A 72,089-nucleotide genomic window follows, 5' to 3' on the forward strand; every position below is an offset into this window, starting at 1 on the left:
GCAGTCGAGCAGCCATAACTACTAGACCATGGCGGTTCACTTTCCTATCAAGAATGCTATGCCACGCCGATAGCGCGCGCGCCGAGCGTGACCTGGAAGGGCCTGGAACACGGCAATAATGCAAGGAAAGACACGCAAGATAGATGGCGATTATTGTTGTGGGACAAAAAGACACCCTTTTTACTCGCTCTTTTTTGAGTGTGTAGGCGTAGCCAGGAAGATTGGGTGGGGATTCAACGCCCACTTCACCCCCCACCCAAACCTTAAAATTTTTACATGAATGTTCCTATATTATTATCATTATAATTTATGGGTATTACACTCCAAAACAATGATATTATTCTGATGCATGTCGTAGTGGGGGACTCAGCAATAATTTTGACCACATGGGGTTCTTCAACATGCGCGCAAACTAGCCACCCTGGCCGTATCTAAGTACACGAGCGTTCTCCCGTTTCGTGCCCGTCAAAATGCGGCCTCCGTGGCCGGGAATCAAACCCGCACACTCGAGCTCCGCGACACTTTACCTACTAAGCTATATACAGCAGCGGGTGTCTATATGAACACACACACACATACGAAATAGGGAGGTGGGGGACAACACCCGAAACTGAATCCCGTCTTTTCCGGAGACACGCTGCTAGGAATCATTCGAAAGCGCAGAAAAGAAGCTTTCTAATGAGGTATACGGCTAACATCTCGATGTCGGACGTGCACAAAGCTATATACAACAGCGGGTGTCTATATGAACACACACACACATACGAAATAGGGAGGTGGGGGACAACACCCGAAACTGAATCCCGTCTTTTCCGGAGACACGCTGCTAGGAATCATTCGAAAGCGCAGAAAAGAAGCTTTCTAATGAGGTATACGGCTAACATCTCGATGTCGGACGTGCACAAAGCTATATACAACAGCGGGTGTCTATATGAACACACACACACATACGAAATAGGGAGGTGGGGGACAACACCCGAAACTGAATCCCGTCTTTTCCGGAGACACGCTGCTAGGAATCATTCGAAAGCGCAGAAAAGAAGCTTTCTAATGAGGTATACGGCTAACATCTCGATGTCGGACGTGCACAAAGCTATATACAACAGCGGGTGTCTATATGAACACACACACACATACGAAATAGGGAGGTGGGGGACAACACCCGAAACTGAATCCCGTCTTTTCCGGAGACACGCTGCTAGGAATCATTCGAAAGCGCAGAAAAGAAGCTTTCTAATGAGGTATACGGCTAACATCTCGATGTCGGACGTGCACAAAGCTATATACAACAGCGGGTGTCTATATGAACACACACACACATACGAAATAGGGAGGTGGGGGACAACACCCGAAACTGAATCCCGTCTTTTCCGGAGACACGCTGCTAGGAATCATTCGAAAGCGCAGAAAAGAAGCTTTCTAATGAGGTATACGGCTAACATCTCGATGTCGGACGTGCACAAAGCTATATACAACAGCGGGTGTCTATATGAACACACACACACATACGAAATAGGGAGGTGGGGGACAACACCCGAAACTGAATCCCGTCTTTTCCGGAGACACGCTGCTAGGAATCATTCGAAAGCGCAGAAAAGAAGCTTTCTAATGAGGTATACGGCTAACATCTCGATGTCGGACGTGCACAAAGCTATATACAACAGCGGGTGTCTATATGAACACACACACACATACGAAATAGGGAGGTGGGGGACAACACCCGAAACTGAATCCCGTCTTTTCCGGAGACACGCTGCTAGGAATCATTCGAAAGCGCAGAAAAGAAGCTTTCTAATGAGGTATACGGCTAACATCTCGATGTCGGACGTGCACAAAGCTATATACAACAGCGGGTGTCTATATGAACACACACACACATACGAAATAGGGAGGTGGGGGACAACACCCGAAACTGAATCCCGTCTTTTCCGGAGACACGCTGCTAGGAATCATTCGAAAGCGCAGAAAAGAAGCTTTCTAATGAGGTATACGGCTAACATCTCGATGTCGGACGTGCACAAAGCTATATACAACAGCGGGTGTCTATATGAACACACACACACATACGAAATAGGGAGGTGGGGGACAACACCCGAAACTGAATCCCGTCTTTTCCGGAGACACGCTGCTAGGAATCATTCGAAAGCGCAGAAAAGAAGCTTTCTAATGAGGTATACGGCTAACATCTCGATGTCGGACGTGCACAAAGCTATATACAACAGCGGGTGTCTATATGAACACACACACACATACAAAATAGGGAGGTGGGGGACAACACCCGAAACTAAATCCCGTCTTTTCCGGAGACACGCTGCTAGGAATCATTCGAAAGCGCAGAAAAGAAGCTTTCTAATGAGGTATACGGCTAACATCTCGATGTCGGACGTGCACAAAGCTATATACAACAGCGGGTGTCTATATGAACACACACACACATACGAAATAGGGAGGTGGGGGACAACACCCGAAACTGAATCCCGTCTTTTCCGGAGACACGCTGCTAGGAATCATTCGAAAGCGCAGAAAAGAAGCTTTCTAATGAGGTATACGGCTAACATCTCGATGTCGGACGTGCACAAAGCTATATACAACAGCGGGTGTCTATATGAACACACACACACATACGAAATAGGGAGGTGGGGGACAACACCCGAAACTGAATCCCGTCTTTTCCGGAGACACGCTGCTAGGAATCATTCGAAAGCGCAGAAAAGAAGCTTTCTAATGAGGTATACGGCTAACATCTCGATGTCGGACGTGCACAAAGCTATATACAACAGCGGGTGTCTATATGAACACACACACACATACGAAATAGGGAGGTGGGGGACAACACCCGAAACTGAATCCCGTCTTTTCCGGAGACACGCTGCTAGGAATCATTCGAAAGCGCAGAAAAGAAGCTTTCTAATGAGGTATACGGCTAACATCTCGATGTCGGACGTGCACAAAGCTATATACAACAGCGGGTGTCTATATGAACACACACACACATACGAAATAGGGAGGTGGGGGACAACACCCGAAACTGAATCCCGTCTTTTCCGGAGACACGCTGCTAGGAATCATTCGAAAGCGCAGAAAAGAAGCTTTCTAATGAGGTATACGGCTAACATCTCGATGTCGGACGTGCACAAAGCTATATACAACAGCGGGTGTCTATATGAACACACACACACATACGAAATAGGGAGGTGGGGGACAACACCCGAAACTGAATCCCGTCTTTTCCGGAGACACGCTGCTAGGAATCATTCGAAAGCGCAGAAAAGAAGCTTTCTAATGAGGTATACGGCTAACATCTCGATGTCGGACGTGCACAAAGCTATATACAACAGCGGGTGTCTATATGAACACACACACACATACGAAATAGGGAGGTGGGGGACAACACCCGAAACTGAATCCCGTCTTTTCCGGAGACACGCTGCTAGGAATCATTCGAAAGCGCAGAAAAGAAGCTTTCTAATGAGGTATACGGCTAACATCTCGATGTCGGACGTGCACAAAGCTATATACAACAGCGGGTGTCTATATGAACACACACACACATACAAAATAGGGAGGTGGGGGACAACACCCGAAACTAAATCCCGTCTTTTCCGGAGACACGCAGCTTTCTAATGAGGTATACGGCTAACATCTCGATGTCGGACGTGCACAAAGCTCATTGATAATGTCTGGTTTTCTACGTGTCAAAACCACAATATGATTTCGAGGCACGCCATAGTGGAGGGCTCCGGAAATTTCGGCCATCTGGGCTTCTTTAACGTGCTTTTACATCGCACAGTTCACGGCCCTCTAGGATTTTTCGATGGAGGCGAAATGCGACCGCGGTGGTCGCATTTCGTCTCCATCGAAATGTGACCATCGCGGTCGGGATAGAACACGCGACTTTTGGGTCAGCAGCCGGACACTGTAGCCACTCTACCACCGAGGCGAACGCACAAAGCTCATTATGTCTGCGAACATTGTTTAGAATACGGAGCACGCGACGCAAGATTTAAGGTGTCTTCACATGGCGCCGTGGAATCCTCTCCAGACTGCTGTGAGTTGGAGACCGTGTTTTTCTAGAACACTAAACCGGGACATGCAGCTGATTTGTCAACTTCACCAGTGTGTCCCCGACACACCGAGCATGTGGGTTTCCTATAAGCACACTTCTCTGCGGGTTCTGCGCCGATCATCATCAGCCTGACTATGCCCACTGCAAGGCAGTTCTGCGCCCGTGCGTCTTTAAATATACCGTTTTTGCTCTCGTTTTTTTTAGACCAAAAATAATGTTAAAAGCTCGTGTGAGACATAGCACAACTGCAATCCTTGAGCTGGGTTAATCGAATACTAGTGGACATTACTCGCACGTGAAATTGAAGTACCGATGAATTCACGCAATTCCACTCATTCAGTTTAGCTGATTACGGCATATGTTGCTATACTTTCGAATAGCAGCCTATAAATTCGCGAAGAGTGTCCACTTATGTATTTCTGAGGATGACACCTAATTCGAGTCATTTACAAACTAAGCGACAAAATACACCATGACTTATCAGTTATTTTTCTTCTTCAATGCGTAAAGCGATCCTTATGTTAAAAGAAAAAAAAAACAAAGAATGTTTTTTTTTTTCTTTCTTTTTGGCATCCGCAAGTTTGACGGTGCCTCTTGAAACGCGTCGCCCTCAGAGTTCATCGTGTCAACTCGGATATGAGACGTAATCTCATCGGATAGTCCGCGAAACTCGCAGCAAATTATGTCGTGACTTAATACTTTCAAAAGCTTAATTGGTTAATATTTGTTAAGTAATCGGTTGCGCCCTTTGATTTCTCGAGCTAGTATATAATGGTCATCTCTTAAATAGCAATCTAATTCAATGATTAGAATTGTGCTAGCGGACACAGGACACTATTTGTCAGTTTAAATATAAAGAAAAAAAAAGCTGGTATTGTTTCACGCATTCTTACAAGGGTTCCCTGGCTAACTTCCTGCGACAGTAATTTCCCTGGCTAACTTCCTGCGGCAGCAGCCAAGGCGGTGTGTGTGTGTGTGTGTGTGTGTGTGTGTGTGTGTGTGTGTGCGTGTGTGTGTGTGTGTGGTTCAGACCCCCCTTCTCGTTATAAAAATCTCTGGCTACGACCCTGTCGCACGCGGTAGGCCCCCCGTAGCACGGCCATTCCTACTCCCCTCATCTACCGGTACAAGACAACGTAGCTTCAGCAGTAGTGTGTCTGCAGGTCGCTGCAGTGCGCCTCCTCCTCTGCTAGCGAAAGTGGTTTCCCGCCAAAAAACAAGCTTACACGCACCCTCTCCGCAGAAGCGCTTTGATGCAACAACCGTGCTACGGTTGCCTGGATCCGGGCCTGACGGGACGGAAAAACCAGTTTCTATTCTCTTCGGGTATGCGGGTCGGCGGTCGGCATATACGTATGTGATCCCAGGAGCCGTTTAGACAAATCCGTCGCATCAACCTCGCGTTTTTCCTTCGCGTGTGAGCTTCGCTGACTCGCATGCGACTCGATATCAGTATTTTTTTTCCTTGTTTGCCCTCTTCGTGTCCCAATAAACCACGGATATCAAGGCAAACATTACGATGCCTACTGCTTTCACGGCACACTGCATGCGGTGTGTTTGGTCGCAGCCCGATTGGCCGAAGAGATTGCAGAGCGTTGCGCTGCGCGGCCGCCTTTAGCCGATATCCTTGCCTCGATGATGCTAAGAGGGAGCTTGACGTTCCGCTTTTAGTGAACTTCCGATTGTTGTGATAACCGACGCGGAAGAGCGTTAAGACTTCCTGTTAGTCCCTTTGCACTGCTTCACGCGGCAGCATTCTCATATTTTCAAACGGAACTGATAATGACTACAAAAAAAATTTGACACGAGATATCGAATAGACTATATGTTAGTTCAGTTCTCATGACAAATAAACGAAAGTGCGGCGTTATAGTTTTGCGCCGCAACGTCCACACCGAAACCTCCTTCGCTGTGAGTTCAACGAAATGTGCACGAATTGATTCTCGCTCAGTCGGGTTAGTCTTCAAAACCAAGAGACTGCTCGCTGCTAACTGTGCGATCATGTAAGCGAGCGGGTAATAATTTGGAGAAAAGGAGGTGCCATGGTGATACACGTGTGAAATCTTCGCTGAAAAATGAAGGTATGTAGGCTGACTAGACGTCAGCGCCCGGAGTGCGTGTCTGTCGAAACGGGGAGGAGCTTTGTCAAACTGACAAAAACTAAAATCCGTTGTTTGGTAGCGGTCATATGATCCCCAACTTTCACCAGTGAGTGCGCTACTAAAAGACAGTCGTGAATAAAATAGGCTCACATTCTGAAACTGTCCTGGAAATGAATCAATTGATCTGTTCGGAGCTTTATACACGGCCCAACAAACTTCCTTTGTTCTAATAATGTTTTGGCAACGACAACTGTATAATGTAATTGCGTTTACTCGCATTTTAATTCGTGCTGCCGTCTTTAGGTATTTTAATGTCAACCTTAACGTCTCCTATATACTGTATCTCACGCTACTTACGTGTTATTTTTACTCACCATGGGCTTCGATATATTAATACAGCTGAAGGTTCGTTTTTTTTTTGTTTTTTTTTACACAAGGCATATACAATAAAAACAAGTAGGAACATGAAATGTAGTATATCATGGTGTTCACACGGTTTATTCTCACGCACATTTATTGAAACTTCCACATGACAATGATTCTGCACGGCGGGAAAGTCTATGGAAAAGAGCGGTAGCTGTCGGGAGAAAGTGCGCTCGCTGCAAGTGACCGCAGAATGCAGATGCTTCTTTGTGTGATTCAAATGGCAAAAAACACGAGAGAGAGAGAGAAAGAAAGAAAGTTCGAGATTAAAGTTTAGACCACAGCGGGGGAATTTGTTTCTGCCCGTTTGCTACGTCGCCAGAGTCCGGTTGCGACTCTTTCTGCGCGGGTCTCCTTCGTCCCAAGAGTGTTTGGAAAATCAGCTTGTCCACGGCGGCAGTTGGAGCTTCGCAAGCGAGGAACGCCATGTACCCCAGCACGTTGCTCCAGACGAACACGCTGAAGAATAGAGTCACCTGAAATGATGCGAGTAGAAAAAAAGAATTATTCAGAAAGTATACACTGGCACGAGTTCTTGCTTTTATTTTCATCGTGAACATATTTCGCTGGTTAAACCTCTCGCACGTGCTACCGCTAGTCGCAGGCCATGCCTCAATGCTCTGGAACCTTCTTGAGTGTTCGCGAACGTTCCGATCATACTGTAGGCACGACGCGCGTGATGGATTCAATTCTAGAACTGACGCAATCACCAGCGGTAACGCTGTAATATACGATCACGCATGTATATACTATACCGACGCGTTTTACACTCTGATCTAATTATCGACGACCGACGATCATACTGCGAGTGTTACTCTTGAGAATTTTAGTGCCGGGGACTCCAAGCGGCTTGCATACGCACTTGCTTGCGTTCCTTTGTACTCCCAACCACACCCAAGGAGAATACAAGAAGAAGAAGAAGAAATAGTAGAGAAGGAAAGGCAGGGAGGTTAACCAGTTTAGGAAAACTGGTTTGCTACCCTACTCATGGGAACAGGGTGGGGGAGATTTAAAGATGGAAAGGAAAGAGAGAAAGAAAGATCGCACATGACACAACACACACAGACTCAGTCACAGTCGGTCACTATTGTGTGGTATGCGACATTACGGTCAGAGCCGCTCGTCCAAGTCCGTTTCTCTTAAAGACCTCAGCAGTGCCTTCGTCGCCTTCAGCTGCGACGTCTTTGTCTACTGTCAAGGTGCGCTAGAACGGACGCCAGTGACTGTCTCTGAACATTATATACCGGACAGTCGCACAGGAAAATACAAATTAACGCAAGTGCTTACGTACGCAAGCCGCTTTGAGCCCGAGCACTAAAAACTCTCTACTTGCTTGTACTTTGAGTGTTCTTTTTGCTGGGCACAAGTTTCCCCAATACATAATAAGACCTTTAAGGGCTTGACTGCTTCGCTCTTCACCATAACAACCACGTGACAATATTGCGGATGAAACTGCGCCTGAATCTGTGGAGGAGGCGCATAATAATTGTGACATTCGTCGCCATTGCACGAGTCTGTTGCCACGGGGTTGAGTTGGGGGGTAGGGGGAGAGATAAAGTAGATGAGGACCTCCGAAGTACAGCTTTAGATTACAAGCTTGATCATGAAAAATGTCAGTGGCCGGTCGTGCTATACAGCGGCAGGTTCTCATCACGCATACCGAGAACGGCGCCAGCGGTATAAGATGCGGTAAGTGACTTGTGTTGAGAAGAAAGGCAATGAAAAAGCGTCAGCTGACGCCTGTGTGATTACGTTTCGCGGAATCACGGAGGCCTTACTTCAGCCAAGGGGAGACTAGCAACTTCACCTGACTTTGGTCGTGATAGCTATAGAAAACTGCTATCATTTCACTTCAGAACCACTATATCAGAGGTGTCCAGTCAAAAACTGCCACTTCAGCAACTTGTTTTGCAAAAGGTGAGGTTGTTTTTCTGGAAGTAGTTCAGCGAGTTCTTTGAAGGTCACTGCGGCCAAACAGTTGCCTCGTTCACTATACGGAGGGATATGATGCAATTGTCTGAGGTTGAATAACCGTTCCCCTCAGGTGCACTGATTTGTTCGTTCCTATTTATTGAAAACACCACGCATGTTCCGAACAGTATGTGACCGATGGAAACCGGCAAGCACGCATGAGATGATCATAATAAGGAAGCTTTAGTTTCGGGACATTTCCTCCGAGAAAAAAAGAATCGAATTAATCTTCCTTGTGACCTCGCTTGATATCCCTAAAACGATGATGTAACCTATAGCGTCAATTCGCAAAGCAACGCATATGGCGGCTTTTGTGCATTACCACAGTGAAGTGCGACCACAACAGGCGTTCCCTGGTTGTATGCAGCAGCACCATGAGGAAGGGGTAGTGTATCAGGTAGACGCCGAATGACAGCTTGCCCAGCGGTACATATACGCCCGAGGAGAGGACTCTGTTGACCAATCCTGCGAGAGAGATGCAATATGTTGAATTAGTCGAGGCTAGAAAGTGTCCCTAATTGTAACACGTGCAGAGGAATAAAGAAACTTAGAAAGCGAAAATATTGGTATCCATAACAATAAAGTAGGAGCCATTTCCCTATCGTTAAAATGGGGGATATAGCGAAGCTTGGCGTGTGCGTGCCTGACGAACTATTTTCTTTTCTTTCTATCGCATTGCGAAATGCTACCTCCTAATTTTTTCCTTCCTTCGTGCCGGGACTTTCACCCGCGTGCTTAGCAGCGCAACAACGACGGTCATGCGTGAAACAATGAATGCAGAAAGTTAATGCAACAATGAATTGTGGCAACGTGAAATGGCAAGTGACCCGGACAAAAGATAAGACTGCCACATCGTAAACGGCTGGTCGCCGACAAGCCCGCGGTCGAGAGAGCTTCAGTGATTGGATAACGGCGCTTACAAATATCGGCGCACCTTCGATGGCCTTATTTGTGTACACCCGCATTTCTGTACACTCGGCGGCGCGGGATTTTCGTGAACTATGCCGCCGCCGAAATCTGTAACTCATAGGAGCTTCGCTTAAAAATATGTCGACATACAGATGCCGCTCGGGACATTTGCAATCGCAATCGATTCCAATCAGGAATGAATTTGACGATCGTCGATCCCCTCGCACCAGCTGCGGAAGGGAGCTAATCGCGATTGAGAAACCCGACCGCGATTCGAACGTTCCCCGCGTGACCGGAATATAAGTCTCTCGGGAACGATGGAGCTCAAATAACCGAAGTAAGTGTGTAAATAATATAAAATTAAAGCTTTTCCCAGCAGGCTATGCATTTCTTGGAAGGCCGCCAAAAATTCACAAAGATGTATCATTAAAGAGCTCGATAAAAAAAAAAAAAAACTGGGGCAGCTGCGCGCTAGTGGTGGGGAGACTGAGGAAACGGCGCAGCTGGTGGCATTTCCCTCCTCCTTTCTCTCCTCCTCACCCTCACATTCCTTTCCTACCCCTTGCTATACTATACTACACAAGAGTATGCTAAGCTTTACCCTCTCCCCTCCTCCTTTCCCTCCTCTTTACCCTCACATCACTCCTCCTCTCCTTCATTTCCCTTTCTCAAACCCTTGAACTCACTATCTATCTATCTATCTATCTATCTATCTATCTATCTATCTATCTATCTATCTATCTATCTATTGACTGTTAAGTTTTGCTGTCCTTTAACAGGGAAGTGCGACAGAACAAAGACAAGTAAACGAACAAACAAAAAAAGGGTCAGCGCTCTTACCTCCTCGGCCAGTGGCGCAAGCCAATGTGAACCACGAGAGGAACAATGACCACAGGATGCGGTCAAGGAAGGCCATGAATAGTTTCACACCTTCCGAGGTGGGATCCGGTCTTCTGTACCACGGAATCTTCATGAACACCGCACAGAATGCGCAGGAAGCAGCCACTAACCATCCCACGGCGTTCATCACCTGGACAAGGAAAAGTTCACCATCAATTTACAGCCGTCGGATATACATAATGTTTTGTGCTCCGGCAACACTGGGTGCCTCCGCCATTTTTCGTTGGGCACACTGCTCGTTGCTGGAACGCTTAGCGCATAAAAAATGCAGCCTCTTATTTCGACATTCATCGGCGAGTGGTCAGCGGATCTCACTGCGCTTCAGCAAATCGACGAGACCTGCAATATCGGAGTTATGCGTGCTTGAAAACTTATTCTGCCGGCAACTATAAAAGCGATGCCGCTTCGCAACCTAAACTTACGCCACGCGCGCGCCAATTACCGTTCCGAACCAAAACGACCGATCTCGTTGATGAAACCAGTACAGTCAAATCTCGTTACAACGAACACCACATTAACGAACATTTCAAATTAACGAACATTTAAGAAATCCCGTGCCGACTGCTTATAGTTTCAATGTAAAAATATTTCACTACTACGAACTTCAGAATAACGAACATTTCAGAATAACGATCGTTATTTAATTCCCGTGTAATCTTAACAACACCTCAGTACTACGAACTTATATCCCGAAATGCGAGGATTCTTAGATTTCAGTGTATCGGTCATGGCAGTCGGAGCTGTAAGGTAGCAGACAACGCAGCGCGAAGAGCGGACGCCCTCCCGCTAAAACCTGAGATGGCACGGGAGGAGAAAGACGCGGGCGGAGAACTTTTTTTTTTTTTTCCTTCGTTGCGGAGGCGACAACGCATCAGGTTTTGTAAAGGCCCAACCACATGCATAGCACGCGACTTTCGAGCGAAGGCGACTGCGACAAACGGGCTCCGTCGCGCTGCTCGATTGAAAACTATTGCGCGCACGCAGGCAAATTACGAAAAAGAATTACAGAGTAGATGAATGACAACATGCCAAATTTATTATTGTCTTGTTTGAGATAAAGATGCCATAAAAGCGTCTCGGGACTTCCTTTTTTCGCAATCTTATGTTTAACCGCGGCAGTAGTATCTGCTGTGATCCCATGGGGCGCCCGGAAGCGTACGCTGCCTACGCTACGTCGCACTTTGCAAACTGCGTTATGTTGGGGTTAGTCCACGAGGCGCATTTCGACAACGTTTCCTCTTGCTGTCTTAGAACGTTTAAGAAAAGCCGCAGCGCCTCACGTCGTTGCTTCGCAGGGAGAAGGGCTACCTCACACGACGACGATGTTGACATTGCAGCAAGCTACCACCACTGCAGCAAGCTACCACCGAAACATCAAAACGAACCGTCGATCATAAATAACGACAAAATACGGCCGCTGCCTCGCTCTCCGCGTGAGATGGGGCTGTAAATAAGGTAGTCTATAACTTGCATTCCTTGAAGTACGCGCCGATTGGAAGCATCACGAGCAAATTGCAACCGAAGCAAGGGTCAGAGATGCTGCCATGTTGTTGGATATCGTCATGCTCACTTCCGGGCGACAAGCGATGTTTTCTGGCTTTCCAGAAACCTGGGATGCTATTGCGGAACGATTCTATTTCAGATTCCAATGCCTTTCGTGCTTTTCGCGCTTGGCCAGTGGTCAGAACGACGGTCCGTCCGCGTTATCAGCGCGATCAGCCAGCCGTGTGGAATCGAAAATAGCATCGTTTCGCGATTGCACCCCTGCGACAAGCGACGGCGATGGATGGCCCTCCGCGACAGCAAATCCTGTCGGCCGTCGCTCAAAACTCGCGTGCATGCAGTTGGGCCTTAAAGGACTGCAGCGATGACATGGACGACGATGTCACGGTAGCACCCGAAGATCGCGACGAGTCCGTGTCGGCCACAGATGCGTTGGACTACTTGAGGAATCTCCGCATATTCATAGAAAAAAGCGGAACAGCGACCGAAGTGGCGGATAAAAATGCGGACGGTCCAGAATCGTTCGTGACGCAGAGTTTGTGCTGCACTCGTCAAAAAAACGATCACGGACTATTTCAAATAAACGTGCCTTGTCTGACGTTCACGTGTGCATTGTTGTGAGAAACGAGTTCAAGGACGTACCGTTGCAAAGGTAGAACGTTTGCGTTACTGAAATTCTATTGTTATGGTAAATTTTTGGGCTTTCACTATAACGACCTTTCAGAATAACGAACATTTTTCCGAGTTCGTTATACCGAGATTTCACTGTATCAGTGGTGGGAATGCCTTCCAGCATTTTGGAGCAGCCATTGGAGCAGGCAAAATTTGCTTTTGGAGCAGCTACCTCTGTGTTTGGAGCAGGCACAGACTTTTCATGAAACACATAGAGGAAGAAAATTTAGCCTAGATTTTCGCCAAGCTGCGTAGAAATTTAGCCAAGCTGCAAAGAAAGCCCGCGAAAAAAAAAATGCCACGTGACTAGCGCACTCGAGCGCCGTGATCGTGCTGCTCTCAGCCATGGTAGCTACCATAGCCGTGGTTTGACCGAACGAAATCAGCTGCGGCCGCGACTCGCCGGCTCCGTTGCAGCGGTAGGCCGATAAGTTGGCGGTTGTTGCTTGGCCCGCGCTCGCTAAAACTTGCACCGTCACACGCGCCAACTGGCTGACACGGGCCAAGAAACGACCGCCAACTTATCGGCCTACCGCTGCAACTAGCTGTGACGAAGCCGGCGAGTCGCGGCCGCAGCTGATTTCGTCCGCTCAAACCACGGCTGAGAGCAGCACAATCGCGGCGCGCGAAAGCGCTAGTCACGTGTTTTTTTTTTTTCGTATTTCTCGCGTTTCTTTACAGCTCGGAAGAAATGGTACCCACGTGAGACTTTCTTTCTCGCAAGTAATGCAACGGGGGTTTGTGACGACGCCCTCGAACTTTGCGAATCCCACTTCTTGCCTAAAGTTAATATTTTGGAATTGAGTTAAATAATCCTAATTAACAAACTATTGACAAAACAAAAAAATATTTGTAGTGCGCAAGGTGGCTGTCAGCAATATGTAAATGATTTCACTCAACTGCCTCAAATATTGCATTTTTTAACCTTTTGCACAAGTTAGCTGGGACACCCGACACACACACATAGTTTACTGCGCCGCTGAACTTGCTGACGCCACAGTGTCTTCCGCCTTTTCGAGAAGTACGGAAATCGGCCGATAAATGATTCCTATTTCCTCGCGATTGCAGCGATGCAAGCATAGGGAAAGAAGGAATGTGAGGTGGCGGCCGCCGACGACCGCGCCAGTATGACGTATCGCTGACAACCCTGTCGCAATAAGTATATTCACCTAACTTCTCGGGCATGCCTGTCGCGTCGCGCTGCTTTAGGCCTACTGCACGCATTTAGCCGCCGATCGTTGCTGCTCGTTGTGCCGGACCGCATTCCCACGCGCACCGCTTTGTAGAAACGAAAGCAGCTTGCTGTTGCGGAGTTGATCGTTGCGGATCGTGCACACAGAAACCACGCTACACTCACGCCATTACGATAAACGCACGCGTACGGCACCGCAAGCGTAGCTCTGTCGTAACCGTACTGCACGCTTTTATTAGGCGACAACACAAACGCCCCTCCGTCCGCTGCCACGACCGCTAGAGCATCAGCATCGAGGAGTGCGCGTCGCTTGCAGAAAGCGAAGGTTGCGGCGCGGTTGCAGTGCTGCTAAGCTAGGGTGCTAGTGCTGCTGTACCATTGCCACTGATATTGAATTGGATTGCGTCGGCTGTCACGACGGCTGGGACCCTAGTGGCGCCATTAACAAATCCAGCAGCTCAAGATGGCGACCACGACGTACATCCACTCACGAAGCGCGCTGTCCACGAAACATTAGTTTCGGTTCCTAAAACCACGTTGTGGCGCAGCAATGGCGCAAATTAGGCAAAAAAGACCCTTTTGGAGCAGTGTGGAGCAGCAATTGCCAGTTGGCGCAGATTGGCGCAATTGGCGCAGGTTTCCCACCACTGCTGTATGCGTCAGCCTCAGTACTTTTGTTCATCACTCACATAATGAATATATTTGTTTGAGAGCAGTGTAATTTTATTCACGGTGTTGCGACGGTTCCCTCGTTGCCTGCACATCGCACGAAGCAGTGCATTCCGGAACGAAGGCGAAAACCTGCAGCTAGCAGCTGAAATGCTGCTTTATCCCTTTCAGTCACGGTGTGTACATTTGTACACATCAACTTCGCAGTCGCATCACGCACCGCGTGCTTCTTCAAATGGCCTGAAACTTAGTGTGCACATTCGTGCAGGCTTTCTGAGTGGATAAATAGCGGTCATTGAACTTCATTATGCAGCTTATTGCTGCAGATGATCACTTTGCTAGAGACACTACCATGTTCGACGATCGCTCGACGCGCGACGTTCCAGGACCGACGTCAAGAGTATTTTTTTTCTTCGCTCGAAAAGCATACAACCAAAAAACGAACTGTGCATGCAATTTGGGCATAATAGGCGATTCATTTTATGCAAGGATGAAGCCGACTGATTGCAGAATAATTAGATATTTAATTACACGCTAATTACCATTAATTGCTGAAACTCGCACAAAACAACACATTCCTTCATTTTATTTCTTGGAATGTATTACTGAGTGCCTTGAAATCATGCCATGCAAATTTGATGCATTTGCAGACAGTGCATCATAATTCGTGACTGAAAGGGTTATGCGACTGGTTTTGTTTTTCGCATTGTGAACAGATGGCGCTCTACATTATGAATATCCAGAGTTACTGTATATGGCTGCTTTAGGAGTCATGTACAGCAACTCTATGAATGGATATCCCCCTACAGGCCCCGAGGTGTAGCTACCTAAATCAGTGACGTCATGGCATGTTTGTGCGGCACCGTCAGAGTGATGTCACTTCGTCTTTGTCTCAGGGTGTCTACCGAGTTGACATTTCTAAATTCCCTGAGTTTTCCAGGTTTTCCCTGAGTGTTTTTGCTGAAATTTCCTGAGTGAAACAGAAGTTTGTTTCATGTCAAGATGGGTAGAGACCACATCGCTCGGTGATGTCACTTTCTAATACGCATTTTAGAAAATGAAAACGACTTAATCCCATTTGAATAGTACATAGAACAGATAAACCTCAATATAGCGAAGTTGGTAAAAGCAGCAACTCACTTCGTTATATCGAAACTTCGTTAAACTGAAATTCGACCTTTCATGCAAGGCATAGTTACTGAAGGATTAATCTTAAACTGAAAAGGCCACAAGAATGCTCGACTAATATGGCAACATGAAAAAACTTTTTTTTTTTATTTTTTGCGTGAAAAAAATCAATTTTGTTGAGCCTGAGATGCAGCAATCACAGTTGGATGCCTTGCCAGAGTGTCACATGTAAAGACGAAACAAATGCGGGTTTAATGCACTGTGGAATTGCGCTTGTTCTGCTGCTGCGGGTTGTTGTCAAATCCTCGCGCGTTGCCCAGAGCAATGCAACGCCTTTGCTATCATGTTGCCCAACCGAACTATTTGCTCTCCACGAACGCACAACACTGAAAACCATCCCACGTTAGAAAAAAAGAGTCAGTTTCACCGCGAGAGCGAAATAGTAAATCCGATAGCAACAAAGAGGAATTTTATATGAATATAGGCTAGCAGCTCGCTCCTTCAGGAAACGCAGCCGCTGCATTAAGAGAAGTGCCCTATCTATGATCTATGGCTCAGGGACGGATTCAGGTACATAATGGGGGGGGGGGGGGGGGTGTACAAAGGCTGAAGCCAACGCTCAGCAGTGCATTTTGGTGGGTCACGCATATTTACAACAGCCCAGAGGGGATTGTGGCGGTGCCTAAGAAGCCTTCGTTGCAAATGTGCATAGGGAAGCAGGAAAGGGTAGAGCAATCAGAGGTAGAGAGCAGGGACAAGATTCTCTTTACCAGGGGCGTAGCCAAGGGGGGGGGGGTTCAAACCCCCCCCCGAAATTTTTCAATTTTGCTTGCGTATATAGGCACACACACATACAAACGCGCGCACGAACATACATAAAGTATGGTTGAACCCCCCCCCCCCCCCCCGAAAAAAATTTCTGGCTACGCCCCTGCTCTTTACCCCTTTTGGACAGTGGCAGGCAATGCAACCTGACAAAGGGGGCAAACTTGACAAGCAAGCCTGACAAAGGAGGTGGACGACAGGCACTGAAGGGAGGGGGCGGGGGCTGGCTTGGGGGGGGGGGGGGGCGATCGCCGCTACCCCCCCCCCCCGGGATCTGCCACTGCTATGGCTTCAACGAAAGTTATGCAATTAGAGCACAACACCTACAAAGGTATGAGCCGTCTGCTGATCCCCACTAAAGATAGCGCGGCGCACGCGACCACGCCCGCTGGTACAAAGTACGCACTTCCTGTCGGACTCACGCAGCCAGCCCCCCCACCCCCCCTTCCCAACGCGCCGGCTCCTATCCATGTGCCCATCGCGCAAATGAGACGGTCGGCTCGTTTCATCTCTGCTTAAGCCCCGTTCGTCGGCAGCGCTCGCGCACTTTCACTCGCACATGGAGCATGCGACGCGCGGGGTGATGTAATCGCGATTTGGCCTTGATGGGGAAGATCATGGCGAAGGCAAAAAATTCGCGTCGGAGTGTCTATATAATTGCTATCGCAAAAAAAAAAAGCAATATAGCTGCGGGATAAGATCGCATGAAAGCACGGCAACAGCCTGAATTACGGCACATCCGATTATGGTGGAAACGTTACTGCTTTCCGACATCGCGCGCCGAATCGAGCATGTGGGACCCGTGCCGGTGTCGCGAATTTCGGTCGCCGCTATGCCATGGCTCTGAAAAGTTTTGTAATTCGGCTTTGTAGCAAACACCCGCGTGGTGTGGCTGGTAATTGCCAGCTGCAGCCCCAAAAAATTTCAGTCGACTGCCTAAAACTTGTTTCAGCAGTGCCCTCATCGGGAAAAAAAGAAATAAAAATAATAATATCTGGGGTTTAACGTCCCAAAACCACGATATGATTATGAGAGACGCCGTAGTGGAGGGCTCCGGAAATTTTGACCACCTGGGGTTCTTTAACGTGCACCTAAATCTAAGTACACGGGCCTCAGACATTTTCGCCTCCATCAAAAATGCAGCCGCCGCGGCCGGGATTCGATCCCGCGACCTTCGGGTCAGCAGTCGAGCGCCATAACCACTAGACCACCGTGGCGGGGCAAAAAAAAAAAAAAAAAAGAAATAAAAAAGCTTTCACTTGCTGTGAATGGGCCCCTTAGTTGCGCTAGCTCTCGCCTGGAAATTTATTATATTCTTCACGGAGTTCTAAATAGCATCTTTGAAGCTCGGGATCAGAGCGAGTGAGCTCTCCGATAACAGCCAACAAGCGTCTTTTTTCTCGCCGATCGGGATGGCTTGCCAGATACGAGCCTTGTCGAAGACATCCGCTTCCTGCGCGATCGCGATCGCTTGCAAGATAACTCAAGCTCGTTACATCTACTGCTACCGCTTCTACAACTAATCATGCTTGTTACTTGACACGCGGCGATAACAAAAACACCATATCGGGCGCTAACGCACAGCACGCGCGAGAAAGATTACAGAACTACACCGCGTACTCCCAGAACATCCTGACAACATTGCGCGATACGATGTGTCGTGGTTCGCGGTTCCCGCATGCCACGCATTAGCCGGATTCTCTCCCACTTCACCGCTCCGAAGGCGATGACAGCATCAAGGTGCGCCACTTCCCCGCAGCCGCAGCGGCCGTTTGATTTGAAAAATGCGTTCACAAAACACCGAGCAAGCGCTACCGCGACTTTCGTCGCCTTTCAATAAAGATACTGTGGATTTTCCCTGATGGGAGCACAATTTCCCTGAGTTTTCCCTGAGAATTTCCAGACTACCCAAAATCCCTGAGAATTCCCGGCTTTCCCGGTCGGTAGACACCCTGTGTCTTCTGCGCCTTGTCAGGCTTGCGTACAAAGCCTCGTCTCATGGTAAGAGTGGCTGATTTCACTAGCGCAGAATCTTCGTTGACTAATACATTATATATTATAGCCGAAGAGCTATACTAAGCTTTAGTTCGGGGCCTTCTAAAGCGCAGCTCTTAAGAGCCCGTTCCAGGGTTTCGCGTCGTCCTCGTCGCAACCATGGACGTCGGCATGGTGTGCAAGGGGGACACTTGCACGCTTCGTTACGCAGTTATAAACTTGATTCATAAGGTTTTTTGAACAGCAGAGCTGTTTAAGCCGAGCATTGGTCCTAGAAGGGTGAACCGAAATGATCATAATCATGAACAGGCGCACGATCTCTTCGTCCTCCTCTGCTTCGCTCCCAGAACACGTGCGCCGATTTGCCCAGCGTGGGATGCAATAACTCTGATGGGTGAGAGAACGAGTACAGAGAGAGAGAGAGAGGTACAAAGAAAGAGGAGCAGAAAAATTCTTGGCGAAAGACATTTCTCGGCGAGGCGGTATTCGAACCCGCGCACCCACGATCCGAAGGCGAGCGTCCTAACCACTCGGCTATTCCGACACGCTAGCAGAGCACAGCCTTATATAGTGTAGTATAGTATAGCATAGCAGGGGGTGGGAAAGGGAAGTGAGGTTGAGAAGGAGAGAAAGGAGGAGGGGAGAATGTAAAGCCTAGCATAGAAAGAATGAGAAAGAGAGAAACAGAGGGACAGAAAGATAGAAAGGGAGAGAAATATATATATATATATATATATATATATATATATATATATATATATATATATATATAAAGAAAGAGGAAGCAAGCGGGAAATAGAGAGAGAGAGAACGGGAAAGAAAGATCAAGATAGATCAAATAGAGAGATAAAGAGAGAAATACATAAACAAATAAACAGAGACAAAAAGACATAGAAAAAAAACAGAGATAAGAGAGAAAGAGAAAACTAAAGAGGAACAAAGAACTCCGCACTTCCTTCAGGCTTGGCACCACTAGTGCGAAGCTGACTAAATTTTTTTTAATACTGCGATGTTCAAGGAATAATTAACAGAGATGACATCCTACATTAAAAAAAAAGAAAAAGAAACTTCTAACGGTCGCTAGAAATATCGCCTTTCAACGCAACGAATCTCAGCGAATTCCATGCAGTGGTGGCGCGAGAAACGATTTTTCCGTTCCCACCCATTAAGATAGGAACTCCTGTGCAAAAGCATCTACGCAATGCTATTATTCTCTTAGTGACCCTTTTAGAAACAGTAACTGACGTTGCCAGAACCTATTTGCACAACCATCGCACGAGGCATCGGTGGCGTCGAAGGCTGTGTCCTGAACACGGAATGAATTTTGATCAACCGAGATTCGGTTGATCAAAATTCAAAGCGGCGAATTCGACCGCAAGTCACCAGCTACCCGCGCGTGCGCAAAGATTGGCGTACCGCATGCGCGATGCAAATGCGCTGTCCGACCACGCCCGTTCTCTCCGCTCGCGCCCGCGAAGACGAAAACGGCGCGAAACGCGAGATGTGCGCTAGCGCCCTCTACCATTTGCTCTGGTGAGGGCGCTTGTGTTCCACTGGCAAAGTGAACGCTGGATGACAGAGATTCGCGAAAAGAAGAAGGCCGCGCCTAGGATATTTTGGAGCCACCTAAAAGCGCTGGGTAGGAAGTCTGTCACAATGCAACAACATATGGCAGATGAAGGAGGAAATCAATTGGAAGGGTATGAAGCGCTAGGTTACATCCGAAAGATAACAGCTGATTCGTTTAAAAAGGTCGCCCCGGGGATTCCCCCAGTGAGTAAAAGTACGCAAAGGAGTGCAACCGACGAAGATGTAGTACTAGAGAATTTCAATTGGAAGAAGGCCGAAGGAAAAATTCCTAAGCGCACTACTCCGGGCTTAGATGGGGTTCCCGTCAGCCTCATTAACGAACTCGGACATAAAACTAAAGAAGCACTGCTGAAAGCCGTAGAAAAGTGCTTACAGGAGAGGGAAATACCAGACAGTTGGCGAAAAAGTAGAATGAACTTAATCTATAAAGGCAAGGGAGAAAAGGATAACATTCGCTCGTATAGACCGCTAACCATTACATCGGTGCTATACAGGTTGGCGATGCAGGCAGTAAAATTAAAAATAGAAGCGTGGGTAGAACAAAATGATATTTTGGGAGAACTTCAGAATGGATTTCGAATTGACAGGCGGTTAGACGATAATCTGTTTGTTCTTACCCAGTGTATAGAAATATCGAAAATAGAAAACAGGCCCTTATACGTAGCTTATCTAGATATTACCGGGGCGTATGACAACGTTAATCAGGAAATTTTGTGGGATATACTGAAAGAAGTGGGCATAGGTGACGACTGTATACAGCTTTTGAGGGAAATATACCGAGAAAATACAGTTTGTATAGAATGGGAAGGAATAAGTAGCAAGGACAGCGTTGAAATTAGCAAGGGGCTGAGACAGGGATGTCCTTTGTCCCCGCTGTTATTCATGCTGTACATGGTGAGGATGGAAAAAGCGCTAGAAGGTAGCAACATTGGATTTAATTTGTCACACAAGCAGGTCGGCACGATGGTTGAGCAGAAGCTTCCAGGTCTATTTTATGCTGATGATATTGTCTTATTTGCGGACAGTCAAGATGATATGCAGCGACTGGCAGATATATGCGGAAGGGAATGTGAGGCTCTAGGACTAGGATTTAGTGCAACAAAATGTGGATTGATGGTATTCAATGATCACGAAGACCATGTGGTCTTTATACAGGGCCAAAAAATACCGAGGGTAAGCGAGTACAAGTACCTCGGAGTATGGGTAAATGAGGGGGATAGATATATGGAGGTACAGTGTCGTCCACTCTTAGGGTGAACACGGATCAGCATGGCCGCGCTCTGCGCATCGAAACGAAACGGCGCAGACGCTTGGGAACGTGCTCCTCTTGCTGTACTACAGGGAAGCGATCACGGGCGTGCCAGCACCGGCGTTGGCTGGATGCACTGGCGCTCCGCAGAGCGCGGCCACGCTGAGCCGTGTTCACCCTAAGAGTGGACGGCACTGTACAAGAGAAAGCATCGGTAGCAAAGGGAAAGAGGAATGTTGCAATTATGAAGCACAGAGGTTTATGGGGATACAATAGGTACGAAGTGCTTCGAGGGCTGTGGAAGGGTGTGATGGTCCCGGGGCTTACATTTGGGAACTCAGTAGTGTGCATGAAGTCAGAGGTACAATCAGGAATGGATGTAAATCAAAGGACGGTGGGCCGCCTCGCGTTGGGCGCTCACGGGAAGACGACAAATGAGGCTGTAAAGGGTGATATGGGATGGACAGGCTTTGTAGTGAGGGAAGCTCAGAGCAAAATGAGATTCGAAGAGAGGCTGAGGAAAATGAAGAACAGTAGATGGGCAGAGAAGGTTTTCAGGTATTTGTATAGAAAAAGTGTTGACACGCAGTGGAGAAAAAGAACTAGGAGGCTCACCAGTAAATATACGGCTAGCAGTGCGGGCGATATGGCAACAAGGAGCATTAAGCGGAAAGTCAGAGAGGCGGAGAGGACTTATTGGATGGCAGCGATGGAAAAGAAGCCGGCTCTGAGTAACTACCGAAAGGGAAAAAACGAAATAAGGAGGGAAAGGTTTTATGATAATTCAAGGGGAAGCGCTTTAACTGTTTGAAGCAAGGTCGGGCTGCCTTAGAACGCGTAGTTATAAAGCGAGATTCAGTAACGAAGAAGAACAATGTACATGCTGCGGGGGAACTAAGGAAACGATGGAACATGTACTGATTGAATGTGGCGATATTCACCCAGGTATACGTGTGGGCACGAGTCTACATGAAGCCTTGGGTTTTAGGGACAACAATGGAAAGCTGCACACGTCCGCGATAGAAATAAGTAAGAGACGGTTAGAGTATTGGTGGCAGAAAAGTAGAGATAAAGAACAAAAATAAATAATGGGGAAAAATAAGGTCATTCTGCCTTAACAGGCAGAGAGATGGACAGTGAATTTATATTGTTTTGGTATAATAACATAGATTTAATCAATGTAGATAAGGTATTAGGCCAACATGAAACGAGGAAGCTTTTTTTTTTTTCTTCGAGCATGGTGGCAGACATGTCACCGCCCCGTTTTAAAGGGGACGCTCATAGCATCCATCCATCCAGGTTTCCTTCGGTTGCTATCCGCCGGAGTGGAGTGCTCCGGCGCAGAGTTCGTCGGCCACTCCGAATCCGCCAATAAAATTCACCATAAGTGTTCTTGAATAGTTTGTAATGCATGAGATTGGATTTGTAACACGTGATCTGTTTGTCTTGTTCCAGTTGTTTTAAGTAGCATCTATATAAGTGATGTTGTGAGCCGAGTGTACATGTTTATGTGATGCTTGTACTGCTTAACTGAGAATATATTTTGTTTGTGTTATCAACTCTTGGCTCTGACTCGGTCTTTGGACCACAACCGGTGTTCGCTGGCGCACTAAAAGGACCTACTACAAATTCTCCGCGCTTTCGTGGTGCATTTCGGGGGGCCGATACGTCAGCCCTTGGAATCTGCCCGGCGTTTGCCATCCCACTAATGGGACGAGTGACAATTACGCGCAATGAGAAAGAAAGAAAGAAAGAAAGGAAGGAAGGAAGGAAGGAAGAAAGAAAGAAAGAAAGAAAGAAAGAAAGAAAGAAAGAAAGAAAGAAAGGAAGAAAGAAATTGGCCGCGTATCTGTGTGCTCCGCTGCAAATGCCGTGTAAAGACGATAGAGGAGGCGCTGCGTGAGATGTGGACGCCATCTGGCAATACGGCGGGAAACATGAGCTTGTGCAGAAGGTTTCCTTCCTCCGTGGTTGAGGGCGTTCGTTGGCGCCCATATGGCATTTTCAGCGCAGCCGCATTTTCAGCGCAGCTTAAGAAACTAAGGGTCTTTAGAATAACGTATCTATGTATTTTCTATTGAAGGAACACACCACCTAATACTTACCTAGTGATGTTGCGCCTTAGATATGCGTAATATTTACTTTTTGATCGACAACGTTCACAAGTATGAATAGCCGTACCAGTTCAAGATGTGGGCGGTAAGCAAGTGGTTCAACTTTGGCCGGGTCGCTGAATTGGGTGACAGACAGACAAACAGAAAGACAGACATACAGACATACCAAAATTTCTGCGTTTAAGTTCCCCAAGAAAGACTATCGTCTTTAGAAATTACACCATCTCCCACTAAAGGGAAGCATGTGGGGACGCGAAGCAGCGCATGGGTCGACTTAAAGTTCCGTTCATCACGGGCACCTTGCCCGATGTTAACGAGTCCTTGCAAGTGGAGCATGCACACCATGAATTCACTGTAGTTGCTGTTGCTGTTTGTCTTACCCAGCCCCTTACACGGGCCCGAACGCGCTAGCGCGTGCCAGCGCGTTCTAACTAGGATACAACGCGTTGGTTCATCGCGCGTCTGCAGAATCTCGTTCCCCGACGCCATCACATGATTGCTGAGAAAGTGTAAGGGGGAGAGGCCACAGCGTCTTACCCAGCCCCTTACACAGGCCCAAACGCGCTAGCGCGTGCCAGCACACGTGGTTCCCGAGCGGACGGTCGCCGATGGAAGGACGGACACAGCCTCGAGCAAAAGCTGCTTCGCATCTAAAAAGAAACTGCTGTAACATAATGGCGATGGTAAGTACAGTGAGTACATGGGGAGAATGCGAGGCAGATAGCGGTAAGCACTGGAAAGGAGGGCTCGAACGTTAAAGAAAATGTCGCGGTTTCACTCAAAAGATGAGGTTATATGTATTAGACAACTATACACGAAGCGAGTTTCGCACCTGTAGCGACCATGTATATAAGTGTACACTTAATTAGATGTTCGCTTACTAATTAACAAGTGGGCATTGTGTCACGCACGTGCAGGTAGACATGAACAGATCTCACTCGATGACCGCGAACACTCGCTGTCAAAGCGCTGGCGTGATCAACAGTGCAAAGAAGAGGCGAGCAACCGCTTGGCACTGCCTCTCTCTTCATTTGGCCTAGTTGGTTTTTCATTGTAACAGTTGGCCTTGCATTATATCGCTTCAAGGCGTCTTCCAAACTTGACACAACGCAACCTCCAACATTATAGGCGAGCTGAAAGACAGTGCGAACTCGCAAGAGGCAAACTATTACTTAATTAAAGACCGAACCTTGGAAATCTTGCGATTCTTGAAGTCTTCAAGGATGAGGAGCGTCATACAGCCGCTGAAGTAGCATACCGCATGGTAGAAAGGTCGCATGTAGTATTTGTTCATGCTGTCCAACAAGGTGCTGCAAAAATAATAATGCGCTTGGGTGTCGCAACAAATAGTGATAAAGCGCTCAAGGGTGTCCTCCTACGAATGACACCCTGAGACGACTTCCTGACTCCGCAATGTGGAACGGCTCTGAAGGGTGTGTTAAAAAAATAAAAGCGATTGTCGATCCACACTGACGGATACGGGAACTCCTTGGCAGTATATAATATCACTTAGGGTTTCGAGAGTTGCAAGATTGATAATAATAATAATATCCGGAGTTTAACGTCCCAAAACCACCATATGATTATGAGAGATGCCGTAGTGGAGGGCTCCGGAAGTTTCGACCACCTAAATCTAAGTACACGGGCCTCGAACATTTTCGCCTCCACCGAAAATGCAGCCGCCGCGCAGTGGCGTAGGCAGAAATTTGTTTCGGGGAGGGGGGGGGGCACCCCCTTGATCCGACATGGGATCCAGGCAGGTAAGTGTAGTCGAGTGTCATTTTGTAGGCTGTATCCCATGGGAGAAAAAAATTTAGGGGGGGGGGCACGGGCACGGTGTGCCTTCCCCCCCCCCCTGGTTACGCCACTGCCGCCGCGGCCGGGATTCGATCCCGCACGATTGAGACTGAGGATAAAACAAGCAACGAAATGGTTCAGATTAGATTGTATGCTTTTTTGTAATCTCTTCTCGCCTGAGGGCCGCTGTTTGTCATCAATTGATATAGGCGACGGACATGTATGGCGTATAGTGTCAAGACTTGGACTTCAAAAGCAAACACATTTGTAGAATGGGCGTAAGAATAAGTGGCGGAAATATAAGGTAAATATCATATTTTTTTTCTTCACACCGGTACGCTAGGGAAATGAAGTTTACTGTTTATTCAAAAGAGTATTGTGGTCTACAGACTTTTTAATTGATTAAATAACAACAATAGCGAACTTTTAATAATACGATGGAGTTGCCTTCTCGGCTATAGTTGTTTAAATGTTGCCCAGCGTTAGTCCCAAGAAGACGAAGCGTGTTCGAATCCTCCAACATGAACGCCTGCCCAAAACGCCGTGTAATGCGCTCAACGTGGGGCCCTATTCTGAGATGGTAAAAAAATGTCGCTTTCAGAGTTTCAGTGCACTCTGACTGGCTGGTTGAGGAAAGGGGGGCAAGCAGTTGCCGCAGTCATTGGACATGCGAGAATCTACGTCACTCAAAGCGACACTGTTTGCTAAAGTCATAATCTCACGCAGAATACGGCCCATGATCGCTGATTCCGGACCTGATTGTGTGCGACAGCACCTGTCTATATTTCACAGGAAACGCTATAACCATATGAGAATTTTTAAAACTTGCTTTTGCGAACATTAGTTTAAATGTGAAGAAAAATGATACAAATGGTTGGTGAATGTATATACACATACAGTTTCTTGCAGGTTTCAACGAGCTCATACTGATGTCCGCCGTGGTGGTATATAGTGGTTACTGTGCTCGGCTGCTAACCCCGAAAGTCGCGGTTTCGATCCCGGCTGCGGCGGCCGCATTTTGATGGAGGCGAAATGCTAGAGGTCCGTGCACTGTGCGATGTCAGTGCACGTTAAAGAACACAGGATGCACGAAATTTTCGGAGCCCTCCATTACGGCGTGCCTCATAATCATATCTTGGTTTTGGCACGTAAAATTCCAGGACCTGATACCGATGTATGTCACTCAAGGAAGTAGTTAACAAAAATGTGGACGGCAAACTTTTGTTAACTTTAGTTATTTTTTGTTCTCATTTTAGTCCATCTGTCTGCATGATTTATCGAGCAAAACTCTGCGAGTCTGTAAACTATAACCCCGATAAAGTCACACATTGGCTTGCTCAGAGCGGAAGGACAGTTCAACATTACATAATGCGGCTAGCTGCACTCTAAGCTACTTTCGACGAATAGACATAGTGTGAATCGCGAACATAGTCGATAAGTTCTACGCAACTCGAGGGCATGGACGCATGGAGCTGCCAATGCCGGGTGTTTCAAGAAATGTGTCCGAAAATTCTTAAATATAAGAGCAAACGATATTTGCTCCCCGCTTTCATAAGACATTAATTAGATAAATTAAACTAATTAGCTTTTTTTTAATTAGATGAGACTGGCGGTGGGTAAAAGTGCGGAATTGAACTCCTCCGTGCGAAGACCGTTGCCGCCTTGAGATTTCAGAAAAAGTGACCGCTGGTAATTTTAGCGAAATGATGAAATCCGACCTATTTCGTCAGCGAAACTGAAACCGACACACCGAAGAGCGCAATCCGCCTTTCTCAGGGTGCCACAGCGCATGCGCCCTTCCCCTGGCGGGAATGTCGCGAAACGCTGTGGTATAGGCTCTCCGCACCCTTTTCGATCTCGGAGGCTTTTGTTCTGGCGAGCCCGGTTGTCCTGTATCCCCCCCCCCCCCCCCCCCCAACACAGAACGGCAGAGGGAAGCATAGGACACTGAGAAAGGTGGATGGCCATACTCCTCCGAGACGTCCAGAATGAGCGAGCGTCGTCAAGTCAACCATCGGTGTACTTCGCTTCGTGGGTGTGCGAATGGCCTTTGTCATGATAGCACACATGACGCACGTAGGTTAACGAATGCAGAAGAGGCTGCAGCCGTTATCAGAAGCAGTGACGTCATTATTATCGTCTGCTAGAGTATGGTACTTGCGCTCTTCAGCGTTTCTGTTTTGCTTTCGCCGGTGTATTCGTGTCGAATTTCATCACTCCGCAAAAATTACCAGCGGAAATCTCAAAACGGAAATGGCCTCTTCGAGGGAAGGACTTCAATTCTCAAGTTCGTTACGAGTGGCTATATACTCTAATCATGAGGTTACTTTAATTTCCCCAATAATTACAGTGATTGTCATGTTAAGATTTCTACCGTCACAGAAATAGTAGTCCTAAAAGCAGGGAGCAAATATCATACTTGCATTAGCTTTGAAGATTTCAGGACACATTTCTTGAAACATCCGGTATATTCTCTCTCGAACATTATGTACGATATTGCCTCATGTACTCATGAACTCATAAAGCTGAAATTAATATTCAAGTTTTATAGATTTCTTGTGCACTTCAATAGAGGGCCAACGAGGCTGATTACATTCACATATCCATGTGTACCAATGATACTGCCAGGAGGGGACCTTCAAAAACTAAGTAAACAACTTGCAGCATTTATAGTAGCTTAATTTAATGAACCTTTCATGTTACAGAAGAGTTTGGGAAACTGCAAAAATATAACATTATGCCAAACAACACAGCAATTGTAAGAGGCATGTGATATAAACGCACTGTATAGGCAGTGTATATTAGTCAATATACGTCTAAAACCCGTGAAACCGCACATTTACAACGCGAAACAACATGGTGTCCTTGAAACAAAAAAGAAAACATTACTGTAACTGCTGTCGTCAGTCAAGTATTTGCGACGTTTAATACGCATTCCCCAGCGATATTCGGCTGTTGCAACCCTGTTTCTAGTCAGCGCAAGTTCGCTGACTCAACAAATCCCTCAATCACTCTGAATTCGCATGCATTACATGCGAGCATAATCCACTAGTAATGGTAACATCGTGCTTACGTTCTTGAGAAAGCCGGATAGGTCATGAAGGGCGTGATAACGGGATTCGACGCTGTCCACATCGCGATGGCGCAGCCCACCATAGAAAGCCCGATGAACGCTGCCAAGGCCAGCTTTTTATGACTGCATAGAGTTCATGAACAGGACTTTAGACGGCACACTCCTAGCTTATACGACATGCACATAACATGAACCAAGGGGCGGACGGCCTGCACGTCACAAAGCGCAAAGTTGTTGGACGTATACGCGTGATGTACAAAAATAAAGATCAAACAAGCCGTGAGATAATCGATGCTTATATGCACGTGGATGCCGCTCGTTGTATCAGCCAAACCTCTATCGCGCTGCACAAAAAAGAAATAGAATTTTTAAATGCGCACAAAGCCTGTGGCCAGCGCTGACAACGGATAACGTTTAACGCTATAGCTATCCGTCCAATGAAAAGCACTTGTTGCGAAGAAAAACGTTCGTGAGCGCTGATCCTGTGTCCACGGTTGCCAGGTCAAAAAGACAAAAGATAGCCAGAAAATTGGGAAAACTAGCCAAAAAGTAGCCAAGTTGAGCCAAGGGCAGTAAAAGTAGCCAAAAATAGCCAAGCAAGTATGAAACCTATAGTATATTCTAGTTCACTGTAGTGAAAACCTATTCCACATTTTTATTTAAATGGCTAAATACGAAAGCCTTTCGGTGAAAATGTAAATATGTGCAGCACGAACACTTCAAAATCATAATTCCCGAGGTTCTAGCAAAAACTGTTGACTTTAACAATCGTAGTGTTTGCGCTGTTGAAAAAATGACTCTCTCTTCACGCGTCTTGCATGACTTTTCTTAAAATGCATCGAAGTTGCAACAATAATAATGAGTCTACGGCATGATGAGTGTGGTCAAAATCACAGCTGCTGGCATTGAAGCATAAATTGTAACCACTTTCTCAACAATTTCTTCAGTGATGACGAATCGAGAGTCGCAATCCGTATACCTAAGCCTAAGAAATGATAGAAGCAATTCATCCGATATCTTAGACCCAGACAACACTCGACGTCCTGAGGTCGTCCTCAAATGGTACAATCGTCCTCGCACATTTCTCGATGTCCTTGGTACGTATTGAGTACGGCACGAGCTGGTTTGACCCGGAAACGTCTTTGCGAGTGCTTTCTGAGGACAACAAGTTGTCCTGAAAAAGTTCTTCCAGATACCTTTTGGGGATGACAAAAGCAATATTGAGAGCGCGCTAACAAGTTGTCCTGAAAAGGTTCTTCCAGGGACCTTTTGGGGATGACAAATGCAACGCATGCACTGAGCGCTTACATATGATTCCTCGCGTCCTTTTCACGCTAAGTAGATGCATATATCATATATGAAAATTTTCTCAGCACGGTTGTTTCACACAGTCATTGCATATTTTCGCCTCATTGCTTCTCTTTTGGTTGAAAAGCTTCAAATTACGCGTTTCGCTTTCTGAAACACAAGTAATTAATCATCTTGGGTATCGAAGCTGATATTGCGAAATGGTCATTTAAAATAGTATGTTCTTAATAGCAACGTTTATAGAACCAGGTTGCTTAATAGTGAATATACGACGCTGTAGCGTGTAATAACAAACTAGCCGCTGGCAACCATTGACCATGCGTTGCCGTTCTGGATAGTCAAGTAGCCAAACCAGCCAAGCCATTCCAAGTCAACTGACTGTCAAGATGGATCTTGCACGGAGGAGTGGGATCTTGCAATGAAGGTTAGTGCAAACCGCGTATTTGTTGTTTGTGTGTACAGTACAGTGTAGTGTACAGTTAACAAAAGTGAGATGTCTGAAAGTGCAAATCGTAGACGTCGACGGGAGGTCAGTCGCCGTGTTGATGGGTGCTTCACGTTACTCAACGCTCTGACTGGTGCTCCAATGAATGGATCGGCATCAGTCAAACAAAGTGAAGTGAATTGTGCTTTGGAAAGTCCCAATGTGAATAACGGGGAATCGACGTCTGCGTCTAACTCATGGCCCGACGTCGGGCAAGTTAACTCGATGCCCATGTCGAGTGCACTGGTGGGCTGTCAGAGCGGAGCCTCTAACACTAATGAGCGCACTGTGCACGATACACGTGGTGACGAGGACATTGTGCCAGACTTTCGAGGAAGTTTACAAACGTGGGCCATTGAGTCGCAGTCGTCGCATGCTGCGGTGACATCACATGAGACTGTCATGAAATGTAGCATTGTTCTACACGGGACAGCATCTGGTTCCTTTTGCATGTATTAATCCTTTCGTTAAAATCGTAACTGCCTTTATTTGACGTCTTTCTCTTTTTTTTTTTGAGGAGTAGCCCGGTACAGTAAAACATCTTTCCACATTTGTGTTGAATGCCTTAATATTGCTTTTTTTTCAGACACTGCCTCTGACTACTCGGACTCGGATGCCTGAGAAAGCGGTCCTCATAACCAGTCGGGACTAATTACTGTTTAAATAAATGAATTTCAGTCAACAAGCTTTGTTTTTTTTTTGTCATAGTGAAGCACTTATTGTCACCTCTCCGTTTCTTGACGCAGTATACATACGCAAGACCTTACAGAGGTGTTTTTCCTTTAATGTATGTAAATACCTTAAAAAGAAATAAATCATATGTAGTAATACAAAATATCACAGCCTGCGGTACCGAACCGGCTGCACAATGGTTGTTCTGAAAACATACTAAAAAAGTCCTGAAGTGTTGTTTTGAGGACGTCCTGAGGTTGTTATGAGTACGGACAACAGGACTGGATTAGTGCCATTCTAGTACCATAACAGGACGTTCTGAGGGCATCATAATGTCCTCAAGGTGGCATACTGAGGATGTCCTGAGGTTGTTATTGTGTTGTCTGGGGAAGGATTGATTGGTGGGCGAGTTGGTACGACATTTTAAATAAAGAGAGCACTAAAAAAACCAGGACACAAGAGGCAAAGGCGGCAACATTAGCGCTCACTAACAACTGTTGTTAGTGAGCACTTATGTTGCCGAATTTGCATCTTGTGTCCTGGTTTTTCGGTGCTCACTTGAAATGTCGGATAACCGATTTCTAATATCTATGAGTGCAGAGCGCCTTGGGTGCGGAGTGCTTTCGATTCCTGTTCACTTCCAACTGTGCTTTAAAGCCGCGTTCAGCAATGGCTGATCTGCAAAATGAGGTCCCATGCAACAGTTCTCGTGGAGTCCCAGCCAAGTATCCAAAAAGGATTTTGTTTTTTGCGTGCGCAAGGCCCGCTTGATGGCAGGTTATAAACGTGTAGTCTTTTATATCTTTGTAATGATCGCCACCCCTGACGCTTGCGCATGCTTAGAACCCTGCGCCAACGTTTTCATTAAAGTTCATTATCTCCGTAATCATAGTGCCAAATTCAATTTTCGCAGCTGAAAGCACGCTTTGACTGTCATGTTTTGGCACTATATACTCGAACACCAGCGGCCGCAACGTCACCAGATATTGATAATTTTGCTATAGTGCCTAATAATTTTGCTCAAATTGAGGGGTCAGAAAGTAGCCAAAAAGGATCCAAGTAGCCAAGACGATTTTTCTGCCGCCACCTGCCTAAAAAAGTAGTCAAATTGGCGCAAAGTTGCCAAACCTGGCAACCCTGTCTGTGTCTGTTATTCTCTCGGGGATGATGCACACCTTAAACCAATAATTCTTCACCTCTCGCATTTTTAACGTAAATTTCTCTCTCTCTCTCTCTTTCACTTTGCTTGCAGACCTTGCGAATATGTCGCCACCTCCTTCGTTGGAATCTGCTCTTAAAAGTTAAGGCGGCCATATTTAGGAAAAAACATTCACGCTCCATACATTGTTCTCAGTGGCATTGCAGTGGCATTGTTCGTGAGTGTGAATTCCAACGAATCCAAAAAATCTTACGCTAGGAATGTTTGTAAGGCGAAATCTTAGCCTATCCGTAAACTGGACATATCATTAGCGAAGGCAGCGGGCCAAAGGCAAAAAAAAATACAAAAGAAAAGCAGTGCAAACTTCCCCTGATCCCGGAAGTGTAATTATATAGCAAAGAGGGCCTGCCGATTGCAAAGAACATGTGCGACAGAGTGCACAAGCGATCACGACGAAGTGTATTGCGACCAAATTGGTAACTTTTATATAGAAGACTATTTACTTTAAAGGAAACACTTGGTCCATGGCCAAGAACGGGCCTTCAAAAAAGGGCATTTGTCGCTTTGAAAAAAGTTTTTCGAAGATACGGATATTTTATGGAAATATCAAATTTCAGTCTATCCTAAAAGCTAAATCAGCGATACACATATTGTTATATCTTCAAAATTGTCCTACGTCGTCATCATGTGTTTTTACGTTATGTTTAATTACTTGTGTTCTGCATTTTACTATGCATGATAGGCCATCCAAAATACTTGACTTTATATATATGCATATGTGTACTTGTTTTGCTTACCCGAACTCATTCACGAAACGTTGTGATCGTGTGCTGTTGGATTGTATTGAGTTTACGGACACATCTGGCGTTCTACATAGTTCCTGGCATTTTTCTCTTTGCAACATGGAGTTGCCGGTGCCGTCCTAAAAGCACCGACCTGTCCTATGGTTCATTTCAATTTAAGAAAATACACTAACGAACAAAAAGCTTTTTGAAATCAAATCAAGAACTTTTATATGTGTGTTTGTGTACTGGAAATTCTGTGCTTTTCCTTGTCGCAACACCTGCTAGAGCTATTTTATGCTTTCGCGCAGCTGGGCTCATCAGGGTCGAATTCAAAAAAAGTCACAGTTTCGCCGCAAGGGCGAAGCAATGAATGCGATAGCAAGGAACTAATGCTATACGAAGTGAGGCTCGCCAATGGATACTCTCAGTTTGAACAGCGCTTCTGTTGCAAAGGCGGCCGAAGCAGCGAAGGAAACTAGCGTGCTTCAAGTGTCGAACTGGGACACTTGATAGTTCGCGCTCATCTTCTGTTCGTTTAGCGGCGTCCCTGAGCTCGAGTGACATTCGTACGCGCCGTAACATGAGCGCGGACATCACGGTGAAAGCGTGAAACATTCCTCTACCCCTCGCCACGAGAAAACCGCGCGAGCAGACAGCGGAAGGGCAAGCTTCTCCCATGCGCAAATATAAGAAGAAGCGAGCGAGCTCGCCGACGACTTTTAAATGCGGCCGTCGGGCTCCTAGCGCCACCTCGCTGGTAATGAAGAAACGCTTATTATCGCCTGCTGTCTCCGAGTCCGTCCAGCGCTAAATGGTGTGTATATAACGCTCGCCGTTAGCTACGTGGAGGATCTGCGTTTCGTGGCGTAGTGGATAGCGCCGCTCGCTGTGGAGCAAGAGGTCCCTGGTTCGATTCCGCGCTTCGGAAGCATTTTTCTGAGTTATTTTTCTGTGGGGCCTTTATATATATATACATACTTATACATATACGGTGCATGACGGCGGCGACGGCGACGGCGACGGCAAAATCCAGCAGAGACTGTCCATATAATTGCTATCGCAATAAAACTTTTTTTTTTGGTGGAACGTTAACTCTACTTGTCACTAATCGGCCGCCTTCGCTAATAATCTTTTCGCTACCAAGATTGGTTGGTATGTGTTCTTACAAACATTTCTAGCGTCATCCCTGCGAACATGGGACCAGAAGGTACAGCGGCAATGTAGCTATACCGCTCGTTGCGGCTGCAGATGGACCCAGAAGCGTTGTTCGAACGATTTAGGGCCACGTTTTATAGAATTCGTTTTAAGAAGGCCTTTGACTCGGATGCGACGTCCAATTGCACACTAAGTCAAGTTTTGTGACATATGTGCGCACAGGCCTACAACGGGAATAACAAAGGACCGCATACCCGAACTCAAATAACGGGAAGATATAGATGACTCAGAAGCTAAGGTTTAGGCTTATGGCGAAAATAAGTATACTGCAGTCACTGATACGGTGAACACGTGCCTCGCCATCAATGCCGGAATTCATCTTCGCTCGATCACTGAAAGCGTGCATGGAACTCACCTTTTAAACAGCAGTAGAACCACAAGAGAGACGACGAAAAGCTGGAAATCTGCAGATATGTACCATAGGTGGATCATGACGCTCTGCAAGTAAATAAACAAATAAATAAAAATAAATGCGTTGTCTTCGCACCATATACTTCTATTTATTATAGAACATAGCTTCTCCTTTTGAGGAACAATTAAGAAAAAATTGAGCCAGCTGCGCCATAGTGGTGCGAAGACTGTGGAAACAGCGCAGCTGGGTGTCTTCCCCTCCTCCTTCCCCGCCCCTCCCTCCCCCTTGCTATACTATACTATACATGGCTCTGCTATGCTTTCTCTCTCTTTCTCTCTGTCTATCGTGTTCTCGTTCTCTCACGCATCATATGGCGCACCATATGGCAACGCAATCAATCATATGACTCCCATGAATCCTTGTTCTGCTACCGTGCCTGGATAGCCGAGTGGTTACGACGCTCGCTTTCGGACCGTGGGTACCCGGTTTGAAATGCCGCCTCGGCAAGAAATTTTATTTTGTTTTATTTATTCCTTCTCCTCCTCCTTTCCTTTCTCCTCTCCACTTTTTCCTCCTTCACACCCTCACCTCCCTTTCCCACCTCCATACTACACATGGCTACGCCATTCTTTACACTCTCCCCTCCTCTTTTCCCTCCTCCTCACCCTCACTTTTCTTTCCCACTCCCTTGCTAGAGAGAGAGAGAGATACTATGCATGGCTATGCTATGCTATGCTAGGACATGCTTGGACAGTAAGAATGATTTTGCTTAACGCGAACCTCGTGTTAAGCAATATCATTCACTGACTCTCTTGACATCCTGTTCCTCCTTTATTTATTTTTTTTTTCCTTCCTTGTTACGTTCCTCTTCCCCTTCCGTCATTTCCCCTCTACTCTTAACATGGTATAGGAGGACACACACACGCTGTAAATATTATGTCAGAAGACGGGGCTCCCTCGAAAAGAGTTTTGTATGAAGGCCCACTTTTAAACACACACACACACACACACACACACACACACACACACATATATATATATATATTATATATATATATATATATATATACAGGAGAATACCAACACTATAAATATATTTGACCTCCCTCTACGTTACCCTAGCAAAAATGCCAATATAATTTCCTATTGGTCTTATAGAAAAATCTTATTTGTTGTATAAGTGCTCAATTGGAGCTTTATAGGTCTTATTAGAATTCTATTGTCACCAATAGAGACCAATTGACAACATCTATTTGTCACCAATGGAACCAATAGGTATATGTTAGTACCAATAGGTGGCAGCTATTTGTCACTTATAGAACCAGTAGGCACCAATAGGCTTTAATAGGCAACGTCTATTTGTCACCTATAGAACCAATAAATAGCACCTATTTGTCATTTATAGAACTAGCAGGTGTGAATTGCCACCAAAGTCACAGGGTTATGCATGGTATTAAAAGGCATATGTATTTAATTCACTTACAGGGTCATGCAGTAGCGAATTCAGCCAAACGGCAGTTTTTGATTTGTTCAGTATTTGAGCAAAGTGGCAGCCGTTTTACATAAGTGTTCCAAAATATCGCAGCCATATTTTTCATAAATTTCACCAAAATAATTACCCAGACGCCTGTAGTGCAATTTCATTCTGTACTCAAGGTTATGGTTATGCAATATTTGTGGGATAAACCCGCAAAAAGACAGGTTTACAGAAAGAGAAAGTTTATCATAGTTGAAAAGGGAACGCCACAGTATAGGTAATGTTTTAACTGGGGTACTCAATGCTCCTGTAAAGGCAGCAATTTGTACTCTGCTATCCTTGCATGGTGCAAACGGGGTGGGAAAATAAGCTGCTAATAAAATAAGCGAAGTCAGCATATAAGGTAGAAGTCGTCATTTCCTGCTTGAATGTGTGCACATAATGTATACATAGTTGTTTTCAGCCGGTGGGCTATTGCGATCCTTCGACAGCACGCTATGGAAACAAACGCGAACAGTACGGCATCTACCAGCTCCGCTGGTCGCATTACTTTTCAAAACAGTTGTAGCCTGGCTGGTAATAAGACAAGTTATCCATGATACATTCACGAGACTAGCGTATTTTTATTGTCACCAAGCTAAGAGCGCGGAGAAAACAAAAGCGAACAGCGCTGTTCGCGTTTCTTTTTGTCGCCTTTGTAAGTAGTAGGTGGTGCAAGCTCGCTCGAGCGCTTGCACTTCTTACGACGGTGAACATCGCGTTCGCTGCCGCAGGTTACTGTACCTGCGGGGTCACCCGTAATGCGCGTCATATAAAAACGAGAAAAACCTGAAGTTCAAAACATGCGGAAACACGATAACGATAACAAAATCACGAGCAACCAACGCCGAGCAACCAAAGTGATACAGGCTTGCCAAAAGAGCTCATTGAAGATAATAGCTGTCGCGTGAAGGCGCTGTATGTCTTCTATTTTCTTTTTCATTTCGCAGCTGAAATTTCGGTTCGCTACGCTTTCCATAACCTTCCTCCCAATGTGTCAGCAGCTGAATATTTTCGAGGGGTTGGAAATAGAGCAAAATATTGCAATACAATAGCAAAAAATAAAATCTTTTTTTTGTGGTATGGCCACGGCACGAGCGCCAGCCAGCAAGCGAGCCGACTACAGCCAGCCACAGCCGCAGCGGGTGTTTTCGGTCGAGTCACGAGTGTGTGGTGCGGCATGTTCGTGGTCGAAGTCAGGCTTAGAAATGTTGTATGTTTGTGTCTATTGAAGGTTGCACGAAAACGCACGTGTGTAATCGCGACGACAATGCAAGGTCGTTCATGAGCGTCAAAGAAGTTAAACGTTTCAGCGCTAAAAGCGTCTCGGACTTCAGCAGTAAGTGGTACCGAGTGTGCTGACAGGATGCTGCTCGCAAAGGTGGTTGCTTCGGAGGGCATACCCTGCCGATGTTCGGTAAGTGAACTGTTTTTTTATATATTTGCTAGTCAGTAAAAGTTGCTCTTGCTGTGCTACTAATTCGCGCATCTGCCAGCGTGCCCACCGGACAGCGAGGACAAGAGCGATAAATCAGTGTTCACTTACGGTTCTTTGCAGATGTATTGAAATAATACCTCTAGCCACGTAAAATGATTTTGTCGCTGCATGTGCCCAGCTCTCACGGCCCTAGCATTGTAACTGGTATGGAATAAGTCTGAGAACTTGGCATAGTTTTTTTTTTTTAAGTTAGCCCCTTCATTTGTATTTATTCCGCTCCACAGTACAATAGTTTTGAACATCGTGTGGGCTGTTCGCATATACAGACGCTGGCATAGACGTATGTTATCGACTTGCGCATTGTTTTCGCGATAATCTAAAGAGACTAAAATATGTAATCATGCCTTCGTTCACCCTCAATAATACACTTACGGGAGAGGGAAGAAGTTTATTGGCAATAAAAATCCTGTGTGGCTGTCCCATCTTCAATTACTAGTCTGACTGAACCCCATTCTATGACACACATGGTTGCAGTAGAGAGGATATTTAATGAAGATTTCTGCGTGAAGTCCCGAAACTCACACGCTGCGATCGGTTTGGTGCTAGTGCTGTTTGGCCTTTCCCACTAGTGTCCGAAGTCCACACACGTGACAGCGGTTATGCTTCTGGGATACAAGTATAATCGAATCTGCTGTACGAATTTGACGAAAGATCCGTCCCTGTCATGTTAAGCTGTTACCTACAGCCAGCTCACCGGAATTTCCCTTATGCTGATTCTACAGTGTGTCGTATCTGCATATTTTTTTTATTCTAATGCTTCAGTTTTCTTTCAGTAGCGCATGTAAATATTTTCTTTCTTACTTCCTGGTATTTTAGTATTTTATGTTTGTTTCTTTTTTTCAGGCACTACCTAGAGAAGCGGTGCAGTGGCATATATTCGACAAGGAAGCACAGCATGCCTAGCTTGAAAGCTTGTTGCGGGGAAGATCGCCGATTTGATGAAGTTATCCTGTAATAATGATAAATATAGCACATGCCTCCCTTCAAATAGAATTTGTTCATTTTATACAGGTGCTGCTATGTTGCAGTCCTCAAATGCCCATTATTTGATATGCCAAAATTACGGGCTCCCAGCGGAGAAATAGGCCAATAGATTTCCAATCCACAAATACAGTACTAACGGTACTAATAGGCAAATAGAATGCCAATAGACAAATACACAATAGGCAAATAGAGTGCCAATAGACAAATACACTAATGAACAAATAGAGGTCCAATAGACCAGCATGCCACCTATAGACCCATATGATACCAATAGACCAATATGATACCAATTGACCAATATGTTCAATAATCCGATAGGCTATTGGTTTTTCAATGGGTGATTTTTGCTAGGGTAGGCTGAGACTGCTCTTACCCTTTCGGTCATTCCAAAGAAATTTCTTATCTGAATGATCAGATGCCACCAGTTGTCCCCAATTTCTTCGTTGAACTTCTGGAAGAACGTTTTGGCATCCGGTCCGTCCACGAAACGTGGAAGCACGAATACGCACGTGATGACAAAGAAGACTGGAAGGCAAGTCCTGCGGCGAGAATAAGAAAAGGACGCAATAAAAGACAGAAACTATGGGCGTATCCACGTCCCTCTATGCGCCTTCCCACTCACAGTGCAAGGCTGGTAACTTTATCCTCTGGGGCAGCTAAGGCGAAAGTTTTAGATGCCTCACCAAGCGCGAAAATTGACCGTCTGTGTCGGCGTCGACGGGGGCGTCAACTCGAGTGATGCAAGGAATCATCATCACGTTATGACGTCACCATACGACGTCATCATGACGTCACAGATCGCCAAATTTGTGACGGCATCACATGACATAGTCGCCTGGTCAAAGATGGGCCGATCACGGATGCAGTGCAAAACGAGGTGAGGTGCCGAAGGGTTGCAATGCCTCCGATTTCACCGAGGCAGTGGAAAACCACGTTAGGTGCAGAAAGCTGTCGGAGGGGGGCGGGGAAGGATCAATACATCGACTGAGAAGAAGAAAAAAAAAGAAGACAAAGATGTATTTCGCCTTGGAGTGATCTTAGGCCAATGCATCCTGTGAGTTTATTCTTAAATTTTTTTTTCTTTAACCTACCCTCAGGGCTAAGACGACATTAAAGAGGGGAGTGGTTAAAACCAAAACGGTTAATTCAGTGGATTGAAGTTAATAATTCAAAACAAAAATGCATGCCAGAACAAATGGCACCTAGATATACCTTAACTCTAGATGCTACTGAGATCGATGACTGGGGTTTGATTGCAGGTTACGGCGGCCGCATTTGGATGCAGGCGAAATACAGAAACACCCGCGCACGTTGATTTACGTTCACGTAAATGAACCTTAGCAGTAGCGCAGCGGGGGGCAGGGGCGGCGCCAGGATGTTTTCACTGGGGGAACACTCAGTACAAGTGAGTTCCTTCAGAGGGGCAGGGAGGCTGGCAACTTGTGCGCTGTTTTCAATATGTTTGCTCGTGGGGGGGGGGGGGGTCAAATGGGTGCAAGGGGGGCAGCTCGTGTTGAGCATCACTCGTGTTGAGCTGCCTCCCCCCCCCCTACGCTACCCGCTGTTGCCTCCCCTGCCCTGGACTTTTCACTTTTGCATGTGTATATTTACACGTGCACATGCACATACAAATTCACGCACGAACATACATAAAGGGTGGTTGAACCTCCCCTCGCCGCCCCGAGAAAGAAGTTTCTGGCTACGCCCCAGGCGGTCAAATTTAATACAGAGTCCCCCACAACCACGTGCCTCGTATTCAAGACCCTGTCGCTTACTACACTGTAAACCACTTTACACCCGTATAGGTGTAACTTGGTGTCTATAACTCACACCCCTACACCCCAAAAAATAGGTGTACCAAGCAGGATTACACCTATACAATGGGTGTAATTTCAAACTTTCACCCAATGGGTGTGGTTGGGTGTAAAAGCATATTACACCCAAATGAAAAAAAGGGTGTAGGGTGTAAAAGCACATTACACCCAAACGAGAAAAAGGGCGTTGGGGTGTTTATGCACAATTACACCCAAACACCCAGGCAAAAATTTCCATAATTCGAGTGGTTCCCCCCTCCCAGTTGGCTCCCATTGAAAAGCTAGAAAGCTTACCCTTTAGCTAGTCCTTTCAAGGGCGCATGACCTATTGTAGTGGCTCCTGCCACAGAGGGAAAATCCTGGCAGCAGCACTGATTTTATGGTGCATATGAAGCACGGCATATGGCCCTTACATATACAGTGAAATCGTGACTGAATACAAAGTCATTACTTAAAATGTGTTGACACATATTGCAAGATGTTCACACAATTATCCAATAGTACAAAATAAAGTTAAGCTTTAATAAACACAGAGCTCGTACATCCGAGACAAATTCTATGGTATTCAATGACCTTTCTCGAGTGTGCAGAACGGCATCGCGTATGCCGCCAAACAAGGAGCACAAATGACATGGAGCACGAATGACCAAGGCGTTTGTGTCAAAATATGAAGCAAGGGCATTATTTCCACTTCATAAAGAGGAATTCAATTTAACATGCTTCATTGTAACACAGCCGTTTAGTGCAGTATGGGTCTTAGAACAAGCGACACCCGTGCGAGTGGGTTGTAATATATAAAAACGCCCTCGAAAAGGTAGCAGTTACAGGGAGAAGCACAAATGAACCTTCTTCCCTGTCAGCCCTCTTGGGGCACTACAGACACCTGGTCCCTTTGGGCGCACCCAGAATGAATTTTCCCGCTGTAGGTGCCCTTCCCAAGAAGGGAAACATTTGTGCTACTTCTTATACCTGCACTTATGTAGTTGATAAAATAAGGTGCCATCATCTTAAATGGGCTGCATAACATCAGTGTATGTGTTTGGAATCAACTGGAACACACAAGGTACGGTCTGACCGTTCTCCTGTTAAGGAGATAGTTCAGAAATGTGCAATCCCTTGATGAGAAAGTGGATTGATAAAGTTTCAAAATTCCAGCAGTGCCCACACCACTGTGCATGTTGTCGACTTTCTTAGTAGGGTAAACACTGCCATCACACAGCTGTAGCTGATACACGAGCAGGGTATCAATGCTCCGTGACAACTCACGCAACATTATAAGGACTCAGAATGTCGTTTTCCACAGCAGGCCTCCATATTATCTCTTTTCTGGGAAAGTACATGAGTGAAGTAGAAAACTGTGCACATTGCTGGAATTATGAAATTTTTCCCACTTTCTCAAAAGCAATGGATTGTGGCTCCAGCACAAAAAAGTGAGCAATCGGGCCATGACGCGCACGTTGCAGCGCATGCTGAATGCGGTAATATGCAGGAAATGCATGGGAATAGGGACGTTATGACCACGACAGCACTGCAGAAGCATTACCTACATAACAACAGTAGAATCAAATTTTACACGGGCATGTTCAGAGAAATTTAAAGATTATCCCTTTCCAAGCAAAGACAACAGAATCATTGGTAATTGAATAAAACGAGTATTTATTTCTTTTAAAAATATTGACAAAACTTAACGCTTGTCATATAGCTCAAAAATAAATTTTAAAACAATACTCGATGCACTGATTTCACTGACAAGTACTGGCAGTTTTGTTAAGCTAAAGTTTCAATAGCAAAAGATCTCAATTATTAAAACTACTGCAAAAAAAGTCACAAAGTCCTTTGAATATAAAAACTAAGCCAATAACCACAAAATGGAATGACCTGCGAGAACATGTTGAAATCGGCAGAGACAAAATGCTTGTATTAAAATGTCACAAAAAATGAGCAAGAAATTGAAATGAAATACTAGTACCGCCATAGTATTAGTTTCGGTATAATGTAAAACAAATAACTACTCGTTACCATATGAAAATGCTTAAACTCTAATTAATCACAGGTGGCGACATACTTTAAGCAGAAGATAAGGCCTATTTTCTAGGCTTTTTTGAAAATGTTCAGGAGCTTTACTACTTGTGTGCTCGGAGTCATTACCCACTGGCCAAGAAGGAGCCATTCAACAGCGACGAGAACGTTGAACTCCTTGTGATGGCAGTCGATATTTAACAGCCAATGTGCTGCCGTGAGTGCAGCTACTCATTCTTCGGCATTGGACACACTGAAGAGCAGTTCTTTGTCCACATGGAGGAAAAGCTTGCTTGCATATGGAAGATCGGGGCCATCGTACACAATGCAAGGTGTTATTGGAACGCTCTCTCCCTGCATGATAAAAAATAAAAAAATCATTGTCTGGAAAGCACTACGCAGACTTCAATTATTTGTTTCAGTAAATAACAGTTTCTGTGCCGTGTACTATCGTGAGTAATATGAGCTCGAACATGCGAGCACGTGGAAAATAGCCTCAAAATTGAGATAGGGTGATACGTGGATGGCGCTTCCGAAACTGGAGGGGAGAAGGGGGGCGCTGTTCCGCTGACTGTTGGTACTCCCGCCTCGCTAGCGTTGCTGCGAGATGTCGGCTGATTGCGTGTCAATGACCGCTAGCAATGATAGCAAAATAAATAAATGAGGCACAGCAAAATCCTCATCCGACACCACCGCGATACCGATGCGCAAGCATGGCCTGCGCATCGTGGCAGGCTACGTCACAGCCGATATCTAAGCAGCTACCTAGTCTGATGTGGCTGTTCGCATTGATGGGAATTCATATCACCGCTAGCGGCCACTGACACTAAGTGCTGTTTCGCATCAACAATATCGAAGCGGGAGGGTCAACAGCTAGTGGAAGCGCGGCGCCCTTTCCACTTTGTTTCCGACAGCCGCTGCTGCGAATAAACCGACGTAAGGTTCAAGGCTGTTCGCCACGCGCTCGCGTGTTCGAGCTCATATTGCTCACGATAGTACCATCCAAATATGAAGCTCATAACATGCCCTATATGTAACTGGAGAGAATTAACAGCTTTTCTACGTGCAATTAGCTTCTTTGGGATATAGAAAGTACTATTTGACAAGTATCATCCGCATTTTTAAAGAAAAAGGAGCATTCTTTAGTGGCATGAAGGATTCCTGCACATCGATAAAAAGCATATAAAACAAAACTATGCACAAGGACTTCTCTTCAAGGCTGCAAGTTGCAGTCTTGAAGATGATTGGAGAATTTAAAATATCTGTTAAATCGTTAGGCTTGTCTTTTACCAAATAATATCATTGGAGATGGTCGTACAAACTGCGTTTTTTAATGTTTGTACACGTAAAAGTATTTACCGAAGTTACAACGCCAAAGCGGGACGAGGCGCATGTAACTCTTAATAACCACAACAAAATAATGAAAGCTAGACATAATGGAAACAAACAGAATAAAATAAATGGTGCTCGGGCACTCAGGCGTACGCACGAAGGGGGGGGGGGGGCAGGTGCGCCCCCCCCAGGTCAATTCAGACATAGAGGGGGGGGGGGCGCAAAGTCTGCCCCCCAGGGTGTCTACCGAGTTGGCATTTCTAAATTCCCTGAGTTCTCCAGGTTTTCCCTGAGTGTTTTTGCTGAAATTCCCTGAGTGAAACAAAACTTTGTTTTATGTCAAGATGGGTAGAGACCATATCGCTCGGTGATGTCCTTCTCTAATACATATTTTAGAAAATGAAAACGACTTAATCCCATTTGAATAGTACATAGAACAGATAAACCTCAATATAGCGAAGTTGGTAAAAGCGGCAACTCACTTCGTTATATCCAAACTTCGTTAAACTGAAATTCGACCTTTCATGCAAGGCATAGTTACTGAAGGATTAATCTTAAACTGAAAAGGCCACAAGAATGCTCGACTAATATGGCAACATGAAAAAACTTTTTTTTTATTTTTTGCGTGAAAAAAAATCAATTTTGTTGAGCCTGAGATGCAGCAATCACAGTTAGATGCCTTGCCAGAGTGTCACATGTAAAGACGAAACAAATGCGGGTTTAATGCACTGTGGAATTGCGCTTGTTCTGCTGCTGCGGGTTGTTGTCAAATCCTCGCGCGTTGCCCAGAGCAATGCAACGCCCTTGCTATCAGGTTGCCCAACCGAACTATTTGCTCTCCACGAACGCACAACATCGAAAACCATCCCACGTTAGAAAAAAAGAGTCAGTTTCACCGCGAGAGCAAAATAGTAAATCCGATAGCAACAAAGAGGAATTTTATATGAATATAGGCTAGCAGCTCACTGCTTCAGGAAACGCAGCCGCTGCACTAAGAGAAGTGCCCTATGTATGATCTATGGCTCAGGGGCGGATTCAGGTACATAATGGGGGGGGGGGGGTACAAAGGCTGAAGCCAACGCTCAGCAGTGCATTTTGGTGGGTCACGCATATTTACAACAGCCCAGAGGGGATTATGGCGGTGCCTAAGAAGCCTTCGTTGGAAATGTGCATAGAGAAGCAGGAAAGGGTAGAGCAATGAGAGGTAGAGAGCAGGGACAAGATTCTCTTTACCCCTTTTGGACAGTGGCAGGCAAAGCAACCTGACAAAGGGGGCAAACTCGACAAGCAAGCCTGACAAAGGAGGTGGACGACAGGCACTGAAGAAAGGGGGCGGGGGCTGGCTTGGGGGGAGGGGGGGGGCGATCGCCGCTACCGCCCCCCCCCCCCCCCCCCGGGATCTGCCACTGCTATGGCTTCAACGGAAGTTTTGCAATTAGAGCACAACACCTACAAAGGTATGAGGCGAATGCTGATCCCCACTAAAGATACCGCGGCGCACGCGACCACGCCCGCTGGTACAAAGTACGCACTTCCTGTCGGACTCACGCAGCCAGCCCCCCCACCCCCCCTTCCCAACGCGCCGGCTCCTATCCATGTGCCCATCGCGCAAATGAGACGGTCGGCTCGTTTCATCTCTGCTTAAGCCCCGTTCGTCGGCAGCGCTCGCGCACTTTCACTCGCACATGGAGCATGCGACGCGCGGGGTGATGTAATCGCGATTTGGACTTGATAGGGAAGATTATGGCGAAGGCAAAAAATTCGCGTCGGAGTGTCTATATAATTGATATCGCAAAAAAAAGCAATATAGCTGCGGGCTAAGATCGCATGAAAGCACGGCAACAGCCTGAATTACGGCACATCCGATTATGGTGGAAACGTTACTGTTTTCCGACATCGCGCGCCGAATCGAGCATGTGGGACCCGTGCCGGTGTCGCGAATTTCGGTCGCCGCTATGCCATGGCTCTAAAAAGTTTTGTAATTCGGCTTTGTAGCAAACACCCACGTGGTGTGGCTGGTAATTGCCGGCTGCAGCCCCAAAAAATTTCAGTCGACTGCCTAAAACTTGTTTCAGCAGTGCCCTCATCGGGAAAAAAAGAAATAAAAAAGCTTTCACTTGCTGTGAATGGGCCCGTTAGTTACGCTAGCTCTCGCCTGGAAATTTATTATATTCTTCACGGAGTCCTAAATAGCATCTTTGAAGCTCGGGATCAGAGCGAGTGAGTTCTCCGAAAACAGCCAACAAGCGTTTTTTTTCTCGCCGATCGGGATGGCTTGCCAGATACGATCCCAGATACGAGCCTTGTCGAAGACATCCGCTTCCTGCGCGATCGCGATCGCTTGCAAGATAACTCAAGCTCATTACATCTACTGCTACCGCTTCTACAACTAATAATATGCTTGTTACTTGACACGCGGCGATAACAAAAACACCATATCGGGCGCTAATGCACAGCACGCGCGAAAAAGATTACAGAACTACACCACGTACTCCCAGAACATCCTGACAACATTGCGCGATACGATGTGTCGTGGTTCGCGGTTCCCGCATGCCACGCATTAGCCGGATTCTCTCCCACTTCACCGCTCCGAAGGCGATGACAGCATCAAGGTGCGCCACCTCCCCGCAGCCGCAGCGGCCGTTTGATTTGAAAAATGCGTTCACAAAATATCGAGCAAGCGCTACCGCGACTTTCGTCGCCTTTCAATAAAGATACTGTGGATTTTCCCTGATGGGAGCACAATTTCCCTGAGTTTTCCCTGAGAATTTCCAGACTACCCAAAATCCCTGAGAATTCCCGGTTTTCCCGGTTTTCCCGGTCGGTAGACACCCTGGCCCCCATACTTTGACTTTTTAGTAAGGCGGGGGGAGGGGGGCGGCGATTAACCTTCCTACTCCCTTAACCCCTGATGGGGAACCCTGCGCACGTCTAAGCTCGAACGCTCGAGCTAGCGCTTGCACAGTTCAGGTAGGTAAGGCGATTCGGCCACACATAGACATGAAAAATTCATTCGAACACAAGTCAAGTTTAACGAACGGCTCCCCATGCACGGGTGCCGGCATTATCAGGTAACCGATGTTACGGATGAATTAAAACATCGGTACGAATTCAACGAAACCAGTGATGCTACCGAGGACTTCTGATTTGGAGCAACTTTTGGAGCAGCAAAATTTCCGTTTTGGAGCACTTTGGAGCAGCAAAATTTCCGTTTTGGAGCACTTTGGAGCAGCAAAATTTTCATCTTGGAGCACTTTGGAGCAGATAATTTTGCATCTGGGAGCACTTTGGAGTAGCGAATTTTACATCCTGGAGTGCAATAAAGAAGCATATTGCATTAACATTCAAGCACCTGAGTAATATTATGGGGCTCTTATGAAGCCTAGAAATATTTCGATTCATTGCAAATCTCACGGAAAAAATCATCTCAGGAGCATAGGCGTGCGCACAGGGGGGGCAGGTGGGGGGCGGCCCCCACCCTAATTACCTAAGAGGGGGGGGGGCGCAAAATCTGCCCCCTACATTGACCCTTGCGATAGCAATTATATGGACACTCTCGGTTGATTTGTGCCGTTGCCTTTGCCGTAATTTTCCGTATAAAGTCCAAATTAATAACATCACCACGCGCATTCTAGCCGCGGGTAAAAGGTCGCGAGCGCTGGCGACGAAAGAGGCTGAAGCGGAGATTAAACTAGCCGGCCGTCTGTCTCCGCCGCACGGACAGCGCATGAGATAACATCTTCCCGCGTGTGGGCCTGCCGTCGATTGCTTATCAAACCGAGAGGCAACGCCCCGCCCGTCTTTCGTAAGGAGCATGAAGGGACGACAGGGGAGCGGAAGGGGGGGGGGGACCGCATCGTTCGAAGGGCGCAGTCGCTTGCGCTATCTCGAGGCATCAGGAGACGGCTCGTAAACTTGCTGTGCTCTCAACGCTTACTTCGCGTTTACCGAACTCAGAGGAAGAAAACGCTTCGGCTCCTGGAGGGGCCATATTCCCTTAAACCAGCGTTTTGTTGAGTTACGCGAGATCGGATCCAAAAGAGTTAGCTGCTAGTCTTACTTCGTTTCACAATACAATTTTTTGGTATCTCATTCATTGCTTCTCTCTCAAGCGAAACTGAGTTTTTTTAACCGTTAGCTATTGACCACCGAAAGGGAGGGGCGGACGTGTAACATGGCGTAGCCGCTTCACTGTGGGCCGTCAGCGACGGGCCCGCTACTGACAGCTGCGCATTTGCGGCTGCTCCGACCAGGGGATATGATTTTACTAATGAGATGACATTTTTAAAAAAGCAAGCAAAGAATTCGAATTGGAACACTAGCACGTGAGCTCGAAAGGGCAGGGCCTTTTAGGGGGTACTTACCGCAGAGTGATTACAAAATCGGACGTGCTGGCGGAAGGAATTACGAAAAAGCTGTTCTGGATGAAGATCCATGGATAAAGTATATCTGAGGAAAAGTGTTTCCACCGTTCGCGTGCTCTTCCATAAACGCGAAGCAAGGAAAATTCGATATTGTCCCATATATCTACTGCGAGCGATCCCATGCAGATTTCATTCCGCGATGTCCGCAAACAGAAGTGACAGACATTTTAGCGGCACTGATGTAGTTATTACTGAACATTGCTTTCCTTACGTGCCATGCGACGCTTGAAACGAGCTATCAGCAGCGTTTCTGGAACAGACGACGTCCGTCGATGAATCGCCGTCGCACTTTCTCGCTACCGATAGGCCTAGACGTCACGAGCCTCTGCGGAGAGCGCGTTTTGCTGTCGAGCCGACTTGCAGAACAGAAGCTGCGTCGGCACCGTGCATGGCATCGTGGCTTACTCGGAACGCACTCGCGAGCGCTATTTATTCAGCGGAATAATTCTTGATCATGCGACTTTATTGGCAGCCCCAAGATCGAGCTGCACATGTTCTGACGCGCCGGCGGTGCGATTGCCGGTGATAGACACCCCTACACCCGAGACTTTGGCGCAGTTTATCAGGATGGCGCAGTAAATACAATTTGGCGCACTTTGGCGCAGTTGGCGCAGGAGTGGAATCGCTGCGAAACGGAATGTATTAGCACATAGGCGAGCTTCGCGAGGCGTACCTAAAACGAAGCAACATGCTGCGTTAAAATGACCCACACGCATTAACCCGAGCATCACGGTAGTTTTAGCGCACAAAACGAACAAGGACGGAAAAGAACGACGCGGACACCACGTCGTTGCTTTCTGTCCTGGTTTCTTTTTTTTGTTGTTGTTTTTTCTTGTGCGGAAAAAAAATGCACTTGGATTACCATCAGGCCGAAGCATACGCGCCTTAGACACGCTGGACGCTTAGAGGTAACAGGCGCCGTCACAACCCAATTATTCTTAAATCAAAATAGTGGTTCATCGAGAGCGGGGCCCCCTTCCAACACCACCGCCGACAGGAGGGCACCGCCACAACTGCGTTCAAATCCCCCTCCGAATCACAGCCGCGCATGCGCACACTGCTTTCAACACCAAACAAAGCAAAGCTTGCCCGCGCCTAATGTCACACAACTTTGCCTTCATCCCGATGAAACAATACACTCACATTGGCTCGCTACGTTAACAAATGCTCACTGATCGTCAACCAGTTAAGAAAAGCTTAGTTAACGGCATTAGATCGCGCTCTCGGAGTTAACAAAGCGCTGGCCGTAGCAACGTGTTAGTGGGTTAATGGTACATACCGTTTCAGTTCGAGTGCTCCACAATATGAAGCTGCAGGTCTCCCTTTGAGTATAGTGCATCTTCGTAATAAGCAGCATTTGCAGAAGGTAATGGACGAGCACACAGCGCGGGCACACTTCAAACAACCGAAACACCGACTGCAAAACTCGACCGATCGGGAGGCGACGCACAACACACGCAGAAAACGGTCGAGTCCGGCGGCGTGTCTGAGCGCGTTGCATAAGTCACGTGGTGATAGAGCTGTTCCTGGCTGTTCCGCGCGCTGCGCACGCGCGGCAGCGGCGGCTGCGCCGGCCGAGGAGGTGGCGCCCCGGCCGTTGTTGGGTCGCGTGGGCGCAGCTTTCTTTCTGCGGCATTGTTATGTTTTGTAATGCTTTACACAGTGTATTCGAATCGCACTAAGCATTGCGACGACACAGTAAGGGCTGCATGACTACAAGCAGCGCTTAAAGTCTCGCTTCACTGGAGGGGGGCCCTCACAAAGCGGCAATATATATGTATATATATAATCTCAAAGAAAAGATCGCCTAGCAACGATCTTTTCGCCGCTAAACTGATGCTGCTGTGGCCTCAGCCGGCTCTGCTATGCGCAGATCGTGGGTTGTTGGAACGATGTGGGAGCTGGCATAGCGAAGAATAAACGCAGGATTTCTCGATATATCGGTCAAGATCCACTTTCGCGGTCCTATTATCCAGTTTTGGCAAAAATGTGATAGTATTAAACGCATGAAAATGCATTATTTTCAAGGGATGTTGGCAGGGAATAAAAACGAAAACGTATTAGGCTGAAAACCGTATTATGCAGAATCGTATCAACGAGATTTCACTGTATATATATGCTATAGATTAAGCGTTAGGAGAGGTGTTTGCGATGATCACAGTGCAGTGAAGCCAACTGTCTGTAAACTGAACAAATGTTTTGAATGCTAAACAAATACATATATTATTCCGAATGTATTTTGGGCATTCATTCAACGTGTCAATCCAATCAAGCAATAAATGAAATTATTTTAGAAACGATTTCTCAAAATAAATCGGGATGTAAAGGCTTAAATATATGTGAGCTCAAAATAAGTAACATCAGTTGACTCACTGCATTCAGAACCTCAGGCACGACAATGCTATATTTTATTTTCACTACCACTTGCCTAATAAAGTAGGCAAAATACATGCGTCTTTGCAATTACAGCAGACTTATGATGCACAACTAAAAGAATGAAAATTTAGTGGCAAGCTTAGCAGACCAATGTGAACCATTACTGATTCACGAGCAGGTAGCTTCACACTCAGGTGCCTCGTGAAACAGTATCCTGTGCCAAGACGCTCTGTCGAACAGGGTGGTGACCCGTGGTTTCAGAAGGTGTTGCCCATGGTGTTCAGTGTCTCAGTTAATCGCATTCAGCAGTACAACGATACCTGTTTACACCTATTGGTCAATTCACTGCGTGAATTGACCCATAGGTGTAAAATTCAAAGAACACCCATGGGTGTTTAACAGAACATACACCCATTGTACACGCAAAAACAAAAAAAGGGTGTGCAATGGAGACATTACACCCTTTCGGATAATATTGACAGAAAAAAAGGGTGTACGATAGGTGTTTTATCGCAAATACACCTATAAGGGTGTGAAACGGTTTGCAGTGTACTCTCTTCCGGAATGACTCAAGACAGAGCATCTCTTACCTGACCAACCTTCGATAGATGGCGATGATGAAGACGACGATCCTATTCATATTCCCCTTTTGCTTCGTCACAGCGAGGCACAGCAAAAATCCACTGAGAGGGCAGTCGAGAAAAAGCATAAAGCGAATTAAAAAAGAAGACAGCCGAAACAAGAGGGTGGTCCGAATTAACCTGTAAATTACAACTGCCAATTTTATCTCCTCAAGTACGGTCGTGTTACGCCTTTTCACGAGCGAGCAAGTCTTAGTGCATACTCGGGAGCGATTGTCGTTTATGTTTGACATATCGTCAGGCGATGTGTGTCGTTTGTAGGCTTGGGCTACACTCGCAGATTAGTCCGCGTGCAGACTTGATGGGCTCCCCCAAGTGTGCGTGCTATTCTCTCTCCCTCTCTTCACACCTTTATACCTTCTTCCAGATCCGCAGTGCGGCAAACCGGACGTGCGTAAGCTCCCTGCCGTTCCTTGCTTCTCTCGCTCTCTCTCGCACATTAAGTGAGTCGAGGTCGCCTTTATTCGTACTATTTTTTTGTTCACAATGAGAACAATACGTCACTTGGTTGTTACTTTCCTCAAAATCTCGCTGATACTTATCATATGAACTATATAACACAAGCTTCCTTACAATCTTACTTGGCTCATTGCGCACATCCACGCCACCTTTGTTATCTTTTCTGTGTTTATTAATGGGCTGATGACAATTTTTCCTTTTCGTGAACCTTCGTCCGTACAGCGGGCTTCTGAAGAACTGATGTATCATATTCAGCGTTTATGTGCTTCGAGTTGTTGATTAATTCGCCCTAGCATTAATCTACTAGCCACCTGGTTAGCCCGAATGGTATAGGAATGCCCCGCACCCTCTACCCCCCCCCCAAAAAAAAGGGAAAAAGAAAAAAGAATTGCGCTGGTTCCGGGTTCGAATCCCATATGAATTAGTCAACTGGCAAGCTTTCTTTCAGAGAAATCCGCATCAACTTCCTTGAGGCTTCATGCTACAGATGGCTTGATGTGATCTTTTGTCCCCTTTTCACCTATGAACCTCCCTCCACCTCACGGGCGTCTGCAGGGCTGTCTTGCCCTACCTTTACTAAGCAATTACTAAGCCTGTCAGAGCGCCTCTGAGCGGAACGCTCTTGTGTGTGTGTGGTTGTGATTGTTTTTTTTTTCTTATTATTTATTTTCTCTCTCTCGCTTTCAACCCCCTATTCCCCAACCCCAGTGCAGGGTAGCATACCGGATACAAACTTCCGGTTAACCTCCCTGCCTTCCTCTACTCTTTCTCTCTCTCGCGCGCGCACGCCACCCCCAGTACAGGGTAGCAAATCGTGTGCTTATTATGGTTGAACTTCTTGTTTTGCCTCTTCTTGCATCTCTCCCCTCTATTTCGCAATAGACAAAACTTCCTATACACTCTTAATCAGGTCCCGCTTAAAGTGCTTGATTTAGCCAGGAAACCGGACGTTTTTCGTCTGGTTTCCTGGATATGAACACTGAAAAAATAAGCGCTAAAAATTGACGAGCACAAAAAGAAAGGCAGAGAAAGGACTGGCGCCAGTCCTTTGTCTGTTCTCATTTTTGTGCTCGTCAATTTTAGCGCTTATTTTTTCAGTGTTCATGGATAACCAACTAGCACAACAGTATGTTCTGCTAAAGTGCATTCCTGGATATAGCCAGAATTTAACCAGGGCCTGATTAAGAATGGACCCTTCAGACATCAGGGCACTCGAATATACGCACTCTCTGTGCGTGTGTGTCACATGTCTGGGTCGTTGTTCCGTTCGCGCATTACGCATTAAGAAGCGAGCCTACTTTTCCGATCGTTCATCATTTCGCGAAGTGCTCCATGCACGACAGAAAAAAAAAAAAGGAAACGATGCGAGGTTGCTCAACGTTTATTTACTTGCCTAAGAAAAAAGAACGTATCCACGCTGCTGTAGGCGGCCGGTAAAAGCAGGCTGAGCCATTTATCGGATGTTATCATCAAGTTTAGCATGCGTGCTGAAAAAAAGAAAACAAGTGTGTCACTTTTTCTTGTCTAAAGGTTTTGAAGACAATACACGTCTTCCAAGGCCGCTTTTCCACGCGCATTTTGTAACGCGTTATGGTGGGTGGTCTATGCCAATTTCTGACCGAAGTAAACATCAAGAAATGCAAAAGAACTAACCAAATACAAGCTAATAAATTAGGCAGAAAAAGTATTTTTTAAAAATGTGACAGAATCTATGCAGCTGCCGCTGCCTATAACACAATAGACGCGTTGCAGAAACTACAAGGCAGCTTACCTGCACAACAAATCTTGGAGATTCGCGCTTTTTTTTATCGTACGAGGACGGACTGAGTACACACAAACACAGAGCGCAGACTAACAACTGTTTTATTTCAAGGCATTTTCCTCACATATATACCCAAGTGAAAGCATCGCAAAAACCCGAAGCAAGATAAAATATTCAAATGGGCATGCGCATGACAAGAGTTAGTTTGTTCCTATGAAGTGGATTTCTTTTGAAGAAAGATTAATGGATGGTGCGCTGATACATTTGTTGGAATGTGCCTGTGTCATCATGTAAGATTCCGTTATAACTCGTTCCATTTTATCGTGTACCTGCGACAAGATTGTGGTTTTCTCGAAAAGCGGCTCACATTTACACTGCGATACATGTGTTGCTAGATTTCCCGGATGCGTGATTAGTTGACAGTTATTTCGATGCTCTCTTAATCTTGTATTTAAACATATTTCCGTCTGTCCGACGTATCTCCTACCGCATGTCAAGGGAATGTCGTAAACTACTTCCTTATTGCATGCCACAAACTTTCTAACGTGGTTTATACCGCAATTGTTACTCTGGCTTCTTCCCTTGCAGCCATTAACCCTTCGACACATTCCTATTAGTTTTTCCGGAGCCGAGAAAACCAGTTCGACATTCTGTGCATTTGCAACCTTTTTTAGCTTATGTGAGACTGTGTGTATGTATGGCAGAACTATTGGTCTTGCTTTTTCGGTAGCGGATTTCTCACTTTTACCATTATTTCCGTTTTTGAATGAGATGCACGTGAAAGCTTGCTTTAGATACGTGGATGACTTCCTGCTTTGCCTACCATACAAAAGAGCGGATTCAGTTAACGTGGAAAAAATCTTGCTGAAGTTCACACAGGTTTTTCCAGGGCTAGAATTCACATTTGAAATGCCAACTGAGTCTTCTTTAAAGTTTCTAGACGTTCAGATTTTTCTTAATTGTGATCATACATGTTGGATGTACTTAACAAAAGGAACAAAGACCATCATGAGATACAGTTCTGCGCATTCAAAGTTAATCAAAAGGGGGGTAGCATTTTCCAGTCTAAAGCAAAGTGTGCAGAAATCCTGTCCTCATAAAATAGCGCAGAGCGTCAACACACAGGTGGAAAGGCTGAAGTGCAGTGAATTTCCTGATTGTGTAATTGCGTCGGTGGCTGAAAAGCTGTTAAAAACAATTAACGGAAAAAATAATGGTAAAAGTGAGAAATCCGCTACCGAAAAAGCAAGACCAATAGTTCTGCCATACATACACACAGTCTCACGTAAGCTAAAAAAGGTGCAAATGCACAGAATGTCGAACTGGTTTTCTCGGCTCCGGAAAAACTAATAGGAATGTGTCGAAGGGTTAATGGCTGCAAGGGAAGAAGCCAGAGTAACAATTGCGGTATAAACCACGTTAGATAGTTTGTGGCATGCAATAAGGAAGTAGTTTACGACATTCCCTTGACATGCGGTAGGAGATACGTCAGACAGACAGAAAGATGTTTAAATACAACATTAAGAGAGCATCGAAATAACTAACTAATCACGCATCCGGGAAATCTAGCAACACATGTTTTGCAGTGTAAATGTGAGCCGCTTTTCGAGAAAACCACAATCTTGTCGCAGGTACACGATAAAATGGAACGAGTTATAACGGAATCTTACATGATGACACAGGCACATGCCAACGAATGTATCAGCGCACCCCATCCATTAATCTTTCTTCAAAAGAAATCCACTTCATAAGAACAAGCTGACTCTTGTCATGCGCATGTCCATTTGAATATTTTATCTTGCTTCGGGTTTTTGCGATGCTTTCACTTGGGTATATATGTGAGGAAAATGCCTTGAAATAAAACAGTTGTTAGTCTGCGCTCTGTGTTTGTGTGTACTCAGTCCGTCCTCGTACGATAAAAAAAAAGCGCGAATCTCCGAAATGCAACACCAACTAGCCCCTAGCTGTAGCTGCTCTTACTGCACAGCAAACATTCATGCACAATGGCGGTGTGCCTCCCGTCCGAGCCTCACTGCATGTAACAATTATAGTGAGTACGGGAGGCACCGGCATTGTTCATGAATGTTTGTTGTGCAAGAAATCTTCCTTGTAGTTTCTTCTATTGACTTCCGGTATACGCGCTTCCGGTCTCATCTACTGTTCTCTTAATTCACACCCGGTTTCCAAAATAATTAAATAAATAAATAAAAGATGGAAAAAGGAAATGGTGAAATAAACATGAAGAAGGAAGTAAAAATATTTAAAAATAATAAATACGACGCCGCTAACCCAAAAGACTAAAAAATGCAACACTGTCACCATTCAATTTCAGTCCAATGATTGTGTTGCATAACAATTTTTTTGTGCATGTGATGCAAATATTAAAAATATCTTCAGACATTTACCGAGAGTCATCGAGGGTTAGCGTCGCCGCTCGGTAGACAAAAGCTGTTATCACGCGCCCTTCAATGTGTAGTTTATACAGTCGTATAGCTTCACCTTTAAGCTTCCACAAGAAATAACACTACTGGTCGAGTGACCAAGCGCAGCAAGCGTGAGTAATCAGAAAAAAAGAAAATATGCACAGACGCACACACGAAGAGCCACGCAAAGAATGACCAAGGCTATCTTACACCAAGAGTCTGACACGACCTGGTGGCAATGGGCGAGCACAATGTGCCCCAGGCTGATGGCCCGCATGCCGTACAGGAAGCGCAGGGAGTAGTGGTCGGCACTCGACCTTTCGGCAACGTGAAACAATTCGCGCGTGCTGGCCGCCGCCGAGAACGCCACCACAAGCTTCAGCAGCATGCCTGCAACAACGTAATACACGCTTTCTGTTAATTAACGGTCGACGCTTACTATTTAAACGATGCTGCCATTTTGAGAACCATGAAACTTGTCCCCCGTAATTTCACATTGCTCAACGTTAGTGCCACGTGTGGCCGCTTGCCCGCTCCACTACGAGGCGCCACTGGAAGCTTTGTTATACGTAGCTTCTAATTTCCCCCACGGACTCAATCAGTTATGTGTAGCTTGCTGTGGGTGACGAAGGAACGCAGGATACAGGAAAGAGAGGAAAGGCAGAAAGGTTAGCCAGCTGCCCACCTCAGAGTTGCAGGTATGGATAGTTGATCACTGGTGTAGCCTAGAGGGAGGGGGGGGGGCGAAGTATTTCAATTTCGCATGTGTATAAAGGCACATATACACACGTGCGCACGAACACGCATAAAGTATGGTTGACCCCCCCCCCCCCTACCCCCGAAAAAATTCCTTTATACGCTACTGCGGTGGTTATAAAATGGTGCTCAACTGCTGGCCCGAAGGTCGCGGGAACGAATCCCGGCCGCGGAGGCCGCATTTCGATGGTGGCGAAATGCTAGAGTCCCGTGCTACTTAGATTTATGTGCACGTTAAAGAACACCAGAGATGGTCGAAATTTCCGGAGCCCTCCACCACGGCGTCCACGTAAAACCCCAATAATTGTTATTATCAGAAACAGCTAAGCTGCGACCTGAATGAACAGGCCGGCTCACGACCGATCTGCAATGTCGCGTTTCGTTTTGTGAGCCTCTTGCAAAACTACGATAGAGCTTTGAAACGAGATTTCCGTCTTTTCCGAAGACACGCTGTCGCAACGAGCTGAATGCTCTGAGTTCCCGAACTGTGCAAAACTCCTGGGCCTGTATTTACAAAAACGTACAGTTGTTCATAAAAGGAAACTTGTAAATGGCAATAACACTCACGAAATAAAAGCTTCGTTTATTCGGCCCCAGTACCGCCCAAAAGTCACATGCCCAGCTAAACGCTTAAAAATATACTATAATGTGACCCTTCCGGCTCGTTGGGCTTTTTGAGACGCGTCGTGGCAGCTAATTTATTGACTATCGCGTACTCCTTCTAAACACAATGTCGCATGCTCGATGTATGGCGACAGCTGGAGCATACTAATGTGGGAGGAAAGCAGAAGATATTGTGAACACCTTTTTTTTTTCTTTGCGTGAATGGAATTCTCAAAATGGATATGGAGACTTGTTCTATGACGCCTCTCACAGCCCGTGTGATGCTTTAGCCAGGCTAGATCACCTAAGCTGTGGGGTTCGACGTCCCAACACTGTCATGGCGGGTTATTATAAATGCTGCAGTGGAGGGCCCTAGATTAATTTCGACCACTCGAGGTTCATCAATGTATGTGTAAATCGGAGAGCACAAGCACGTTTTTGCATTTCGCCCCCGTCAAAATGAGGTCGCTGCGTCATGGCATCGAAACCGTGGCCTCCTGCTGAGCAGCAGAATGCAGAGTTTGTTGAGCGACGGGGGTGGGTGGCTCAGCAAATTGAATATTGGCTGATTCACTGAAGAAACATGTGTGTTATTCGGTTACTTGTGAAGACAAAAGACACGCTATCCTACAGAAATCGCACTCGTCACCAACGCGATTACACTGTGCACTAGGAAAAGCACAGGTACAAATGTTAAATGTTTCCTTTTTGTCTAACATGTAAATAATTTTTTTCTAACTTCCTGCCAATTGTCTATCCTTTCTGCCTCCTTGTGTATACTTAACTTTTCCTGTTGTCCTTCTAGTCGCTGTTCAATTGTCAGCTGTTAAAAGTGTGACCCGCCACCGTGGTCTAATGGTTACGGTGCTCGTCTGCTGGCCCGAAGGTCGCGGGATTGAATCCCGACCATCATGAAATAATATTCCACTTGATACGGGGACATTGCAACATTCTTGGCAACACAGCAGCTGATGAAGCAGCACGACAAGCACATCGCAAAAATGATATCGTTTCTATTCCAATACCGAAAAATGAATTGTGCAGCATTTTAAAGACAAGATCTTTCAATATGTGTAGAAATGCGTGGTTTTACCAAAATTCTAAAAGCTGTGATTTATATAATATAGATCTACTTATTGAATTTGAAATTCCGTTATCTTTAGACAGAAGTGTGGAAACCCTTATTCACCGGCTAAGGTTAGGTGCTGCCTATAACAAGCATTTTTACCACAGAATTGGCCGCTCTAAAACTCCTGACTGAGATTGAGATTTGTGGACGAAGACGTACACCACCTCCTCCTAGAATGTCCACACCGCAACACACCATGACGCCGACTTAAATCATCGTTAATGACATTATAGCCTACAGACCACCAAGTATAAGGAAACCTTTGGGCCCGTGGCCAACAAGAGGTTTAGAGAAGCTGTGCTTTAAAAGCGATGAAAATTTTTCTTGAAGACAGTGGCATTCTTGGCCGTTAGTAGCGCATTTAAGCTTTGTTTTGTTTTAACGGCATAGTGTATATTTATGTGCGTGTTGACTATTTTTGTCTTGGTTATGCTATGCAACGGTTGCTCTTCATTTTTTTCAACATTACTGTGTGTACACATATATGTGATTGTTGAATATGTTGTTTTGACTGTTATGTTATGTCGTGACTGTTACGCTAAGTTGTATATATATTGTATGTACTCTCCTTACATCATGTCAATAAAAAAAAAAGATAGAGGCGAAATGCTACAGGCCCGTGTAGTTAGATTTAGGTGCACGTTAAAGAACACCAGAGGGTCAAAATTTCCGGAGCCCTCCACTACGGCGTCCCTCATAATCATATAGTGGTTTTGGGACGTAAAACCTCGACAATTATTACTGAAAGTGTGGGTTTTATAGTGCGGCGAGCAAAAAGTACAGCCGCGGTCACGTCTGTGTAGAGCACGAGAGCATCTGATTTTTGCTGGCTGGAGGGGTGGCGAAAGAGCCTTTGATAAACTCAACAGTGACGTAATGGCATTAATTCAACAAGAAGTCATGCACTCAGAAACACTGTTCTCTTAATTGCCTTCGCTTCTTTGACTCTCATGACATAATGTTGTATTTATCAATAATGACTTATCTGAACAAGTCGTTCGTGCTTTCTGCCTAAACTCATTCTGCGCTGAAATTTTTGTTGACGAGCATGATTTAGCATCGTGAGATTACTACGCAACGCTTGAGGTCCGTACGATTTTGGATTACATTACGTCGCTTTCGTCGAAAAACCAGAACGCAGCTTCGTGACCTGAACGTGTATTCCTGCGAGTAAACAGAGCTACGCATGATGACATCTTTGTTCACACGTTCGTCTTCACTGTCGCTGCCATGAGACTTTAAAAGAAGTAATTAGAACGGGAGAATTCCGCATGACAGCGTTTCGTGCGCTCACACACGAGTCCAAGCATAGCGTCTTAAGTACAACTGATTTTACTTGCAACAATTGCTTGTTTACTTACCGCCTCTCTCGACGTATTTTGGCCTGGAATTCGTAATAAGGTCGACGATCGTGGCACCTGCTATAATGATGCCTAGGAAAGCTAGGAATGCGCTGCAAGACAAAAAGATAATACAGTAAGCCACCACAAACGCCGACTAACAACTGAAGAGACGCACAACGGCTGAAAAGAAAGAAGGCACGAAAACTTATCTGCGCATGCCTATGCAACAGGCGAACCTATCAATCCGTGTCCGTGTTCTTGTGTCCGTGTTTGCACGCCCTGTTTTTTTAGAATGAATACTTACCAACTAGCTCAGCTCTCTGTTATTCTAATAATACAGCAGTAAGTGAAGCGGCAGTCACTTCTTTCTTTGTGCAGCTATACTCACATGCACACGTGTAACAGCAGAACCACGACTACATATGCTCCTCCACCTGAGCCCGTATATACACACACACACACACACGCACGCACGCACGCACGCACGCACACACACACACACACACACACACACACACACACACACACACACACACACACACACACACACGCGCGCGCGCGCGCGCACGCCCGCGCACGCCCGCGCATGGGTGTGTGTGTGTGTGTTTGTATGTGTGTGTGCGTGCGCAAGAATGAACTATATAGACGCAGTAATTGCATAGACGTATTCGAGTATTTGTCAGCCAATACGTTCACAAGAGGTCAACTTACACAAGTCCGATTTGCAGCGAGGTCCACGGCTCCGGCTCCGATGTAACGCAGTTTGACACCAGAATATCTACCGTAGGCGGTTTTACTGGGAAAAAAAAATTAAAGAAATATGACCGGCATTGTTAACTACACTGCGCATCAACTTCCACGTGCAGTCGCTGCCCGTAGACGAAATATATGGTGCAACCTCAGAACGCATTGACGTGCACTCTAACGTCAACAGAGCTATATATTTCTCCATATTTAGCTGAAGCAGCACGCACCCGACATGCAGATCAATTACCCTCTTTGAATGTTATTATGCTTGGGACTGACTGATATTACAGGCAGGGCGAATCCTTCGAATGCTCACTGCAGCGCGCCTGTGCCGAAATGAAGAGCAAGGTATTCATATTGCAAAACGCGGAACTGAAATGACGAGGACGGGACTCCCTGTCCCGTCCTCGTCATTTCAGTTCGCGCTTTATAATATGAATATGTCGCACCAACAAGGCCAGATATCTACCCTTGCGAAGAGAAAGTGTTCGTTTTGTGTCAACTGTTCCCAGTCTCGAAGGGCCAGTCACCCCTCACCATGTGTTTTATGCAGTGTTGGCGGTAACGCGTTACAAGTAACGGCGTTACCGGTAACGCGTTACTTTTTTCGGTAACTTGGTAACGTACTCGTTACTCTTTAGGAACTGTAACGGGTAACGTACTTACGTTAATATTTTTCGGTAACGTGAGGTGTCGCGTTACTCGTTACTTTTTTTTACATTATCCCGGAAGTTTTACACAAAATTCCCTCGTCTTATAGGCGCCACTACTGCAGAGCTCGCCCCAACGTTCTATTGTCGCAGTGGCGTACTCATGCCGGCCCGCCAGACGTTACGAATAGACTGTTGGGCGAGTTGGTAATTCGTGATGAATGAAAACAGCGCGAAAAAACGTAGGACGAGACGAAGAAGGCTACAGCACAAGCGCATCTGCTGTAGCCTTAATTCTTCGTCTCGTCCTACGTTGTTTCTCGCTATTTTTCTTCATTAGGCGTTAAGAGTACCATCCAATGCGTCCTTCGAGTGCCCATTTAGTGTAGGTGCAGTCGTATTCATTAAGAAGAGATGCAATCTGTCCGATGAAAGCTTTGAAATGCAGCTGTTGCTTTATTTCTACAACAAGCTGTAGTTATTAGAAAATTCTCCTTGTAATAATCTAGTAATGGTTATCAACACTGTTTTCGAAATGAAATTTGCTTCTTTCTATCAGAAACTGCGGGCACACGTTTCTATAGTTACCCAAATTTTCAGCGAACGAGGCTGACCTTAAACACCTTCACATAAATGCTCGCAATTTTTGAGGCAAGTGCACGGATTTTCAGAGGGGAGAAATGCATGTGTGCACATCTTTTTCCCCAAAATTAAACGGTTTAAGCATTTTTTATGACTATTTGATCATCTATCTTGTTAGTAGAAGCGCATCGTCAGAATTACTGTAAACTCATTGAGAGTTGTGGTGTTTTCTTTAAGGAGAGCGTTGATGATAAAATCTAATTTTGTGTTTAACGTCACACGGAGAAAATGGATTTACCATGTGCCACAGAGTCAGCAGCCATCACATGTAACTGTACAGGCGACATTAGGTCACTCCACTATTGCCAAGCACTGGCGTTGCCGGGGGAAGGGGGTGGGGGGTTCAACTCTCCTCCCAACTCCCCCCGAAATCTTTCAATTTTCCATGTGTATATGTACAGGCACACATGCAAACGCACGCACAACCGTACATAAAGCATGGTTTAACGCCCCCCGCCCAACCCCCGAAAAATATTTCTGGATACGCTACTGTTGCCATGGTACGACACATTTGTGCAACCTATTCTCGTTAAATCGGTACTTCGCGCAAAAATTGTCGTTTGTGACAGAAGTTTTGTGTGAATTATAAATATCAGCTTTGTAAAACTGTTATTTGGGTTTCCTACAGTGGACATGCGGTGAATAACATTTCTGACCACAGAGTAACGGCGGAAGTAACGTCCGTTACTTTTTTGGGGTAACTGTAACGGTAATGCGTTACCCTTTTTAAGAGGTAACGTAGGGCGGTAACGCGTTCCTTTTTGGTTAGCGTAACGACGAGGGTGGCGATGCGGGCTTGTTGGTTGGTCATACTTGAATGAGTTGAGCGCATACGAGGACACGGACATACGTGTACGTCTCTTCCTTCTGTCCGTGTCCTCGTATGCGCTCAACTCATTCAAGTAGCGTAACGAGTAACGTATTTAGTTACTTTTTTTCGGTAACGCCTACAACACTGAGTTTTATGTAGTACCTATATGATTCGCAAATAAGCATAAATCTACATTCAAACCGACTTCACAATAGCACAAAGTTGCTTATTTGGCACCTACTACCCCTGAGCACTGATCGATGGACGAAGTATCTGGGCTTGCGCAAAATGTTAGAACCGTAGGCGTGCGCACGGGGGAGGCGCGGGGCGGAGGGGGGGGGGGGGCGCCCCTCTAGTCACCTAAGAGAGAGGGCGCAAAATTCGCTCCATACATTGACTTAGTAGGGGGGGGGGCGATAAACCTTCGCCCCCCCCCCCCCCCCCCCGATAGGGAACCCTGCATACGCCTATGGTCTGAACGGCGCAAAGACGAGACGACAAACACACAACGGGGCGCTGCTGAACTGTGCTTTAATGGTAAACACTTGAACATATGCATATATTGTTATTTTTACGCGTTTACTCAATTCTAAGATGTAATGCGATCTAGAAACCGACTTCTTTTCCTAACAAGCATACGTACAAAGGCTCTGCTGACAGAACTTAGAATTTCTGAGCCTTCATGCGTTTGTTTTGCGAGCGATGACAATTTATGGTTTCGTGAAAAGCGGTTAAGCATATACACAACCACAACAGTAGACTCTAACTCTAGCATGTACTCGTCTTGATGTCGCTTTATCTTTTGATTGCGTGCGCACGACTTCAGGACATGAAGTTGTACGCATGGATAGTCGCTGCATGCAGGCGTATGGCTAGTATTGGCCACACAGTATATTCCGCGTCAAGTGCACGCTCATCGTGTTGCACCGGCAATGAGCACGTCACTGTATAATTGAGTTGAGCAGCCTGATCCTCCAACCGGCGACGTCTACTTTGTATTTTACAGCGCATATCGTATATATTTACAGGCATAATCGTATCATATATAGTGAACCCTCCCAAAATATTGAAGCACCATCTGTGAGCCTTATCATTTATCATTTTAGGTTCTGGAACAATGTTGAAGACTGTGCTGAAGGAATGGGCGAATGGCGGACCATTATTTGACATTGATCGTCATCACATTAGCGAACGCACTTTCACAAAGGCGGGCACAACCGGGGTTGCCCGTCAGCTTTAATTTCCCCAGACTGTCCTTTTCATCGTCTGCTTTCCAAAACGTTTCAGCGGGTATGCGCGAAACCTGTGTTTGTTGAAAGATGTGTGTCTGTGTATTTTTTGCGCCAAGCACAAATCGTACAGTCTACTGCATGATGGGCTACATTGGGCTCTCCGTTGAACTTACCTGTGTCTACCAGTGCTTGTAAATCAGCTTCGTTGCAGTTGTCCAGAAAGCATAGCCCTATACGAATAAGAGGCGTTTCCTCATCCATGAATAATCCCACGTACTCGAGAAGCTGAAAGAAACAGAATTGTTTCGATTACTTGTGGCTGCTAGCGAAACATTTACTATAATTACATCATACGTACGTGTCGGAGATCGCTGACCAATAAGCTGGCGCCAGGCCAAATAGTGAAAACGCTTTCCAATTATGTTGGTCAGGCGATGCTAGATTATACACTTGTTTGAAGTACATTCATCTTAAAACAACCTCGGGGGAAGCGCTCTTATGGCAGAGATACTTGAAATGTTCTAAAGCGTAGTTGGTTGAAACGGGAAGTCAGTTTGACGCTTAGATTCCTGTATTACTGTCTACAAAAGTGATGGCACGAAGGCAGAAAATAATTAAAGGAATAACGAACCGACACAAACTGGGCGAACAAAAGGTAAAGCAACTCGGCAGCATGCACAATCGGTATATAGCTGTTAGACCGAACGTCGTGGTTTACGCAGAACGCTGTGCTTAAAGACGCGGGTCGAAAAGTCGCGGTTTCCCGAAAAAAAATTGTTTTTTTTTTTGGCTGTATTGGCATCCTTGGACTATAATATTTTATTTCTGAAAATATCAAGCTCAAATTCGCACGAGAAATTATCTAAAAAGGCTTCCAAGTGAGAAGCGGTGACGCGAGAAATGCGCAAAAGTCGCGAAAAATGGTGTAGTTTGCGTCCTTCTGTGGCGAAAATGACGCGGTGCCCGCCATTTGCAATCCTGCCCGCGTGCAGCGTAAAGCTGTCTTCTCCACAATACACCAGGGGTTAGTCTCGTATCTTCACGCAGAATAAAGAAAAAAACGAGAAAAACAACGCGTACGTCGAGCGTTTTGAATTTCGCGGCACGCAGCGCGAGGCCGCCATTGGACGGCGGCGCGCTCCACCCTCTCCTCCCTCCCATCTCCCCGGCAAAAGAACGAAGCCTCAAACTCCGCGACCGAGTTGTTCTGCGTTTCTTCTGTATTTTCGTGCCATGGCAAGCCCTAATAAGCGCAGTTCTGATGTTCGAAAGTTCAGGACTCACCTCAAGTATCGAGGGAAACGGCGTCGGACGCTTCCCAAAGCGACAGCGATGGACGATGCCCCCGACGCTAGGCGTCGGGGGCATCGTCCATCGCATCGTCCATCGGATAGGCCTAACGCCGACACCGAACCCCGCGACAGTGGTTGTGAAATTGACGCTGCTGTGGAATTTATCAGTGCATCCCAAAAGAAAATTGGATTCTTTGAGAGTGAGCCTAGACCGGTAGGTGCTCCTACTGTCAACACGATGCTTTGCGAAATCGACGCGCTCACGGCACTTGTGGCGGGTTCGGCATGCCCAACTTGCCGCGAACGGAAGCTCGGCGTCCGAGAGGCGGCTGGAAAGCGCAAAGGACTTTCGGTATTCCTCGAGCTGTGTTGTGAAAATTCCGATTGCCCCGAGTCTACACTTTCGTCCGCGCACACGTGGAGGCGGATTGCGGCCCAGTTTTATGTAAATAGTGTTTTTTCTGATAAATGCCAACGTTTCAAACTTTCAAACTTGTTTTTCTCATTTTCATTTTTTTCGACAATTTCACGTTTTGCGGGCAGCCTTTTATACACTTATATTTATTGTATAGTAACGAAACTTGGCACACGTATTCTTCAAGACATCTAGAATGCTAATACCTACTTGAAATTGCACTATCTATCAGCATTACTTGCGAAAATGTTCGGTTACTGTTTCAAAGGAGACTGAAAATAATAAGTTACAGAGTACAATTTTTTTTATTAGTTCCATTATCTCTGTGGAATATCTGGATAGATATTAGCACTCTACAGTCTACAAAGAGTCAAATAAGATTCAACACAATGATGTTACTGAAAGTTTAGTACATAAAAGAGTTCCCGCAAAAAGTGTAACATTTTGCCATTGTGTATGACATAACTCGACAACTGTAGCAGCTACATGGAAAGTAATGACATATTTGAAATCTGCATCAAAAACTATACATATAACAGAATTTTCAAGTCTCTATTACAAAAAAATAATAAAAAAAGTTGTTTCGAGGAGCTCTCCCCTTAGTGCTTAATGGACATTATAGACATTCGCGATAACAGGCCGTTATATCAACATCGTGGCGACAATTCCTGAAGAAGACTCGTGACAAACTACTTGATTCTGCATGTATAGTCAGCGTGCAAGATACTGATAATACTGATTATGGTGAAATAGAAACATATATATATATATATATATATATATATATATATATATATATATATATATATATATATATATATATATATATATATATATATATATATCAAAAACATATTGCATGCGTTCATACGGACAAGGGAGATCTCTCGGCTATAAGTTCGGAAAATATCTCAAGAAGCCGTAAGTGCCGATTATTAACTTCAATGTAGACATTCTTTCATATTAATGCCAGTTATTGTTATATTTGCGCATTTTCGCGCGCAAAAGAAAGGAAAAAAATCGTGTTAAGTATGAATGCATGGTCACAGTCAGTTCCCATGTATATAAATTTCTGCTTCTGCTACATACATATTCAGGTGATACGTAAATGCGTCGGAGAATTATGTACAAGATATTTGTTGAATTCTGTTTAACACAACTTCAGATGAGTTGGTAAAACGATTACTTCTCACAACGAAGACTGACTCCATGCACTTATACACAGACAGTAGAATGTCAGTGTCACTTGAACATTTCGAGCTTATACCTGAGTATTGATCTCAGCTGTGCTGAAAGCTGTATTGTAAATCGAATCCGACCCGCCACGGGTGGCATTAGTCCGTTATGGTGTTGGGCCGCTGAGCACGAGGGCGCGGGTTCGATTCCCAGTCGCAGCGGCCGCATTTCCGTGGGGGCGAAATGCGAAAACGCCCGGGTACTTAGATATATGTGATTAAAGAACCCCATGTGGCCCATGTTATTCTAGATTTCCCCACTGCAGCGCTCATAGTAATCAAATTGTGGTGTTGGCACGTAAAAACCAAGATTTTGTGGGGAAAAAAATTAAGTAAATTACATCAGTGGTTCATCATCTCACCTGTGCTGTGATATAGCAATCTGTGCATATCTCATTTCTTTAGTTTTCATCTGAGAGCCATCGAGCCATTCTCACAGTGCTCAGTCGTAGCACCAGAGTAGGGTATAGAAATACTCTTGATTCATATACCTCTTTAATTCCACGTTTAAGAGAATTGTAGAAGTTCATGTGGCTTGATCGTCCTGCACACGCACAGCACAAGCCAGACAGCACTGTATTCCAGGTATAAACTCGAGGGAAAGTATCGAAGCTATGTACCTTCATACAGATTATTCTTTAGAGATGGTATAGATGATGTATACATAGCTTGCATTGACGTCACCGTGGCCGCCATCTTTGTGAACCAACTGGTTGAGACGCAGGGTGAACTCTTGCTCGAACGCGCGGAACAAGAAATGGTGACATCAGATTAGTTCTGGTGCCCCCTCCAATCTTCTGTGTTCCCCCTTGGCGCAGCTGGCGAGCAGAAGAAAGCGGGGAGAGCACAAAAGAACGCGCGGGGAGGGAACGACTGTCGTGCTCCCTATTGGGCTGCAGAAATTAGGTGCCTTTTTCCCTTTCCTTACGAAACACTACCACCACCACCCACCACCACCCCTCCGCTGAAATGACGCTCTAATGAGATAAAAAAAAGTCACGGTGGCCGCCATGTTTGTGAACCAGCGCAGAGAACCTGTCTGTGACGTCACGTGCAAGCTAGGTATAGGAATACATTACCTTAGGATGCAGCACAGATGACATTGATTCCATCTCCTTGGGACCAATAGCACCCGTCTTCGGCTGGAACTGCACATTGCAGTACTGTCCACGTGAGCTCACATTCCCAAAGATGTCGCGCACCTCCGTCTCGATGCACTCGTCGAAAGCCCCGAGGTCGACGCGAGAAGCTTGCAGTACGCCCGTCGGGTATTTCCCCGTCGCGTCGAACACTGCATTCCCACGCACAAGTTGTATATATGGTTTTACCAAATGGGGCCACGCTGTGGCTCTGTGAGACAAACTTGCACGCACGGAACCACCACCACCACCAACAACAACAACAACACTGCTATGATTTTCCATACTCATGATGTATCTATCCCATAATGGCGTTTCGTTGTCGCAAGTGGCTATTCCAGTTTATAAAAGCCTCCCCTATGCGGAACTTCTGTCAATGTAAGCACTGGTTGCTGCATAGTTTGAGGAACGGCTGATGGAAAATCGTTCACTATTTAAATCTGTGTCACAATCACCCGCAAGTGTTGCCTTTGCAAACCTGGCCTAACAGCTCACAACGTTAAACTCCTCGCAAAGCACTTGCCAAATGTGTTTTATCGTATAGATTCAAGCGCTATATAGTAAGCTCTCGCGTAAAATGTGTACATGTATGAAATTCCTGGAGGTCATTCCGGTGGTAGCGCGTTGCGTGCGTCGTAGTGCACTCGTTTAGTTATGTTCTGTCGACATTTTTATGTGCGAATCACTTTAGGGTCGAGGCTTGTCCGTTCTTGTTCGTTGTCGTGCTCACGGGCACAGCAGCATTAAACTCGAACATCAGGTGTAACAATAGACTAATATCAATCATAATTGCGACGAAACAATATAAAACACCTACAAGCACAAACCCTTTATACTAGTCGGCGACTTCAACGTAGGCATTACGGACCTTAGGACCTAGCTTTGTCGTCGACTCTTTATGTCACTCTGTCACTCAATTTACATTACATGGGGCAACGCTCGGGTAACGTACGGTTACTCACCTATACGATACCAGAGCTTCGCCCACTCGTCATGATTCACTTCGTGGAGATGCGTGGATTTTTTTCCACCTAACAGAGCAATCGTATATTAAAAGGGAGAAAGAGACAGCCCACTTGCGGCCTTTACAGTTTTCGCCATTCTAGACGTCAAGATCGACAGAACGACAGAAGGTTCACCTAGTGGGTATAGGGAGTCGTCACGAAGGAAGGTATAAGGCGTGCAGATACGGACAAGGTTTGCCCCGCTTGGCCGTTATTTTACACCGCGGCATGCGCGATGGTTGACCTTGTCGTCGAACTGCAGTAACAGTAATGCTCGGCATCGTTTACAACACCACTAATTAATCCAATCAACCTTAAATTACTCAAAGGCAGCTCCCAAGCGAACTCGCACAATTCTAGCCTTAATACTGTTTCTGTGCGTTTCCTTTCTGTGTCAAAGTTACGTCACTGACAGGAACCAAGATTGCGGCCCTGCAGAATGCGACGCACACCCAGCGCTGTCTGGTGCACTTAGTACTGGCGCTGACGTAGTACATACATGGGTTGGTATAGCACGAATAGAGCGCATTGTGCAAGATCCAGTGTTGTATGCGTTACCGAAAAAAAGTAACTAAATAAGTTACTCGTTACGCTAAAGAAAAAGGAACGCGTTACCGCCCTACGTTACCCATAAAAAAAGTTAACGCGTTACCGTTACCGTTACCGAAAAAAAGTAACGGACGTTACTTCTGCCGTTACTCCATGATCAGAAATTTTAATCAGCGCACCTTCGCAGCCGGAAGATACAATACCAACTTTATAAAGCCCATATTTATATTTAACGTAATAGTTCTAGCCGAAAGAACAATTTTACTCGAAGTACTGATATAATTTTAACGAGAATAATTCGCAGAAATGCGCTGTACCTTGGCAGTACTGGCTAAAGTTGCCTATATAGTTACATGTGACAGCTTCTGACACTGCATGGGAAAGTCATTTTTTTCGCGGTGGGACAATAAAATAAAAAGTGATGAATTTCATCGTCAACGTTATCCGCAAAGAAAACGTCACTGAACAAATTTGCAGTAATTATGACGGCGTGCTTTTACTTACAATATAAATGCGCAATTTTTTAGCAGTAAATAAATGTTTAAATGGCATAAATCTAGGGAAAAGTATTTGCGCATATGGACATTTTTTTTCAATTTAACTTGTATAATTACCGCAAAGATGGCGTCTGTGTATGTGAAGGTGTTCGGCGTTAGCCTCAGTCGCAGGAATTCAATAACCAGAAACGCAGTTGCAGGTAGCAAGAAGCAAAACTGATTTTGAATACGGAATTGATAAACAATGCTAGAGTATTGCAGGGACAGCTTCCTAACGTAACTACTAAGTGCTGAATGCAAGCAACAGCTGCATTTCAAAGCTGTCATCGTACAGCTTGACTCGCTTCTTAGCGAATACGTCCACACCTATGCTAAATAGGATCCATGAGACTGTTTGGCGTAGCGCACACCCACAAGGACAAAAGAAGGACACACACACACACAGCGCTACCTGTACTTTCGTTTACATCTGCGCACTCAAAGTTGGTAAAGCGTGCTGTTATAAGTTCATGTTTTCAGAGTTCACTGATGAAATCGTGCCGGCACAAGCTTGAAGCGAGCTTGTGGGCCCAGGCTAAACGTTTAATTGATTCTGGCTATCCCCTGCGCCTGTTAACCGCTGTCGCCGAAAATATCAGAAAAAGAAGGAAGAGCGAACACCAGTAATCAGACCGCCGCCACTAAGGCAACCAAGGTTGCGGTGGTGCCCTACATGCACGCCATATCGCATAATTTGCGCAGGATAGCGAGAAAGTCCGGTGCGGACGTAGTTTTTCCCCTCCCGAACGTCTGCAAAGGATATGCAAAAAGGTTAATGCGGACAGCAAAGAGAAGCGCGAGTGCACAATCAAGCACCGCGAAAAGTTTGTAAATTGCAGTGAAAGAGTAGTGTATTCTATTCCTCTCACGTGTGAACGCGTCTATATTGGCCAAACCGGAAGGTGTGTAAACCAGAGACTCAGAGAACACTCGTATAATGTCAACAAAGCTGTGTCTGGCCACTTGGGCATTCACTGCCAAAGGTGTGGTTGCGTTCCAGAGTTTAAGAGCACTCGTATTCTTTATAGGGCTCGAGACAAAACAACCCGGGAAATAATCGAGGCATTTGAAATTGAAAAAGTGAAAGAAAAATGCGTGAGTGCGCCTTCTTTAGGTTTGTCCGATAAAGAAAGGAGGTATCTTGAATTGTCACTTTGAAGAAGGTAGGTGCAGATGTGATCAGTGATGACGTGCACGCGGTCAATGCTGTACTATTACATGTTTTTTCTTGGTTTTATCGATCGCCCGTTGCTGCATAAAAAGGACACGTGTGATCAGAAATAAGACCATTAGTTGAAAGTTAGCGCTGTGTGTGTGTGTGTGTCCTTCTTTTGTCCTTGTGGGTGTGCGCTACGCCAAACAGTCTCATGGATCATAACCAACTAGCCCAACAAAGCGCCTTGAGCTAAATAGGAGCTCGACGGATGCGCTATATGGTACTCGTGTAATCGCTGTCGGGAAGAGCTGGTGCACGCGCGGAAAGTTTTCCTTGAGCCCGCTCAACGCAATATCATGCGGCACCAACGGTACTGAGACAGTCTCTCATCTTCAGATGGCGATGATGTCAAGGAGGCATTTCCGAAGAAGCCATCTTCCGTTGTGTTGGAGCTCACACCTAGCCTTGGTGTCCATACGCCTAGGAAATCTCGAGAGCTCACTTTTGACGAATAGGAGGACTGCATTTCGCTTCACTTCATCAATAATCAACGACAACTTGAAACTCGATAGCCAATCAACGACAACTGAAACTCGATAGCAAGGCAGCCGAAACTATTTCGGCAGTTTGCTCCCCATTGCAATTTCCCCCGCGCAAAAGGACCCCGTGCGGGCTCGCTTTGTCAGCGCTTGGCAGGCCGACAGCAGTCTGCCGCAGCGACAAAATAACCGAAGCAAAGTGCGAGTATGAATGAAGGGAGAGGGACAAAATAACGTCGGGGCGAGCTCTGAGAAAGGCGCTCCTACAAGACGAACTAATTTTGTGTAGGACGGCGAGGATAATTGGAATGAAAAGTAACGAGTAACGTGAGACCTCACGTTACCGAAAAATAGTAACGAAAGTACGTTACCCGTTACAGTTCCCAAAGAGTAACGAGTACGTTACTAAGTTACTGAAAAAAGTAACGCGTTACCGGTAACGTCGTTACTTGTAACGCGTTACCGCCAACACTGGAAGATCAGACTGAAGTTCCTACGAAACTGCGCCTCCTCAGCCTTAACAATATTCCGGGAAAATTTTTTTGTGTTGACTAGAAATTAAGCACTAATTTCAGACATATAGGCGTATCTGAAATATACTGCCCGTTGGCTTTTGACTCAGTCGTGCGTGGTGGTACGGTGCCTGGAGGGAGCCTGACATACAAATGTTTCTCTTGTTCCGAACACCTTTGTGGTTTCTCTTAGGCTTTCTCGAGAATTATTGCTGGTGTATTCTTGGACGTCAAGGTTAATCGATGTAGAACACTCGCTTTTCTGAAGATAGACAAATCCTATGGCACAAAACCTGTCAAAGGCATAGAGTGTGGCGTCGTGTTCACGCAGCTGCTGAATAAAGAAAATATGTCATTTTAGTGACAAGCCAAGTGAAACGACTCATTTGTAAATCGCA

General features: G+C 45.9%; 3 protein-coding genes across 3 annotated transcripts in view; all 3 read right to left on the minus strand.

Annotated features, from left to right (window-relative positions):
• Window positions 1-6,682: 6,682 nt before the first annotated feature.
• LOC119384210 (nose resistant to fluoxetine protein 6) lies at window positions 6,683-28,297 on the minus strand. Its single transcript, XM_037652460.2, has 5 exons — window positions 28,179-28,297; window positions 24,498-24,618; window positions 10,312-10,501; window positions 8,885-9,027; window positions 6,683-7,067 (listed from the first exon to the last, which is right to left on the minus strand). The coding sequence occupies exons 1-5, from the start codon at window positions 28,259-28,261 to the stop codon at window positions 6,858-6,860; spliced, it is 747 nt and encodes a 248-aa protein (XP_037508388.2). The 5' UTR covers window positions 28,262-28,297; the 3' UTR covers window positions 6,683-6,857.
• A 5,855-nt stretch (window positions 28,298-34,152) lies between these two features.
• LOC125757655 (uncharacterized) lies at window positions 34,153-50,816 on the minus strand. Its single transcript, XM_049413375.1, has 3 exons — window positions 50,707-50,816; window positions 38,525-38,690; window positions 34,153-34,239 (listed from the first exon to the last, which is right to left on the minus strand). Exons 1-3 carry the CDS (start codon window positions 50,754-50,756, stop codon window positions 34,153-34,155), a joined length of 303 nt encoding a protein of 100 aa, XP_049269332.1. The 5' UTR covers window positions 50,757-50,816.
• A 15,966-nt stretch (window positions 50,817-66,782) lies between these two features.
• The window catches only part of LOC119384226 (uncharacterized), a 34,279-nt gene continuing 28,972 nt past the window's right edge, over window positions 66,783-72,089 (minus strand). The window contains exons 2-3 of the mRNA XM_049413378.1: window positions 67,336-67,547; window positions 66,783-66,800 (exon numbers count right to left, since the gene is read on the minus strand). Of these exons, the coding sequence (XP_049269335.1) occupies window positions 66,783-66,800; window positions 67,336-67,547 (230 nt within the window). The remainder of the gene's footprint in view (window positions 66,801-67,335; window positions 67,548-72,089) is intronic.

Source organism: Rhipicephalus sanguineus, chromosome 1 (assembly GCF_013339695.2).
Source record: "Rhipicephalus sanguineus isolate Rsan-2018 chromosome 1, BIME_Rsan_1.4, whole genome shotgun sequence".
Taxonomy (NCBI): Eukaryota; Metazoa; Arthropoda; class Arachnida; order Ixodida; family Ixodidae; genus Rhipicephalus; species Rhipicephalus sanguineus.

Excerpts from the sequence above, each read along its gene's own strand:
- LOC119384210 (XM_037652460.2), bottom strand. The coding sequence starts at position 28,261 with ATGGTGGGCTGCGCCATCGCGATGTGGACAGCGTCGAATCCCGTTATC. Across the intron at positions 24,619-28,178 it reads TATCCGGCTTTCTCAAGAAC|CACCTTGTTGGACAGCATGA; the intron begins GTAAGCACGATG and ends TTATTTTTGCAG. Across the intron at positions 7,068-8,884 it reads TGTGGTCGCACTTCACTGTG|GTGACTCTATTCTTCAGCGT; the intron begins GTAATGCACAAA and ends GCATCATTTCAG.
- LOC125757655 (XM_049413375.1), bottom strand. The coding sequence starts at position 50,756 with ATGAATAGGATCGTCGTCTTCATCATCGCCATCTATCGAAGGTTGGTC. Across the intron at positions 38,691-50,706 it reads ATCTATCGAAGGTTGGTCAG|GACTTGCCTTCCAGTCTTCT; the intron begins GTAAGAGATGCT and ends TTCTCGCCGCAG. Across the intron at positions 34,240-38,524 it reads TCTTTGGAATGACCGAAAGG|AGCGTCATGATCCACCTATG; the intron begins GTAAGAGCAGTC and ends ATTTACTTGCAG.